The sequence below is a fragment of the Eretmochelys imbricata genome, chromosome 20 (assembly GCF_965152235.1).
Source record: "Eretmochelys imbricata isolate rEreImb1 chromosome 20, rEreImb1.hap1, whole genome shotgun sequence".
Taxonomy (NCBI): Eukaryota; Metazoa; Chordata; order Testudines; family Cheloniidae; genus Eretmochelys; species Eretmochelys imbricata.
Genome location: NC_135591.1, coordinates 4,068,401 through 4,136,314, shown reverse-complemented (window position 1 = coordinate 4,136,314; position 67,914 = coordinate 4,068,401). Strand labels below are relative to the sequence as shown.

At 57.9% G+C, this 67,914-nt stretch overlaps 4 protein-coding genes across 5 annotated transcripts in view; 2 read left to right on the top strand and 2 right to left on the bottom strand.

Annotated features, from left to right (window-relative positions):
• Positions 1-2,920, bottom strand: part of MARCHF9 (membrane associated ring-CH-type finger 9) — a 15,734-nt gene extending 12,814 nt beyond the window's left edge. The window contains exon 1 of the mRNA XM_077838822.1: positions 2,549-2,920. Within this exon, the coding sequence (XP_077694948.1) occupies positions 2,549-2,920 (372 nt within the window). The remainder of the gene's footprint in view (positions 1-2,548) is intronic.
• A 16,495-nt stretch (positions 2,921-19,415) lies between these two features.
• On the top strand, positions 19,416-28,776 carry CDK4 (cyclin dependent kinase 4). Of its 2 annotated transcripts, none has more exons than XM_077838743.1 (8): positions 19,416-19,491; positions 20,416-20,649; positions 22,728-22,863; positions 23,328-23,495; positions 24,872-24,981; positions 26,002-26,052; positions 27,502-27,637; positions 27,921-28,776. In XM_077838743.1, exons 2-8 carry the CDS (start codon positions 20,432-20,434, stop codon positions 28,011-28,013), a joined length of 912 nt encoding a protein of 303 aa, XP_077694869.1. In that variant the 5' UTR covers positions 19,416-19,491; positions 20,416-20,431; the 3' UTR covers positions 28,014-28,776. The 2 variants fall into 2 exon arrangements, with proteins under 2 accessions (XP_077694869.1, XP_077694868.1); XM_077838742.1 differs by lacking the exon at positions 19,416-19,491 and adding an exon at positions 19,696-19,862.
• Positions 28,777-29,289: 513 nt separating this feature from the next.
• TSPAN31 (tetraspanin 31) lies at positions 29,290-48,291 on the bottom strand. Its single transcript, XM_077838526.1, has 6 exons — positions 47,996-48,291; positions 39,209-39,376; positions 35,518-35,598; positions 32,936-33,085; positions 32,389-32,517; positions 29,290-32,196 (listed from the first exon to the last, which is right to left on the bottom strand). The coding sequence occupies exons 1-6, from the start codon at positions 48,059-48,061 to the stop codon at positions 32,122-32,124; spliced, it is 669 nt and encodes a 222-aa protein (XP_077694652.1). The 5' UTR covers positions 48,062-48,291; the 3' UTR covers positions 29,290-32,121.
• An 8,928-nt stretch (positions 48,292-57,219) lies between these two features.
• On the top strand, positions 57,220-67,055 carry LOC144277857 (uridylate-specific endoribonuclease D-like). Its single transcript, XM_077838892.1, has 7 exons — positions 57,220-57,289; positions 60,844-61,027; positions 61,697-61,899; positions 64,088-64,204; positions 65,398-65,504; positions 66,018-66,160; positions 66,941-67,055. Exons 1-7 carry the CDS (start codon positions 57,220-57,222, stop codon positions 67,053-67,055), a joined length of 939 nt encoding a protein of 312 aa, XP_077695018.1.
• Positions 67,056-67,914: the final 859 nt, after the last annotated feature.

Below are 67,914 nucleotides of genomic sequence, written 5' to 3'. Positions count from 1 at the left end.
AACCCGCCCTGACACACACACACGTTTACCTGTGGCGTTTACCACCCCCCGTTACGCCGATCGGCCAGGAGGGAGTTACTGGTGCATTAGCTCCAAATGACCCCAGTCAATATCCCCTCTCTCGGCACCCCCAGCCCCAGTGCAAACCCTAAACCACTCCTTAAATCTCATCTTCAAAGCCATAAAAATCCCGCTGGCCTCGTTCCCTCTTCGGAGTTGCAGGGGTTAAAATGCTCCAAGGACTCCCCAAGGGAGAGGGAGGGGGTTCCCACTGGGGTTCGCCCACCCCAGATCCCCAGCCCCACTCCTTTCCTCTTTGCTCCTTGAATCTGCCCAGCTCCAGCCGGGGGGCATGGACCCACGTGCCTCGCTCTAGCCACGCCTCGGCGGTTCCTAGAAAGACTTTGCTCCCTCCCATGACTCCGTGGCCCAGGCCTGTTCAAATCCAGGAGTCCCCCTGCCCCGGGGCATCCGGCAGCACCAGGACCAGAAGAACAAGCTCTGCGCGGCTTCCATGCAGGGGAGTTGGGAGCGGTAAGTACCGCGGCCGCCTGGTCTCGAAGGGGAAGGATTAATTAACGGTTCCCAAATCTCAGCATAAATATCCCGCCTTCCTCCGGCGCAGCAGGTCTGTGTCTGCCAAGAAATGGGGCCAACAGGTGGGGACGGAGGGAGCCTCCCGTCTACCCCATGGTTCCAACCTCCTGCTTTTCTCTCATTATCCCTCCTCCCCCAGGCTCCCCCTGCCCGTCCAGATGAGGGGCACTCCCATCAGCTTGGCCCAGGTAGTTCAGCACCAGGCCGGGCATCTCCCTTGTCTGCAGTCACACCCGGCTCCCCAGCAGCGCTTCCCCTCTGGAGTCTCAGACACCGGGTCTTAAGCATCTCAGAGCACCCGCTGGCCGGCATCGCAGGAGATCTTGCCGGGTTAGGCCCGGACATTACTCACATGGGATACTTGCCAGGTGCCTGCGGCCAGCTGGAGATTCAGCAGGGGGAGATCTCCCCTGAGGCCCCCTGCCACAGAGGACTCTGCCTAGGCCCCTCTGCTATTGGGACGAGACACTTCCGAAGCCACTACCTGCCTCTGGCCATTTAAGAGCCTCCAACTCTTCTCACAAGACTCACAGCGCCATCCCCAGCACCCCACTTCCAACGCAGGGAATTACCCGATCCCTTAGACATCCCGCTGCAGGGCCATTTCACGCATCCACCCTCACGCACTGCTCAGCGGCGGCTGCGCTCCTTCAGAGGTGGCTGCATGTTGGTTGGGGGGGGGGGGGGGCTGCTGGACACCGCATGCTCTCAGGGCAGGCGGCGAGCCATCAGTACGGTGCTCCATGCCAGGCCTGCATGTGCTGAGACACAATGCTTCTCCGCCCCGGCCCCAAACAACACACCCACAAGCTAGGTATGGCTAATGCCTGGGCATTATTGTCACCCCAGTGCAGCCCCTGAAAGCTCCAGAGTGTCCTTTATCCCCCCAGGATTTCAGTGCAAGCTGCATACTCCTCCATCCCACTGATTGTACGCATCGGGACACATCCCCCCAGATGCCCAGACCCGTCCTGCCAACCCACCCCCTAAGCAGCGCTAAGTCCATCCGTGGCACCCCAAGGGTGGGTATGACCCAGTCCCGGGATCTGAGGGGGGAGCAGCGGGTGGGCTAGAGGGGACATGGCCCTGCAAGGAACCATTCTTCAAAATAAGGGACACACAGTGCCCACTAAGACCATCTTCATCTGAGCTTTGGCATTTCTTAAGAGAGCCAGGAGGACAACTCAAATACCCTCCCTGGACATCTTCACCATAACAACCCGGCTCTCTTGCCATGAGGCACAGACCCTGGCATTGCCTGGCACACAGAACCTGTCACCCTTGCCACGAGGCACAGACCCTGCCTGCCCTGCCCCTGAGAATCCCTTGGCACCCTCATCCCCTGGTATCCCTCAAACCTAGTAAACCCCTGACCCCCTCACCCCTAGTAATCCTGGTAACCCCTGGCAACCCTCACCACTAGTAACCCCCAGTAACTCCCCTGACACCCCTCACCCCCAGCAACTCTCACCCCTGGTAACCCCCCTGGCAACGCTCACCACTCTTAACCCCCAGTAATCCCCCTGACACCCCTCACCCCCAGCAACTCTCACCCTTAGTAACCCTTTTACACCCCTCACCCTTGTAACCCCGACACCCCTTCCCCCAGCAACCCCCCTGGCAACCGTTACTCCTAGTAACCCCCTGACACTCCTAACCCCTAGTAACCCCCGGCACCTCACCCCAGTAATCCTAGTAACGCCCTGGCACCTCACCCCTAGTAACCCCCAGTAACCTCCCTGACACCCCTCACCCCAAGTAACTCTCACCCCTAGTAACCCCCTGACACCCCTAGTAATCCTGGTAACCCCCTTGCATCACAAGCCCCTTGGCATCCCTCACTCCTAGTAAGCCGCTTGTACCCCTAACCCCTAGTAACCCCCTGGCACCTCACCCCTAACAACCCCCTTCACCCCTCAGCCCTAGTAACCCCAGCGAGGCGCCGACTGACCTGCTCGGGCCCCTGGAAGCAGATCCGGCACTGCGGGGTCCTCATGCCGCTGTCCAGGCTGCTGCTGAGAGACACGGTGTCCAGGCCCCCCCCGGCTCCGGGCTGCTGGCCGGGCTGCTGGCCGGGGGGCGGCGGCCGCGGCTCCTTCTCCTCCAAGGCCAGGCTGCGGGGCCGGGGCTCGGCCACCCCCCCGTAGTACTCGGCCTCATCGTCCTGCCGGGCCGAGCAGTCGGCGAAGGGGGGCCAGCCGCAGCCGCTGCCCCCCAGCGCCCGGCTCCCCCCGGCTCCGGGCTCGGGCTCCGGGCGGCCCCGCCGCATCAGCACCAGCAGCTTCAGCTCGTTGAAGAACATGCGGATCCGGTACTTGAACATCATGTACCCCGGGCCCAGCGGCTGCAGCGCCTTGGAGAGCTGGGGCAGGGGCGAGGGGCGCCCGGGGCGAGGGGGCGCACGGGGCGCTTAGCTCTGTCCCTGCGCGGCGCCCGCCGCATCGGGAGAAGGGGAGGAGGAGGAGGCCTGTGGGGGGGCCTCGAGGGGGCAACAAGGGGGAGAGGGGGCAGCACCGCCTGGGGGACACATCTCCGGGGGCGCCGGGACCGGGGAGCGCACTGGTGATGGAGGGGGACAGGGGACCCCGGCGGGGCAGGGAAGGGGGGCGGCCCCGGCCGCTTTCCTAAGGCCGGGCCGGTTCGGTGGGTGCCTGGGCCCCTCCGCCGCCCGCGTCCAGCTGCCTCCCCCGGGTCATGGTGAGCGGCGCAGCCGGAGGCCGGTACCCCCCGCCGGCGGCGAATGCGGGGACCGATCCCCCAGCGGCAAATCCAGCGGCGGCCCAAAGGGTCTTAAACCCGGGGGCCTGCGCCCCTCTCCGCCTCCTCCCCTCGGGGCGCCGGCTCCTTTGTCTGCAGGGCTCCGGGCATCTCCGCTCCTCCCGGCAGGCGCTCACCCGCCAACACGCGGGGCCCGCAGGAGCCGCATCCTGCCCGGGCGCCCAGCCCCGCGCCCCCCTCTCCGCGCCCCGGCTGGGGCTCGCCCTGCGCCGCGGGTATTGTCTCTCCAAAGCCGCGGCTCTGCGCGCAACAGGAGCCGCCGGGGCCGCCCGGAGCGCTCCCCCTCCTTCCGGGGGGCCAGCGTCCCCCCCCCGCCAAGCTCCCCCTCTCCAGCCACCGCCGGGAAGGCTAGGGCGCAGGGCTGGCCATGGCCGGGGCTGGCGGTGGCTCGGGGCTGGAGAGGAGAAATATGGCTTCTTCTTCCGGTACAGCAGCGTGTTAAATAAAACATTTCGGGGGGGGGGGGCGGAGAAGAGAGGGCTGCTGCGCTACGCTGCTTGCCCCCCCCCAACGTGGGGAGCACGTGGGGGGAGTCCCCGGGAAATGTGAAAGTGACCAGAGGGGGTCCCCCCGTCCGGGAAGATGGGAGCCTTCCAGACGGGGAAGGGGTGAGGAAAGGTCCCACTTTCCCCCTCTCCAGGAAGGAGGGACCGGAGCCAGGAGGAGGCAGGTGTGGGGAGCCCAGCCAGCCCACGGTTCCCCTCCCCAGCAATCCAGAAGGAGCCCTGCCGCTGCCCTCCCCAAGCCTGGAGCGCAGAGTGAGTGAGTGAGACTCTGTCTTTGTCTCTCTCCCACACACATCCAGGTCCCTGGCCGCAGCCTGGCTGGACTAGGGGAACTTTGGCTGTGAATTTCCCAGCCTGGCTACCCTCCTCCAAATCCCTCCCCAGTCAGGGCGCCTACACCAGACTCGATCAGGGTTTGGTGGCTTGGCTGTGAGCAGGTCACCTTATCCACTAATGTCCCATCGATTTCTTTGTGCCCCCTCCGCCCCCGTCTGTGTCATAGGATTGACGGAGACCCCATTGTGCTAGGAGCATCTCCCAGCTCCCTGGCTGGCCCCCTAAGCGCTGGACCACCCAGGCAGGGCACAAAGGTCTGCCCACATGGCGCTGGGCCTAATTTTGGTGGCCTCTGGCTGCATGCCCAGCTGTCATTCTTTCAGAAGCTCTGGTGAGCAGTCGAGGAACCCAGTGAGCAAGGCAACCTGTGGAACTCATTGCCAGAGGATGCTGAGTGAAGGCCAAAAGTATAACAGGGTTCAAAAAAGAATTAGATAAGTGGATGGAGGATAGGTCCCTCAATGGCTATTAGCCAAGATGGGCAGGGATGCAACCTCACGCTCTTGGTGTCCCTAAGTCTCTGATGAGCACAAGCTGGGACTGGATGACAGGGGAGGGATTACTTGATAATTGCCCTGTTCTGTTCATTCCCGCTGAAGCATCTGGCACTGGCCACTGTCGGAAGACAGGATAGTGGGCTAGATGGACCACGGGTCAGACCCAATCTGGCCGTTCTCATATTCACATTTGTGCTGAGCAGTGTGGCTAGCCATACGTCTCCAAACACCATGGGTCAGGCCCCAAAATCGTGAGATTGGCTTAGAAATCATGAGATTGTTTTAAAAACTAGTCAGTTTGGGTTTCTTTTTAGTTTTCTTCGGGGTTTCTGAGCCTTTAGGGTCACACTCAGGGCAGGTTTTCAGGCCGCCCTTTTTCAAATACGAAAGCTGGGATTCTCGTGTGAGTGTCTGGCTCCAGGAGCTGGGACTTCAAGAAAAATCCCCAATATTGCAAGACTCGCAATCAAAACACAGCAATTGCCAACCACCCTAGTGACACTTTTGTTAAAGATGAAAGAAATAGGCCAGCCTAAAATACAGTTTCATCCTCGTTTCCACTCTCTCTGGCAAAAGCTAAACTTGCCCATGTGTAGTCACTACTATAAAGGAAGGTTTTTAAAATAAAATCTGGGGTGAAACTGATAAGCCCTTTTAGAGTTGTGGGTCTTCCCCCCCCCATTTCTTGTTTTAGGCTGTGTTATACCTGGGGCGTTGTATTATGCTGTGTTGTGTTGCATTGTGCTGTGTGGAATTGCAGTGTGTTGTGTTGCGTTGCGTTGCATGGCGTTATGTTTCATTGTGTCACGTCACATGGCAGAGTATTGTGCTTCACGCAATGCAATGAAACAGCGCCACTCAATGCAATGCAACCCAACACCGTACAGTGGTTGGGTTGCATTGCATTGTCTGATGTTGTGTTTCGTTGTTGTGTTACATGGCACGGTATGGTGTTTCACCACAGTGTGCTGTGTTGCATTGCATGGCATTGTGTTGAGTTGCACTGTATTGTGTTGTGTTGCCTAGCACTGCATTGAGTGGCATAGTGTCGCGTTGCATTGTAATGACCCCCACGCATTAAGGACCCCTGCAAACCTTGGAATTCACACAATCCTAAATTGTCCCTCTATCAAATCTTGTTGTTTTTCTTTTGATTCCCTTGACACTTGGAATTTACATTCTGTCCTGTAGCAGGAAGGTCTCAGAGGGCAGGATTTGCATAGGAAGCCACTTCACTAATTTAGGGCTTGTGTCTGGAATTTTATAGTTACAGCCAAGAAAAAGGCCTCCCCAGACACCCAGCCATAGATTACTCATCCCCCAGGCCAAATGACTCTGTGGAGGTATTGTTAGCCCAAAGTGGCCAGTTAAACCAGTTATATTTGCAGGTCATTAATTTCTCAATTCCCAAGTATTATCTCAGGATAATATCCACAGGGTCACATGCTATGACTTCATTATGGGCCCAGCTAATATCGTTTCCCTGCATTTTGATAAGGTAGTTGGAATAATTTCCTTCCTTTCTATAAACGATTGATGGCTTTGACTTTAATTTGCCAAAAAAAACCAAAAAACCCTATTGGAATCCGTTTGCTCTCTGAGCTTTAAACCCCAGGGCTTGGATCACAGCTTCCATGTCTTCACTTTGGTGTCACAAAGGAGCCTCCCATCCCAGGACTATATTACTGGCCCAGTAGCATTCTGGGAAGTTTGCATCCATCAGGGGATTGGCCAGGATACCATATTGGATGGGCCAGTGGGCGGGTCCAGTTTGGCAAACCTTCTGTTGATTGGGCTACGGAAATGACGAACTCGGCTAGTTTAGTCTCGCTGGCTCTTATGCTTTTGTGGGCTCACTGACAGAGCGCCCCCTCGTGGCTGGGCGTGGCACGGCAGCGTTTTCCTCATTGAGCTGAACTCCTCCGGCAGACGGCCACTTCAGCCCTGGGATGGTCTTGCCTCTTCTCATGACTCAACCTTCCAACTTGGGCTCACCCCTTCTGGGGTAACAGAAAGTCCAATGTCCTTACAAAAGGTCTTCAGCCCTGACTGGGGGCCCTGCAGTCCCCCAGTCCCTCAATCCTTTCCTCCTTCCCAGGGGCCTCCCACCCGCTTCCCCAGTGGCTGGAGGGAAACCCAGGCCCTCTCACTGTACTGGGCTCCAGTCCAGGGATCCTATAACCCATAACCTGCCCCCAGACTCTCTCCTGCCATACCCTGTCAGCAGGCCTCAGCCTTTTGCCGTCCTGCCCTTTCATCGGAGCTCACTCCACCCCAGTGCCAGCTACGTTTCTCTCCTAGCCTCCCCCAGGCCAGCTCTCCCCCTGGGCATCCTCTTCCCTGGCTCTTGGTTCTTTGCTCTCTACCTCCAAGCCAGGGACTGCAGCGTTCTCTCCTTCTCATCTATGCTCCCTTTAGTCACCACCCAGCTCCTTCCCCAGCCAGGCTTCATCTTTAATTAGTCCTTGGCCACTCGCCAGGTTGGTTAATTGGCCTCTCAGGCCTGCATTAACCTTCTCAGAGCCAGGATTGGAGTGGGGAGTCTATACCCCATCACAGATGTTTTTACTTAAAGCCTGTGATCGGGCATGTCTCAAACAGAAAGAAAGTTGGGAACTTTGGCAGTTGGGAAGGAAATCTTGGCACCACGACCCCCTGGTGATAATAATACCATGGGGCTTTTGATCATTTGGGTTGCTCTGTACTAACGTAGGAACGTCGTTTGAGACCAGGTCACTGGGGTGTTTCCTGTATGAAGATGTTGGTTCAGTTTTAATGGGGCGGCAGAGGGGTCGGGGGTGGTAAGAAAATCCCATCAGGAAATGAAACAACTGCTCGACCTGCTACTGGGGGGTAAATGCTTCAGGGTTGTTAAAAGACGCTGTCCAGGCTGTTAGCGGGGAGGATTCTATCTCTTTACGTAAGAATGGCCAGACTGGGTCAGACCAAAGGTCCATCTAGCCCAGTGTCCTGTCTTCCGACAGTGGCCAATGCCGGGTGCCCAGAGGGAATGAGCAGAACAGGGAATCATCAAGTGATCCATCCCCTATCAACCATTCCCAGCTTCTGGCAAAGAGGCTAGGAACACCATGCCTGCCCATCCTGGCTAATAGCCGTTGATGGACCTACCTTTCAGGAACTTGTCTAGTTCTTTTTCAATCCCTATTATAGTCTTGCCTGTCACAACATCCTCTGGCAAGGAGTTCCACAGGTTGACTGGGCGTTGTGTGAAGAAATACTTGCTTTTGTTCGTTTTAAACCTGCTGCCTATTAATTTCATTGCGTTATGAGAAGAAGTAAATAACACTTCCTTATTTCTCCACACCAGTCAGGATTTTCTAGACCTCTATCATATCCCCCCTTAGTCATCTCTTTTCCAAAGTGAAAAGCCCCAGTCTTATTAATCTCTCCTCATACGGCAGCCGTTCCATACCCCTAATAATTTTTGTTGCCCTTTTCTGAACCTTTTCCAATTCCAATATATCTTTTTTGAGATGGGGCGACCACATCTGCACGCAGTATTCAAGATGTGGACGTTACCACGGATTTATATAGAGGCAATATGATGTTTTCTGTCTTATTATCTATCCCTTTCTTAATGATTCTTTGCTCCAGCTGGGCTACAAAACTGAGTTTGGGTGGAAAACAGCAGAGCAAAAGGACATCCGGCGGGATGAATAGTGACACCCTTCCCTTTTTCAGAGGATGGCAGTGGGGTTGTCGATGGGTGGCTGTCCAGGCTAATACCTGCTGAAGAAGCTAGACCTTCCTGGCCCATCGTCCCAGGACCTTAGGGAAGGCAGATCTGCATACTTGCTGTTTGCCAATCCTTTCCCCTCTCACGTTACGCTTCATTCCTACTGTTAGAATTCAGCAATGCTTTGATCTTGCTGGCCACAGAGCGCTGCAGGGGGCCCCGAGACCTGAGCCCGCTTGGACCTGCTGGGAAAAGCACGGTGGATGCACAGGGTGGGCCAGCCCAGGGTCCGCTCCAGGAATTTCACCCCAGGAGAGGTGACGGTGTTTGTGGGGGGTGCGCTCAGAGAGGCCACAGAAGGGTCAGAGGTGCCGCGCTGCAACTGTGATAATAATTATCATTGGCACTAATTTAATAATACATCAGAGGAGGCCAGCCAATCAGCAGCCAATTGGTTTGTAATTAGCCATTCCAGAAAAGGACTGATGAGCTCTCTGGGGGCAGGGTCTGCCTCGGTGGTCACACGGCCGTACAGCACTGGACACAGCAGGGCCCCGTTTGGGGTCCCAAGGCGCTGCCATAACACACCTAGTTTATGAATCGTGAATAGAATCATAGAATCATAGAAGATCAGGGTTGGAAGGGACCTCAGGAGGTCATCTAGTCCAAGCCCCTGCTCAAAGCAGGACCAATCCCCAAGTAAATCATCAAATAAAGGTGCTGTTTTGCTAGATGTTCATCTGCAGCCCCCACCCCCATGCGTGGAACAACGTGGGATGCACCGTCTGCAGCTGAGTTCTGCCCACTCGTGACAGGAGTGGATGTTTGTCCTGTGGCGGGACCAGGGGTGGCATGTTTGTATAATTTTTGGTGCTGCCCAGAAGGGGTCCAAGTCCCGCCCCCCCCCCCACCTGCCTAAGGCTTTGGGATGGAGTTTGGGTGCTGGGTGCAGGCTTTGAGCTGGGGCAGGGGGTTGAGGTGCAGGAGGGGGTTTGGGGTGCAGGTTCTGGGAGGGAGTTTGGGTGCTGGGTGCGGGCTCTGGGCTGGGACAGTGGGTTGGGGTGCAGAAGGGGGTGTGGGAGGGAGTGTTGGGGTCCCAAACATTGGTGGAGCCAGGCCCCCCGGGCCCTGATTTTGCTGGACCCCAGGCACCACGGGCCCATACAACTCGCCGCCCCTGGGCGGGACCCCGGCTGAGGACGCGGCCTCCACTCCGGTTCCGGCACAGGAGAGCCAGAAAGGAATCATCGGGAGGCAGCGTAAAACCAACTCTCTGCAGAGTCCCCAGGAAGGACGCACCCCTGAATGCAAACAAGCAAAGAGCAGCCCTGGAACTCTCCAGCTATTTCTCTCCACTAGAGCCAGCCAGGGCCCTGTTCGTGGTGCTGAAAAGCTGGCCTCAGGGCGGTGGCAGGTTGCCCCAGCCTTATCAGCTAGCTCTTGGGACACCATCTTCCCCCCTGCCCCACTCGTCTCTTCTGGGGTGGAGCGTCTCGTTCGATTGGGTCCAGCTGTGACCACCTGCCCCCCAGCCTAGGGGGAGTGGGAGACACCCTGCAGCTGGAGCTGGGCGTGTAATTAATCATTGAACGCTCATGATTCGTTTCAGAGTAACAGCCGTGTTAGTCTGTATTCGCAAAAAGAAAAGGAGGACTTGTGGCACCTTAGAGACTAACCAGTTTATTTGAGCATAAGCTTTCGTGAGCTGGTTTGCGGCAGGGCCCGCAACGTGCCGGGCACTTTGCAGCAAGGACGGTCCCTTGTTCCCAGGGAGGCCCTGAGCTAGGAAGGGGCAGACGTGGAGGCAGAGGCTCTGGGAAGGGAGCAGCAGGTAGGAAGGATGGCCTAGTGGGCTGTGCTCTGGCCGGGGACCTGAACTGGATTCCTAGCTCTGCGGCTGACTCCCGGGCAGCCTACGGGCCCTGTCGTCTCAGGTGTTGCACAGTCACAGAATGAGAGACAGTCCCTGCCCAAGACTGAAGAGACAAAGGGTGGGAGACGGGAAGGAGGATTACCCCTGGCTTTACAGCTGTGGGGCCTGCAGCTCAGAGAAAGAGCCTGCCCCCCCATTGATCCCAGCCTGGGCCAAAGGGATTTTCCACTATCCGTCCACTCGGGTCTTTGGAAAGCTCCTGTCCCTGAGGGGAGCAAACCGTGGTGCTTTGCTCATGCGATAAGGCCGGGGCGCGTGGCGAAGGAGAAAGCAGGAGGCCTGGCTGCTCGTCTTTCAAGGAGAACGGTTCCAGTTCAATTTCTCCAAGCCCCCGATAGCCATCTCGGGAGCTCAGAACACAATCAGGGTAATGGATGGGGAAGGCGCTTGGCCTGAGCTGCTGTTCAAGTCATTTCCCTGGAGAGGAGCCGATCCACGAGCCATTAACCCTTCCGTGGGGGCGCAGAGGAAATTCTCCGCTGTGGATTTTGCCTTCTGTCATGCCTGATCCCTGTCTAGACGTGTCCTTATAAGGCCCTCATCACCCTGGCATCTGAGTGCTTCACAGCACCCCTGGGAGCTCGTGGAGCATTATCCCCATTTTACAGTGGGGGAAACTAAGGCACAGTGCGACTAAGCTCCAGACCCAGTGGATCCAGACCACTGGCACTTTCCCAAGGGGCGTGGTGGATTCTCCATCAGCGGCCATTTTTAAATCAAGATGGGATGTGTTTCTAAAAGCTCTGCTCTGGGAATTATCTTGAGGAAGTTCTCTGGCCTGTGTTATACAGGAGGTCAGACTAGGTGATCTTGGACTCTACGAACCCCCAATGGGATCTGGGCTCCTAATTTCCATTGATTTCCTTGGAGGATCTGGGCCTAAGTGACTGGAAGTCAGGACTCCTCCCCCCAGGCTCCCTGCTCTACCCACTAGACCTTCCATCCTTATTCGGATTTGCCCTCCAGTTGTGACCACTTATTATTCTGTGGCAGCCCCGACCAAGACTGGGGCGCCCGTTGTGCCAAGTACAGCCACAGACGGGGAGCCAGGGCCTGCCCCAAAGGAACTAACCAGACAAGGCAAAGGGTGGAAGAAAGGCAGGACTGTTCTCCGGGGGGGGATGCTGAGGCTCAGAGTGGGCGGGATTTTGAACAGGGCTCCGCACCTAGGATTGAGGCCAGCTGAGCTCTTCTGACAAATCCGGTCATTTATTCAAGCACCTAAATGGGAGCAGGGCCGCCCCGTGGAAGATCTAGCTCCCCGGGACTTGTCCAAGGTCTGTAGCACAGTTGGGAAGTGAAGTCCCAGCTTCTGTGTCCCCAGCGAGAGCATTAACCACAAGGCTGCTCTCCCTCACGTCCTGTGACTCTGGGCACCGGCCGCGTCTGGAACGTCAACGCCACACGAAGGCCGGGGCAGATCAAAGGTGCTAAAAGGCAACTGGATGAATTGGCCTCAGGATGGCTCCCGGGGGACCCCCGGCACAAAGTGTCTGGGGAAGCCGGCCGTGCTGGATGAGGGATCGCCGTGTACAAGCCCCGGGCGGCGTGCCAGATACGGGCTCGGTGACGTGCCGCTTGCCAGCCCAGCGAGAGGGGTCATGGAAAGGGAACTCTCCCCTTCGAGCACGGCCCCACAAGGAAACGCAGGAGCTGAGGACATTGCTCGCCTTCGTCTCCCGTGACATTGTCGCTCGGCACGTCCCCGGCAAGGTGGTGTGTTCCCTCAGGGGCACCCGGCCACATTCCAGAAAGTGGTGCTGCAACCCCGGAGGTTGCAACATCCCCCCACCCCCTGGCGGGGAGAGCCAAGCCCAGCCAGCCCCACAGCATGGAAGCTGCAGGAGCTGCCATTGTGGGCTGAGTGCCGTGCAGGACTTAACCCCCGCCAACCAAGGGGGCAGGGTCCAACCTAAACCACCCCAGGGCCTCCACTGCCAGCCTGTTTACTGGGTCGTGACAGGTCATAAAATGGGTCCTGAGCCCAAAGAGCTTGGGAACCACTGGGCTGGACTGAGTGGACTCCTGAGTGCTACACAGGCTTGGGGTGAACATCGCCTGTCTGGTACAGTGCTGTCGTACCACGGTGCCTTTCGCATGCATGGCCCCCCGCAGCCGATGGGTGGGCCCCTGCCTGCCCCCCTTCCCCCCCGAGCCCTGCATCAGCCTCTCGTTGGTTAAACAGCGACATGGCGGCTTTCACTTCCACAGCAGCCGGGCAGGAGCATCAGCCCCTCAGCTGAAGACGAGCGGAGGAAGGGTCAGGAACCCCTGAATCACTGCAGCAGTGGGAGGTTGTCAGTTTCCTTTCCCTCCTCCCTGTGATCTCTCCTGCATGTGGCCAGCCAGTTTCTTTTTCTCTGACTCATTTAATTTCCCACCATCCTGTCTGGCTCCCAGGACAGCGCAGGCCCTGGGTGGGCGTCGGACCCCAGCACCGCACCGAGCCTGGGCGCTAAATCCATTCAGAGCAGCCGACAGACCCATCAGCAGAGCCTGGGGCTGGATCCCCCTCTCTTGGCCAGGGGGTTGAGGACTGGGCTGTCTCTGAATCTTCCCAGGCAGCAGAGAGGAGGCGCTGCAGAGGGGTTGCATTGCTAACAGTAAATGATGGAGGCCAAAACCGCACTGACACCCCCCTTTGCCATCTGCAGCCTGGCCTGCTACCCATGATCCCAGTCTGTCTGGCTGCATGAAGCCGTGGACACCTGCCCCAGCTCCCAGCCATAGGTGGATGGCAGGGACATTTAAGCCGTGTGCTTTTCAACTTGCCTGCCCCTTGCCCTCACCTCTCCCAGCATCGGACCTTTTAATTGGGCTGCCAGGTACAGCACCAAGGCCACACACCCCAGCCAGTGGGGTCCATCTCAAGCCCCCGCCATACCCAACTCCCCATCCCTGGGACCTTTCTGCCCCCAGGGAGTCTGAAAGCTGCGATGGGCCAAGGTGTCCACTAGGGGGGCCCAGCACACCATGAAACGCAAGAGACTTCGGGGTTGAGCTTTGCAGAGCTGGATCTCCTCCCCTTATACTGTCCCCCCGCACCCCAAACTGGGGAACAGGGGAGGGAAGTTGTGGAGGGTAAATCCCACTTGACTGGGGATTAAGTGCAAGGATGTGGCTCTGCTGGAAGGGAGGGCCGCAATCAGATGCATCCCATGCAGCTCCCCGAATCTGCTCTGCTGCAAAGGCCTAGAAGGTCGGTGACGTCCCCGCAGAGCTGGCAGGCCTCTGGGGTTTAGGGTCCTGGCCTGGAGCTCATCCTCTAATGCAGAACCAGGAAGAGCCCAGCGCCTCCTGCAGGGGGTTCTAGGAACTGCGAGCCCCATCCCAAAGCATGGGGCAGTGCAGAAACTGCAGCAGTCATTCGACGCTCGTCAGAGGGAACACGGGGGTTAACCCCCCCAAATGCCATAGGGCATTAGAAGCTCTCCCGCCAACATAGCGCTTTGTGGGGTGTGACTTATGTCACTTGCTCAGGAGGGTGGAATGTTCACCCCCCCGAGTGACACACGTTTCGCAGCATACACAGTAATGTAGACAGAGCCTTAGGAATGAGCCCCGAACTCACTGAATTCCTCTGAGCAGGAACCTTCCTTGTAACAACAGGACTCGATTCAACCTCGGGCCCAGAGGGGCAGCACATAACGCTGGGTCTCTATTTCAGCCCTTCCCTGCCGTGACCTGCGTCCTCAGAAGCAGAGATTGCAGCGGGTTTATAAGCCACGTTAGAGCCTCGAATATTGGGGCTTTAGCCAAGCGGTGCATGGGGAGCCCAGGCCTGGAATCACCGGGGCAGAAGATCAGACTTGAGGTGCATCAGCAAAGCTGGTTGTGGAGAGGCCAATGCTGGAAAAGCAGGAGATGCTGTGGGCAGGGATGGACAGCCCAGACCCTCCCCACCCAGTGCTGGTTAGGGTGTCCCACTATTAGCCCCTCTTTCTTCTGAACACATGCACCAGAAATCAAACAAACCCCAACCCCCCCACACCCTTTTTTGGTTACAAAGAGCCTGGAATAATTCCTTGAGAAATAGCTGGGAGACACCTTGGGAAATCTCCTCCCTGTCTTTGCTGCCACTCCCTACCTCCGCTTGAACCCGTTGCTAAAATCAGACTCCATGTGAAATGTACAAAGGCTCAGTTTTCGGTTCCGAGTCCCTAGGGTACTTGGGGTGCGCCAGGAGATTGGCAGACAAGGGGAGACCAGATCCCTGCCTGGCACTGCTGATGTATGGGGACCTTTCCCCATTTCCTTTTGTTACTATCAGGAAATGCCAGACACCCATTCAAACCACCCCAGAGCCCTGGCTCGCTGCAGTGAGCTCCACCACTTTGCCACCAGGTGGCACCAGCTTGGATCCCGCATGAGGGGGCATCTTCCCCTCCACCCCACTTTGCTGACTCTCTGGGCACATCTGATGCTAGTTTTGGCTCGTCCACAGCCCTGGAGCCGAAGCCGTGTGGCCAGCCCTAAATAACAACATGAGTCATGGCAATGGGCAGCTTCCCAGATGAAAGGAGCAATGATGTCTTGAGCTGATTTAAGTGGCTTCAGCTAGTCATACAGCTTAACGACCAAAAGGCCGTTTACAGTCAGGTCCCCAAGCGGTCCTTGTGTCGGCCTCCTTGCCATGCTCCTTTGCTCCAGGCCGGGCTGAAGAATTGCCAGGGCAGGCATGGCATGGAGCATTGCCAACCGTAGTGCCAGGGCGAGGATGGAGGGAGGCTTGCTGGGCTGCAGTTTGCATGAGCAGATGCTGCTATGTTTGGCTGCTAGCTGGGGGCTGCATTGCCCGTGGGGTTGGCAGGCGGTTGGGGATGCAAACACCACTGGAAACTGCAATCCCCTGAGCTGGCTGATGGGAGGTTGAATGTCCAGGATCCCAGATTCCCTCAGTTTAGACTCTTAGAAAGGCTATGGCAGCACTTGCTCCACCCCGCAGGAAGCCTGGCAGGGTGGGGTTAACACCCTGGGACTGGCAGCCAGAGGGGCCCCACATCTTGCCAACAATATGGCAAAATCGCATGAGACAGCTGAAACCAGAGGGAGAGGAGAGCAACCTGGCAGGAGCTGGTGATGCGGTGTCCCAGCATCACCCGTGCGCTGCAAAACCCCACCGGTATGACACAGGGCCACAGGCTGAGCCGAGTCCTTCGTTCCTGGCTGGGTCTGGGCTGCAAGAAGCCTTTGTTTTATGTGATTGTCTGGGCGATGCTGCTGCTGACCAGCCCGGCTTAGGCACCTTAGGATGCTGGGGGGGGGGGGGGCACCTCTGTGATAAATGAAGGGCGGGGGAGCTTCCTTTTATGGACACCCAGACAGCCAGTAGCTATAAAATCCCTCTTGGTAGCGGTTCTCTAATTGCTCTACCTGCACAGGGTTTAAAAGTCTCCCTGCGAGGCAGAGGTAAAAGGAAGTGAGTGGGCACCTGGCCAAAAGAGCCAAAGGGAAGGCTAGAACTTTTTAAAATTGAGAAAAGACTCCCCTTTTGTCTGTCTGTTGTTCTCCCAGGGAGAGGCGGACAGGACAGAGCTGTGCTGTAAAAAGCTTGGGGCCAGGTATGAAAAAATCCTCAGCATCATACCTAGAAACTACTCATGTAAAACCCCAGCTATGTCAGTAGGTCAGGAAAGATCTAGGAAGGAGCAATTAGGTTTATCCCTTTTATTTCTTTATGGCTTGTGGATTCCTCTGCGCCATCCCCAGGTGCTTTTGTTTTGCTTGTAACCTTTAAGCCGAACCTCAAGAAAGCGATTCTGGGTGCTTAATCCTTGTAGTTGCTCTTTTAAAATCTAGCAATAGCCTGAGTTCCCAGATGTATTTTCTTTCTTGGTTTTTATTAATAAAATTTAGCTTTTTTTAAGAACAGGATTGGATTTTTGTGTCTTAAGAGGGTTGTGCACAGGTTGTTTAACTAGCTGGTGGCAACAGCTGATTTCCTTCCTTTTTTTTCTTTCTCAGCTCTTCCCAGGAGGGGAAGGGGGGGGGGGCGGGCGAAAGGGCTTGAGGGCAGTGATGAGCTGCCAAAGCCTGAAGAACCGGTTCCTTCAGTCAACTCGGGTCTTTGGCGGCGGGCCCTTCACTCGCTCGGGGTCTGCCGCCGAAGGCCTGGAGTGCCACCAGGTCAGTAAAAATTCTCAGCCAGGGGAGCCTCCCCAGGCGGGAGCTCGGGAAGGCTGGACAGGATGGTCCTGAGGGCCGGGTGTGGCCTGCGGGCCAGAGTTTGCCACCCCTTTAACAACCAGTTCTAAACCGGGTTCAAAATTTAACAACCGGTTCGCATGAACCGGCTCCAGCTCACCACTGCTTGAGGGTACCCCACAGGAATTCCCAAGTGTGTCTTCCCGGGCTGTCAAAGGGGTTCTGCACTTGGGTGGTGGCAGCATCTACCCATCCAAGGTCAGAGAAAAGCTGTAACCTGCGGAGTTTAATACGAGCCTGGAGTGGCCAGTATTAATTTTTAGAATCCCTGCGGGCCCCCACCTTCCGCACTCGGAGTGCCAGGGTGGGGAATCAGCCTTGACAACCTCCATTAAATCACCACCGCGGCAGCCACAATTAGTGACCAGCAGATAACAGAATCCAGGGGCATGGGAATGGAAAGATGAGGCAGCAGCTTCCAGGGGTTCTCCTTGACGGGGTCCAGCTGTGGGCGAGATGCGGTGTGCACCACGGCTGGGAAGCCGCGAGGACCCCCATCCCCGTGGGCTGGGATGCAGGGGGAGGTCGGCAGGACATGCAGCAGTGATTATGCATCCAGAGCTTTAGTGGCATGAGACTGAATCCCCGAGCTGGCATGGCCCAGGAGGAGAGAGGACCAGGGGGTGACACGGATCCCAGTCACAGAGGAATCTGTTGCTTCCAAGGGGCTGAGAGAAGGAAGAAAAGTCTGCATGGAGAGACACAGAGGAGCTCCCTTGGGGCAGCCCCAGCCCCAGCACGAGCTCTGGGGGCTGGAAGCAGCACCACGGCCCAATCACCTTTAGTGGCCTTGATTCAACAGATTCAAGGGAAGCCTGCCTGAAACACCCAGTGAGGCCGGTGCTGCGACCTGGCACAGACCTGTGCACAATGGGGTCCTGGTCTGAGACTGGGGTTCCTAGCTGCGTCTTCTCTTCCTAGGCTGGAGCACCAGGAAGATAACAGCTCACTACTGGGGCTAGCGATGCTAGAGGAGATCTGTGTCGGGGTGCTGATGATCCAGAGTTCAAGCCCACAAAGGGGACGGGCGTGTTACACCAGACAGGCGGGTCCCTGGGAGGCTTGTGCTGCTTCCTTGGGGGCCACCAAGGGGCGGGGGAAGAGCCTCAGAGTTGCCCTCCAGGGGCATGATGTGGGTGTTGGGGGATGCCAGGCTGGGCCCCTTCAGAGTAGCACCCCGCACCTCAGGCACCAAGGACGGGTGGGGCTCTGGCAGGGAGGCCCAGATGGGTCATACCCTGGCTCCCCCAGCCGCCAGGGGACATGGCTGTCAGCAGGGATCAACATGGGGGCGGCTGGCCCCTTGGCACACAGAGCAGGCGGCCGGTGGCCTTATTGGGATCCAGGAAGTGCTACTGCTTCCACTGCTAAAGGATCCCCTCCCAGGCTAAGGGGGGGTGGGGGGTCCACAGGACCTGGAAAACCAAGTAATTAAGGGGGACAACTAATGAACAACAGGGACAGGAGTGCGGTCAAAGGGTCAAACACAGGGAACCGGATGGGGACACCGAGCAGAGGACCCCGGACAGCGCCCACTGCTCCTCAAAGGTGTCAAGGGAGTCAACGGACGCCGCCCACAGGAACTCTGCCCGGAGGCGTGAACGGACAGAGGATCGGAAATAGGCCCCACAGTCGCAGGAGACGCCATTGGCCAACCTCCTCACCCTGGTTTTATAGATGGCCACTTTAGCCAGGGCCAGGAGGAGGCTGACCAGGAGGTCCCGCGACTTAGCAGGGCCACGGACAGGGAGTACATAGATAAGGAGGTGAGGGGAAAAGTGCAACCAAAATCTTAACAAAATATTCGTGAGGAGCTGGAATAGGTGCTGCAGCCTTGCGCACTCCAGGGAGTCGTGCGCCAGGGTTTCCCTCACACCACAAAAGGGGCAGGTGTCCGGGACTGCAGGCGGCCAGTGGCCCTGGGCTGGCAGCAGTAGTAGGGCTGTTATCCCGCCCTAGAAAGGGAGCGGGCCTGGGCCAGGGGGAGGGGAGCTCGGCTTCGTCCCACTCCGCCCCTCCTGGGAGACAGGGACCCTCGAAACCTGCCCAGAGCCACGGAACCCGGGAGTCCGGGCTCCCCCGCCTCCCCAGAACCAGGGAACCCAGGAGTCCGGGCTCCCCCCACGGAACCAAGGAGTCTGGGCTCCCCCGCCTCCCCAGAACCAGGGAACCCAGGAGTCCGGGCTCCCCACACGGAACCAAGGAGTCCGGGCTCCCCCGCCTCCCCAGAACCAGGGAACCCAGGAATCCGGGCTCCCCCCACAGAACCAAGGAGTCCGGGCTCCCCCGCCTCCCGAGAACCAGGGAACCCAGGAGTCCGGGCTCCCCCGCCTCCCAAGAACCAGGGAACCAAGGAGTCCGGGCTCCCCCCAAGGAACCCAGGAGTCCGGGCTCCCCGCCTCCCAAGAACCAGGGAACCTAGGAGTCCGGGCTCCCCCGCCTCCCCAGAACCAGGGAACCCAGGAGTCCGGGCTCCCCCCAAGGAACCCAGGAGTCCGGGCTCCCCGCCTCCTGAGAACCAGGGAACCCAGGAGTCTGGGCTCCCCGCCTCCCGAGAACCAGGGAACCCAGGAGTCCGGGCTCACCCGCCTCCCGAGAACCAGGGAACCCAGGAGTCCGGCACCCCCGCCTCCCGAGAACCAGGGAACCCAGGAGTCCGGACTCCCCCGCCTCCCGAGAACCAGGGAACCCAGGAGTCCGGGCTCCCCCGCCTCCCCAGAACCAGGGAACCCAGGAGTCCGGGCTCCCCCCAAGGAACCCAGGAGTCTGGGCTCCCCGCCTCCCCAGAACCAGGGAACCCAGGAGTCCGGGGAGGGGGAGCTGCTCCATCGACCTTCCGGCCGGCCCGTCTCGCTGGTTCCGGTCCTCCGGCCCCGCCCCCGCCCGGGCCCCGCCGCCGACACCCGCGGCCCCCGGCCCCGACCGCTGCGCTGCCACCTCGGGGTGAGTCCGCGCCCCCCCCCCGGGCCGGGCCTCCCCCCCGAGCCCCCCCCCGCGCTCGGCCCGCCAGCCCCCCCCCGACCCCCCGCCAGCCCCCCCCGGTCTGGGCATTGTGCCCCCCCCCGCACTGACCCCCCCAAGTTAGTCCCTGCCGCGGGGGGGGGGCTGGTCCGCATCGGGATTCCCGGGGCAGCCCAGGCTCCGTCCCCTCCCCCACAGCACATGGTGCGGGCCGGGGTGGGGGCAGGGCTGGCCGGGGCCGGTGTGGGGCCGGGGTGGGGCGAGCTCTCGGATCTGAGTCTCGCCAGCCACCGGACCGGGGCCGCCCTCTGCCCGGCGCGGCCGGAGCAGGGCTTCGGCGCTGAAATGGCCAGGTGGGGCGTCTGTTTTGGTAGGGTCGCTCCTGGGGGCCGAGCCCCACGCCTCGTGTGCTGCTGCCCAAGGGGTCTGGGGCCGAGGACGCTGCGGTTGTAGGGTGGCTGTGGGTTTGGGGGGCGAAGGGGGGGGTTGGTGCCGTTTTAGGGGGGCGTGGGACACCTGCAGTGTGTGTCGGGGGGGGGTGTCTTTGTGGTGGGGTTATTGAGGTTGTGGGGCAGCCGTTCTGGGGTCCTGGGTGCTGGGCAATTGTGGGGTCGCCCCGGCTCTGCTACGGGAGCCCCATATTGTGCGTTTCAGGGGCGGGGTGGCAGGTGACGCATTTATCGTGGGCAGGAGAGGGGGCCCCATGGTATCCGAGAGCCTGGGATGGAGCTGGGGGCGGCAGGCTGGGTATCCGGGTCGGGGGGGGTGGGGGGAAGCGGGCTGGGCGATGGGGTGAATCTGGGGGGCTGGGCAGTGGCGTGCAAGAGGGAGCAGGCGGGGTGGCTAAGAGTTCATAATCCCCTTTGCCGGAGTCGCCGCCTAACCTGCCGCCCCCTTCCCTCCTAGCCGGCGCGGTGCCAGGATGGCGAAGGAGATGCGGGCGCAGTACGAGCCGGTGGCGGAGATCGGCGTCGGCGCCTACGGCACCGTCTACAAGGCCCGGGACCTGCAGAGCGGCAAGTTCGTGGCCCTCAAGAACGTGCGCGTCCAGACCAACGAGAACGGGCTGCCGCTCTCCACCGTGCGCGAAGTGGCGTTGCTCAAGCGCCTGGAGCATTTCGACCACCCCAACGTCGTCCGGTGAGGGGCTGGGGGGCGGCTGTGCGGACGGGGCGGGGCTGGGAGGAAGCCGAGCCCCCGGGGAGGAATTGCCCACGGTGCCCGGTCACATGGGGCCGGAGGGCGCTTAGTTTGTGTTGGCGGGAGTTTGGTTTTGGGGACCCAACAGCCGCTTCCCTCTGCGCCCCCCTGGGATAAACATCCCGGGCTGTGCAAGAAGGGGAATCAGTATCCCATAGGGGGTGGGGGCTCCCCTTGACTTGCGGGTGTGGGGGGAAAGGCAAAGGGGGCTTGGGGTGTGGGTGGGAGGCAAGGAGCGGGAAGGGGTCCCCGATCTGGGGTCTGTGTAGGAGACACACGGCCAGTCTGGCCTGCGGGGTTGGAGTGGCCGTGCCGGGGACAGAACCCTGCCCTGCTCTCTGGGGCCTCTCTTCCTGTATGAGCTAATCCCTGGGAGCTGGAAGCAGCCCCAGGCCGCTCTGCGCTCGTTTTGCCAGCTCTGGGAAATGTGCGGCCGGTTCTAGGAATTGAGCCGCGGTCTGGAAGCTGCCTCCTCCCTGAGAGCCCTGAAACGCCAGCCGCGGGGAGGGAGAGCGCCTGGAGCTGGGCCGTGGGATGGCCCAGCTGGCAAAAGGGCGGGTTTCCACTGGCAGAGGGTGTCCGTCCTCCCCCCGCTGAGGGGCCCGCCTGCGCAGGGGGAGGAGGCGCGAGAGCTGCTCTGAGTCTTGCCCGGCCTTGGCCCCAAGGTGTTCAGAGGCCCGTTGCCTTAGCCTTTCTCTGCCAGTCGGTTCCGCTCCGCTGGGGGTTCTGCTGATGCCAGTCTGGGGCACTGCTGGCTTTACAGAAACCCTGGGGTGAAGGCAGGAGGGTGGGGAGAGCTCCAGGGAAGGAGGTCACTGGTGGTGGGGTCCCCATCCTGCCCCTCTCCCGGCTGTATAAGACGCTTGGGGGTAAATGGAGACGTTTTAGGGAGCTTCTAAAAATCCAGCCTCAGTAGCAGGGCCTTGGGGGGAGGGGGCGGGGGCAGGGCTGGGGGGACGTGTGGCAAAGCATTGGGGAGGGGGGTGGATGCCTGGAGGCAGGGGGTGCGCTGGGGGTTGAGGGCAGCTGCCTCTCAAGGGACTGTAGCTTTTTGAGCACCGTCCTGCTGCTGTCTGAATGCTCCCCGGCGGCCTCCTACGGTGAGAGGGGCTCATGGAGCCGTCCCGACCCCACTGCGAAGGGCCTGGCCCAGGCATACTGCCCCGCAGTGATCTCCGGGGATGGGGACCCCGCTGCCCTCGGTGCGACGGCTCCCCCTGTCAGAGGGGCTTGCAGGGGCCGGTTCTGCTGGGCTCCGTCCCTTTGAGTCGTGGGCCCTGAGGGATGCACATGGAGTTTCCATTCTGTCTGCCCGTGAGCCAGCCCGGTCCCCCCGTCTCCTCCCTGTTACCAGCTTCACAGACGTTTCCCAGGCAGTTCCCAGCCCCTTGCCTGCCTCTCTGTGCCAGAAGGCAGTGCAGTGCGGGAAGGATCTCCGGGTCCTGTGCTGAAGCCGTGGGGCCGCGGGAATCGCTGATTGAGTTAGCCAGATAAGAGTCTGGAGCCCTGCTCTGGGCTATCTGGCGGCAGGATCTGCAGCTGGGGAATCGAATCAGCCCAGTACTGGCTGCAGCTCTGTTATTGGGCAGGGGTTTGATACTGTGAGCTCAGGGGCATGCTCACAACAGGGGCTCAGGAAGCCTGTCCCCAAATTACCATGTGATATAAAGCATGGGGGGCAGGAGAGGGGGCTGTAGGTTGGGATTGAGGGACATTGGCAGAGCTGTGTGTGAGGCAGGGGAGCCCAGGGCTGGGATAGCAGGGGGCTGCGGGTCAGGAGTGAGGGGCATTGGCAGAGCTGTGATCCATCCCGCTAGATGGGCCTGGGGGTCCCATCAGTCCCGCTTTGGGCCCAGACAGCCTTGGTCCTTCGCGCTGTGTCGAGCCGGATCATTGGGTTCCTGCAGCTGTGAGCAGGAGCCCCGCTTCCAGAGCATGTGTCAGATCCCTGCCTGGCCCCTCCCTCCCTCCCTCGGATCCCCAGCCCCCGCCAAGCTCCCTTCTCCGCCCCGCTGCAGGTTGATGGACGTCTGTGCCACCACCCGGACGGAGCGCGAGACCAAGGTGACCCTGGTGTTTGAGCACGTGGATCAGGACCTGAAGACGTATCTGGACAAGGCGCCGGCCCCAGGCTTGCCAGTGGAGAAGATAAAGGTACATGGGGAGCCGAGCCCTTGGCTGTAGGGACCTTCGTGGTGCCCCCGCCCTGCGGCACCCCCTGCCCTTGTGACTGGGGCAAAGAAGGGCTAAGAGGGTGATCGGGGAGGGGAGAGCTGCTCGCCCAGAGGAGGCTCCAGGAGTTGGGCTCATTCAGCCTAAACACATGTGAGTGCTCTCCATCAGTATAGCCGGGGGCTGCCCAGGGGAGGGACGAGCTAGTGAAGGCAAAAGACAATGTTGACCCAGGGTCTGCAACAGCCTCCAGTAGGGGACAAACGATCCAACTGGTCCGGAGCTGGAGCTGGATAGCTCTGCGAATAGGATGACAAGACGGGCTCTGGGGCTGGACTCGATGCTCCAGGAGGGCCCTTCCTGTCCTGTGTCCCTGGGCCCAGCCCCACACGCGCTGCTGGGGCAGGCGGGGAATCTGACCCTGCACTCTCCCCTTGCTCGGCCAGGACCTGATGCGCCAGTTCCTGAGCGGCCTGGACTTCCTGCACTCGAATTGCATCGTGCACCGCGACCTGAAGCCGGAGAACATCCTGGTGACCAGCGGTGGGCAAGTGAAGCTGGCGGACTTCGGCCTGGCCCGGATCTACAGCTGCCAGATGGCCCTGACCCCTGTGGTGAGCACTCCCGGCCCTAAGGCCTGTGCATGTGGAGGGGGTTGGCGGGGCAGCCTTTGGCTCCTGGAGCCTGGCTTTGAAATGCTGAGGGGCCTCCTCCCCTGCGGTCCCGCACTTGTGCCTGTGATGCAGATGCCCAGCTCCTTCCTGGAATATTCTGCCTTTGGCGCTGGGGCTCCTGCTGCCGTGGGGAGGGGATTGGTCAGTGTCTGACCTGCTGCCATGGGTGGGGCTGGGGGCTGGGAGCCGTGTGAGCCTGAGTCAGCCTCCTCCTCTGCTGCAGGCATCTTCCCCCTGGGTCGGCCCCGAGCCCGAGATCCTGCCCTGGGCAACGGGCTCCTTCCCCGGGCCGGCCTGGGCCTGCTCTCGCTGTCTGTGCTCCGAGCAGATGGGGCAGCAGCCCGCTGGGTCCCCTCTCTGCTCTGAAGGGGGGATTTCCCCAGGGTTCGGAGCCGTCCAGACACACGTGCTTTCCGGTTACCCCCATCAGTGGGATCTTCACGCAGCTTCTACAAGGCGCTGTCCCGAAGGGGACCCTGGGGAGACCCCCGCCGTTCCGAGTGGCCCCCCTGCCGCCGATGCTGGTGGGAGCGGGGTGTGCCGGGAACCTGGCAGGGGCTGGGCGCACTCAGACATCATTGGTCTGAGCTCCCGGGGCCTCCAAGCACAGGGGGGAATGATATAGCTGAAGCTCATGGCTGTGTGAGCAGCAAAGGGGTCTGACTCGGCAGCTCCTCCTTCTCTGGGGGCTGGAGATCCAGGCCCTATTCTGAGGCCCCCTGCCCTGCCAGGGGGCTGAGAGATTTTGGGGTTCTCCAAGCTGCTAACTTCCAGCTCTTCGCGGGGCCTGGAGCCGGGGCCTGGGGCAGCCCCGCCCGGGCAGGCTGGGTCTGTTGCTGTCGGGGGTTACCCCGTCACATCTCCACGGAGATGAGCTCCAGTGTGGTGGGTCCCTGCACTGTGGGGGGAGGAGGCGCAGCTGCAGGCTCCGGCAGCCCCCATGATGCTTCCCCCCAGCCGGTGGGGTGCGTGGAATCTGTAGGGTAAATATTGTGCCATAGGCAGGAATTGGGACCGGTGGGTGGGGACACTCAGCCTAAAGGCATTTCCTGCCTAGCAGGGACCGGGAACTCTGAGCTTCCAACCAGCCCTGGAGAGACTCACCCTCCAGGAGATGTGGGACTCGTAGGCTGCTTGCGGGAGGGGAGCCCTAAACCCCAGCAGGCTTCTAACCGGGGAGGAGAACACAGTCTGTGTCTGGGAAGCATCAGGACGTGTGGCCTTGGGGGCTGCCTAGCCAGGGGTCCTCCCTGCCCTGTGGGGGCCCCTCTTGGGTTGTCGCCCCCGTCACTCCTGACGTGACTGTGCCCATGCAGGTGGTTACCTTGTGGTACCGCGCCCCGGAAGTGCTGCTCCAGTCGACCTACGCCACCCCCGTGGACATGTGGAGCGTCGGCTGCATCTTTGCCGAGATGTTCCGGCGGAAGTGAGTGTGCGTGGGGAGGAGCTGGGCAGGGGCTGAGCAGGGCCGGGGAGCCGGCACTGGGGTGCCTGCAGACACAGGGCAGGCATGGGTGGCGTGGGCACGTGCAGGGTCGCACGGGCGGGTCAGGGCATGGCTGGGTGTGTTGCGGGTCAGGGCGTGGCTGGATGTCCAGGTATAACTTTGAACCCCACCCATCCACAACCCCCCAGGGTGGCATCTCCCCAGCACCACTTAACTAAGGACCCCAAAGTGCTTGATGCCAGGGGGTTGGTCTTGTCAGGTCCCTTTTCTGGGTGGAAGGCGTCGTGCCCAGTGTCTCACGGAGCCAGGAACCCTGACTCCCAGGCTCTTGCTCCGACCAGTCGGTCACGCTGCCTTGCGGTAACATGGCCCTGCTGGGGACTAGATGGGCACGGCTGGGTCGGCTCTGGGCTCCAGCTAGCAGCAGATCATGATGGGGAGCCCACCTGCTGGTCTCTGCCTCCCCCCTTCCCCCCCTTGCCATAGTTTAGCAAGCGCAGCTGGGAGACAATTGATTAGGGCTGAGCCAGGAACTACCCCCCTGCTTGGCTTATCGGCTCCGCTCTGTGCTGATAGACGGGGAGGGGCCCCTCGCTGCCAGATCTCCCCTCCCGGCCTTGTGGGCTCGGCTCTGGGCCTCTCCAGGGGTGGGGGGATGTGTGAGAATGAGCCTGGTGCCCAGCCAGCCCCTTCTGTGCAGGTCATGGCTAGCTTGGGGAGGGGGAGTTGGGCCCTGGCCTGTTACTGCCCTTGTTATTGGCCCCTCTGAGCCCCCCCCCTTTGAGCCTGTTAAGTGGGGCGGGAGGGTGATGTGGATGGGAGTGTGTGCACATGCAGCCACCTCTGAGTGGGGACGGAGCAGCTGAGCATGCCGCAGTGGAGGAGAATCCCGGCTCTGGTTCTGATATGGGTTCTGCCCCAAAGGGAGTGGGGATGGGGCTAATGGCGGGGAGCACGCCCCACTCTCAGCTCAGAAGCCAGCCCTTCTCTCCCCTGCAGGCCCCTCTTCTGTGGCAACTCAGAAGCCGACCAGCTGGGCAAGATTTTTGAGTAAGTTGTGAAGCTTCCCTAGTGTCTTGTGGGATGGGGCTGGATGTGGGGCCGGGGGGCATCCTGGGATCTCAGCTTGGGAGGGGGATGGGACTCATTCAAGCAGCTCTTGAATGAGGCACTAAGGGCCGAGCCAGGGTGACAGCTGCTGATTGATGGGACAGGGCGGGGCAGCTGCTTCTGGAGGTATAAACAAGAGTTTGTGGGGTGGGGGGCTGCTGGGTGCTTGTCTCCTTTGTCCTGTTAACTCTCTGGGACGCTCAGTAAGCGACCCACCCTGCCGCGCTCAAGATCAAGCTGGGTCCAGCCTTTCCCCCCACGGGTGGCCAAGAAAGGAGGCGACCGGCCACATGTTAGTCGAGGTTTTTTTTTGCCGCATGGGGTGCAGAATGTCCAGTGAGCTGCCTTGCGCAAGTGGCCCGGGGCCCAGCGCCGCGGGCTGCGAGCAGCTCTGTGCTAGAGGAGGGAAGGTGCATTTCAACCCTGGGGCCGAGGGGGAGGTAGCAGTGCTGGTGGCCGGGTTTGCCTCGACGAGGTGACGGGGCTTCGAGCTACCCCTGCCTGGTCTGCCCAGGATTGGAACCCAGGTTAGTTAGTTACTAGGTGTATTACGGTAGCGCCTAGGAGCACCCATCACGGACCGGGACCCCTTTGTGCACGGTGCTGCGCGGACAGAACAGAGCCGGCCCTTGGCCCAGAGAGCAGCCGCTGTGAACTTTTAATTAATTTAATTCTTTTAATTCTTATTAATTTATTTATTAATTATCTAATTATTTCATTCTTTTAATTAATTTAAGGTGAACACGGGTTACCGTAGCGGGGGTTAAAAAGGCCCCTTTGTTCCTTGCAGATACGAGGCTGGAGGGAGGTGGGAGATATCCTGCTGGGAATCGCGGGTGAGACTGCAGTCAGCCCTGGCCTCCCCAGAGATCGGAACTGCGCCGGGATAGGCTCTTGTCTGAAGAGGCTGGAGCCGTGTAGGGGGCAGGAGGTGGGACAGGGAGTCACCAGTGGGTCCAGGAGCCTGGGCTCGGCTCACAAAGGGCTTGTCAAGGAAACGGAAAGGTGGTATCCTTGGAATCCCATGCAGCCTTAGCCTGTGGAACTCACTGCCACAAGGGCTCACGAGGCCGAGAGCTCGGCAGGCTTCAGAAGAGAATCCGATCCCGCCCCATGGACAATGAGAGAGCCAGAGAGAGAAAAATACCTAGTTTTTAAACAAGGGATCAGAGTCCTTTAGCCTCAGGGCAGAGGGAAAACGCTGGCTGGAGTTAGTAGGGCAGGTTGTTCCCTCGCATCCCGGGCAGGGTTCCTCTCTCCTTCCTCCTGCCCTTGGTTGGATGGGACAGTGGGCTGCGTGGACCTCTGCTCTGGGCTGGCAGTGCCCATGTCCCACCCCCTCCCTGCTGCCCCGTCCCAGTCGTTCTCTTCTCTCCTCTCCCCCCGCAGCATGATCGGGCTCCCGGCAGAGGACGACTGGCCCCTGGACGTGGCCCTGCCGCACTGCGCCTTCACGGCACGCTCCCCGCAGCCCGTGGAGATGTTTGTGCCAGAGATGGAGAAGCTGGGGGCACAGCTTCTCTTGGTAGGTCAGGGGGCTCTGGCAATGACATGCCCAGGGGCATCGGCAGAGCTGGAGGGTGGGGAGCCCAGGGCTGGGAGAGCAAGGGGCTGCGGGTTGGGGAGGGGGGTATCGACAGATGAGACAGGACACAGGGGCCTGTTAATTGATCCTTACTCTTTGAACACCCAGTTGGCTCAGGTGGCCCCCAGCTGATCCACTGGAGGGGAGCCTCAGACCTGAAGTCCCTCTCTGTGGGGGTAGGGTGGGGTCCGTCCCATTTAACCCTCTCTCCTCTCCTCCGTAGGAGATGCTGACCTTTAACCCCTACCAGCGGATCTCGGCCTTCAACGCACTGCATCACCTTTACCTCCAGGACAAGAGCCTGGTGGAGGGGTAACGCCCCAGCGCCCCCCACCCCCACCCCGTCCCCGCACGGGGACCCAACGGAGGACTTGGGAGAGCGCCTGTTCTGCACCCGCCCCACGCCCCCGGGGGGGGGAGCCGCCACCGGCATGCACACGGAGACGGACTCGAGCAGGCAGCGAGACGTCTCCCCCCGGGGGACGCTGGGATTCCGGTGGCGTCTCCCCCCTCCCCAGGCGCGTGGTCCTGGGCAGGCCTAGCTCTGGTTAAGGTCAGTTTGTGTTAAGAAGGGGCCCGGCGGGGCCTCACCCCGAGTTCTCACGGACACTTTTGAGTCGCCTTTTGTAACCGTTTACAAGATAACTGTTGCTGCCTTATCACATTCCAGCCTCCTGCCGCTGGTCTCAGCCCCCTCCTCCCCGCGCGAGGGGCTGAGAGCAGCGTGACGGACCCCTCCCGCTCCCCACGCTTGGGGCAGGTGGGTTGATTTTTTTTTTTACAAGAAATATTTGCGCGCGGTTTTTCTACTACCAGGCGGTGGCCAGGGCAAACTGCCGGATTCTTGGTGCACATGTGGGAGTTGCTTCCTTGAGGGTGGATTGGGGAATCCCGGGGGGGAAGGGGATCGACAAGTTTATATTTATAATGATTGTTCTTGGACACTTAACTTTTTTCTTTTATCGGCTCTAAAAATGGCCAGAGCCCAATAAAGGGAAGGCAGGGGGCTGGGAGGGCAGCGCCCGGACACACCTGGCTGCCCTCGCGTCCAGCCCCAGCCCAGCCTGCTTTGTCCCTTGGCTTGCCTGAACGTGTCTTGGGTTTGAATGGTGCGGCTGAAAAGCTGGGACCGCACCCCCTCATCATGTGGGGATCAGAGGTCCCCTTCCTCTGCTCGCTGCTGGACCAGTGATTGTGGCAGGTTACAGGGCAAAGTTAAGGGGTCGCTGGAGTGGAGGCAGCTGGGCATTGCCCCTCATTGCTCTTGATTGGCTTGTTCACCCTTGGGTCTGACATCCGGGGTGGGCTGTCAACCCCAGGAAGCGGGCACCCCTTCCTCTGCAGCAGTGGACAGAACCATGCCCCCTGCTCCCATCCAGGCTGCAGCGGGGTGGCTGTGGTCAGAGACAGGACTCTGAGAGCTGTGTACATGTTCTCACCTGGCATTCCCCCCCCCAAAGGGAGGGGTCATGCTCATGTTCCTGCTTTCTGCCAGCTGGAGTTCTCACTGCTGCCTCTGGGGGGGCACTGCACCTTTACTCCAAGGGGGGAGGAGGCATGTCCTTCCCCCAGTGATACCGTGGAGCCGGAGGGTCACTGAAAGGTGTTTATTTGATCGATAAAGTAACAGATACACACAACAGTGAAGGAGCTGTGCAGGTTCCAGCCACTCCGAGGGACACTGATACACGGGTCCAGCACGGATCCCCCGGCCGAGCAGACGGGGGGAGAGGCTGACGTCCTGCTGCCCTTCTCTTTAAACACAAGTCTCTGGGAGCAGCTTCTGCTTCACTAGCGCCCCAGCCAAGTTCTGCCCAACCTCCAGGGAAACCTGCACCCACGAGCGCTGCTGGGAAAGCACCCTCTGAACCAGCGAGCCCAGCTAAAACACTGAAACCTCTAGTACCACTGCCCAGGGCTGAGTCACACAGGAGTCCCCAGTGCCCCCGAGGGCCTGGGTGCGGGACCTTGCCCTGTGGCTCTGTTTACATACCAGCTGGGGCAGGCATCGCACAGCGGGAGACACGCAGGACTGGGGGCTGGTGACTTCCCCAGGGAGTGGGGGACGTGCTGTTGTCATCAGCTGAAGCCTTGAGCTCCAGGCTGGCTCAGCTGGCAAATAATCCAAGCGGGTGCCAGAGAGGAAATTGACTCCTTCAGCGCCCTGGTCTCCCCGCTGCGTTGGGCTGCGCCCAGGGGCCGGCTAACGGCTAATTTAACACTGAGGTGTGGGTGTGCTCATTGAGTTCCCTCCAGGGGTTAATTGACAAAGGAGCCAGCAGCATTCTGCTGCTGCCCGCTGCTGTCTCCGGTGGGCATAGCCCAGAGGCTGAAGGGCAGACGGCCATTTAATGAAGCGTGGATGGAGAATCAGGTGCTTTTGCTGGTTCTGCAGAAGGCCCCAGTCTCCTTGCCCCAAGCCTGGTGCAGGGAGGGCTCAGTCACACTGTGGGAAAACACCTTCTACTACAACATACCTAGAGTTTCCAGCTAGACTTATAAATAAATAGCATGCAGCCCCTGTGGGCTCTAACCACACTAGTCACAAGGGTGAGGGGACTCACAGAGGCAGGGCAGGAAGAATTAAAATGATCCAGTGTTGGTTCAGGATGGTGCTTCTCCTGAGGGGGTTTATCCAGCTCTGCCTGGACCCTCGACGGCCTGCAAGGGGAGTGGGAGCAGCCGGCAGCTTTTGGTGAGGCTCCAGCCCCACACTACAGGCAGCCTGAGTCCAGCCAAGCAGTGGCTGGGCCAACGCTGTCGTGCCAGGGAGCTGGGTTCCGCCTTTTCCAGCTCGAGGAGGCCAGGGCCTCGCCCAGCGTGCCAGGGCTTTGGGGCCAGGGGCCTTGGTCTGTCCCAGAGAGCTACGGCCTGCAGTGGGGGCTGTTCTGTCCCATCGGAGCTGGCAGCTAGGGCAGCTGGTAGAGACACTCCGTGCGAACTGGGGGGTGAAGGTGTCCCCGTCCCTGAACAGCACATGCAACCCCTGTCCGACCCAGAGGGAGGGGTAGATGCTGCCCCTTGGAGACAGCAGGTGGATCTGGGAGTGTAGTGGGACCAGACCAGCCCAGCCCTCCCAGTCAGTCTCTCAAGCCAAACTCACCTGCTACGGGGAGGTGTAGCACCCAGCTCTAAGTAAGGCATCAGTCAAGCTGTGTCTAGCTGTTGGGCTAAGATCTCAGGTGGGGGGGTGCAGCAAAAACCAAAGACCGGGGGGGGGTGCAGCAAAAACCGGGGGCTGGCAAAGAGGGGGATCCTCGCCGGCCCTGCAGAGATCACCTTGGGCAAGGAATCCAGGCGGGGGGTGGCCCCTCTGCAGCAGGCCGGTCCCTTTATGGCAGCACAGAAGCACGCTCTAGCTGACTGTGGCAGAGGAGGATGGGACCCCATCTCGGCTGAGGCTCTTGCCGTTCCGGGAAGGTGGCTGGTCTCTGCTGCCCCTGGGGAGGTTAGGGTTGGACAGCTGGGGAAGAGGGGGTGTGCGATGGCCCTGGCGGTCAGAGGCTTTGGAAGATGCTTTTGCAGGGGGGCTGAGGAGCTGGTCCAAGGCTCAGAAATGTCCCTGCAAAGCCCTTGGGTGGAGCAAGAGCAGATGCCGCCTGCTGAAAGGCTATACCCTGGCTCTTAAGATTCTGCTTATTCTAAGGATAAAAATGCCAAAATTTCCTGCTACGCACCAGCCCCCTGGTACCTGTTAGAGTCCTCCCATCCCCGTCCCCCCCCCCCGCACCCCCTTTCACATGAACCTCTTCAGGGTATTTAGCGCCGTGAGAGGCTGTACATTCTCCTTTTGGATTAATACAAATCTGAGACAAAGCCCCCTGCCCCAGCCCTTAAAGGAACGTAACTAACTTCCGAGATTACGGGGCCCTGGCTTTTGGCTCTGGCTCCGGGGTCTCTAAGCTGTGCAAGTCCCTCCCTCTCCTCGTCGGGTCAGCGCAGCTGTGGCCAGGTTAGTTTCCACCAGGTAAATATAGCCCTGGAGTTTGCTCCTGGCCAGGCTGGCATGGCCGGTCTCAGCAGGGCAACGTGCCTCTCCGCAATTGGCTACGTGCCAGGAATAGCCGGGGAACTGGTCAGAGCAGGGTACTAACTACAGGTTAGCAGCTTCACATTTCTAGCTGTGCCCAGTGCTCCTGGCTGGCTCTGGCACGGCTGAGCCCGGGCTCTCGCTGCACGAGAACGGTCTCGCACTGAACGCCACCCCCACCAGCCATTTGCCATTTGCCAAAGGCTTCATATCAAGGATGGAGCCGCGCAGCTGCCGTTTCATCCGCTCAGCGCTTTGGTCACACAACAATGGCCCGGGCGCGGACAGGGGGGCAGATGCAGGCGTCGCTTTCCTTCCAAGCAGTGGAGGGAGATGGATTCTCAGGGCTAATGTACTAGCAGCTGGGGAAGGGAAGGGGTGGGGGGTGGACGGTCTATAAGAAGGCACTGGGATTTGCTCTGGGGTCTTTCTGGTTTCTGTAGCGCATGGCTAGCAATACTCCGAGGATCTAGGAGAACAGAGAGAGAAGGGGGGGGATTAGGCACGCTGGGGGCTCCCTGTGTCACAGGCTGCAGCTCCCACTGGTGGTGCTGGTCACCCCCGTTGAGTCCCAAGGAGCTGCTAAGGACCACTGTGTAAGCACTTTGCTGAGAGGTTACCTGGGGTCCCCCCCAACCCCACCCCCGGCTGGAGGACTTACCTCCGTGAAGCTGAAGAAGAGTCCGACTCCCCCGAGGATTTTCAGGGCCTCATCCGAATGCTTCAGCATCGTCTCCCCACACTTGGGACAGCTGGGCACGTGGCCCTTGGTCGTATTGTCCTTACACATCTGGAGAGGATGATAAAGTCCCACAGTGACGCTCCCCTCACTGTCAGAGCAGCGTGGCTACAGGGGAGCAGAACCATCCCCCCTTAGCACACCACAACCCCAGCCAGGAGGGCATGGCACAGGCAAGGGGGCCGGGCGTGCATGGGATTCCCTCCCCTGACAGACATGCCTGATCCTCCGCCGGCCCCAGCCGTACAGACTTGTGCCCAGCAGGGGCTTCTCCCTGAATTTAGTACAGCTGGGAGGAGTCAGAGTTACTGCCCTGGAACCCGAATGTCTCAACAGCCGCCCCTGAGAACCAGGCCCGAGATCTCCCAGCAGGTTTCCCCTGGGGGTGAGCGACCGGCAGCCTGGGAGAGCCGGGAAAGGCCAGAGGCAGAAGCGCTGGGGTAAGGTGCTGCCCCGCCCTGGGACTCACGGCTGTGCAGTGGTTGTAGTCCATCTGGAACGTCTTGATGGCGACTGGGTCGTTGGTGTTGTTTAGCAGCCCGCAGCAGTTCAGATTCACCTCGATCTCGTTGCGGGTCTTGTTGCTCAGCATGTCCCAGGTGGCGCGGAAGAGACTCTCCTGTGGGCAGAGCCCCTGGGGTTACCCCACGAACAGCACAGCCAGCAAACACCCTCTGGGCCAGGGCCCTGGCGGCCACAGCTGCACCCACCGCAGCAACTTGACTAGCCACTAAAGGACGCTGTTCCCCGCAGCCAGAGGTTTTCCCCCTTGCCCCTCCTTCGGTGGATAGGGGCGGGGGGGACCAGCTTTACATGGATAGTGGGGGAGAAGCATGAGAAGAGGGAGCCCTAGGAGGGGAGCTGGCCCACCTGGCAGACAGAGGTGGGGGAAGGAGCCCCCCTGCCTCCCCACAGCCCCCAAGAAGACCCATTGCTCTAACTCGAGGGCTGGGCTGCGATCAGGCCTGGAACCAGACATCAGGGAACCAAAAATCAATATGTTGGAAAGTCGGGCTGATTGATGGACAAAGCAAGGAGGGGACAGGCCATTGCGCCCCACCCACTGCTCCCGGGGGGGGGGGGGGGAAGCTATAAAGAAAGAGATTAGGGAGAAAAATCAGCAAGGATCACCATCACAGCTGCCACCCCCACCAGCTCCTGGGATCTCAGCCCTCCCTCAGCCTGATCCCGAGAGAGGTCCCAGCCAGGCCTGGGGGATGCAGAGGACATCGCCGCCTTCACCAGCTCCATCCCACATCCCAGCTGGGATGAAACAGGCTCGGACTCTAACAGCTGCAGCAGCTCCACGCAGCTCAGCTAACTCCTCTCTTCCCCACAGGACAGTTCTTACTAGCGTTGATACCATCTAGACAGCGTTCCTCACCTTTTTTAATAGCGGGAACTGGCTTGCTGCCTTCCTCAACTGCCAGGGAGAGCTCAGGGACTGGCCCCAGTCCCTGGACCGGTCATTGAGACACACTGATCTAAGAGCCTGGAACCTAAAGGGGTTTTTCCTTCTTAAAAACTCTCACCAGCTAAAGGGAAAGGGACCAAGGGTTGGGGCCAGCAGGAGAGCTGTAGTGAATACTTTATTGTTCAGAGGTTGGAGCTGTTCTGCCTTCTCATTTTTAATGAAAGGTTAAGAAGATTTTTAATGGTGTTTTGCCATGGTACGAAGCAGGCGGAGGTCTCTGCTCGCCAGCCCTGGACCTTGTTTAACACTGGTTAATGGTGGACAGAGAGCGGGTTATGGTAACACCTGTAGGGTATATAATCCATCTAAAATAATCCAACAGGCCCTTACTGCTCCCGCCCCATCCCAGCATTGACAGCTGGCTTCGGGCTGTTTCCATGATGAGATGCCAGCTCCCGGTGTCCCGTGGCACAGCGGCAAGAGGCTGAGGGTGCCCTCTGGAAGAGGGGGTGGGGGTAGCGTGTTGCAGAGGAAACAAGCTGTAAGACCAGCGTGAAATGGGTGTTTTGTGAAGCGCTGCTGACGCAGCTCTTCTGATGTTACTACGATCAACGCAGCTCGGCAGGAATGGAGGAGTGGGACAAGGGGCAGAGCGAGCATGGGATGGTTTTAAAATCCAGAGTGAACGTGGGCAGTCCCCAAGAACTCAGCGCTGACCCACCTCTGCTCCGGGGTAAGAGTCCCAGCAATTCCCCGAGGAACAGAGTTAAACCAGCCCCCCCAACAAGCCCCATCCTCGCTGCATGTAGAGTGTGTCTCTTGCACAGTCTCCTCTCCCCACCCCCTTTCTGGTCTGTCCTCTTCCGAGTCAACCCGAGTTCTCCTTGGCCCCGCTGCCAGCCTGCTCCGTACGTCCAGACTGGGTGGGGCCTGGCCCTAAGACCGCTGGGGGCACAGCCTGAGCCAAGCGCTCCAGTGAATTGTGGGCAAACACGGCTGTCTTTGCCAGCCACCCGAGCGGCACTGTGGGAAGGGGTTGAGGACTATCCGCCCTCCAGTAGAGCTAGCCAATGTCTGCACTGCACATGCTGGGGTGAGCAGGTGACATAGTATATTTAGGCAACCTGTAACCTCTCCATGACAGGCCACCAACTTGAGTTAAAGCACCACCACCCCTGCGTCAGGGGTTGGGGTGTGCAAATGGGACTCCACGTGAGATACAACCCAAGGGGTGCCCCCGGGTCAAATCTGCAGTAAAGACAAGCCCTTGGGCTACGCTCTTCGGGGCAGAGCGTGGGATCTCACGCAGGTCTGGCTGGCCTGCAGGCCCTGATTCCAGGGGAGACAACTGCCTGGTTTGGCTAGTTACAGCGCCCAGAGGATCCACCTCACTGCACTGATGGGCTGGTGAGACATCTACCAGGCCCAGAGCTTCGTAGGAAGAGGGTTTCAACTCTCACTAGCTGGGACAATCTGCAGCCTGCCAGTCACCAAACACCTTTAAACCCATTAGTTGGAAGCCACAGGGCAGCTGCCAGGGCCCCTTCCTGTTTCCCTGCGAAGACGGATGTACGGACTCTCCAGCGCATCTCGCTGAAGCCGCTGTGGCCAAGGGTAGGGCAGGGAGGCTGACTCACCTCTCTGCTTGTGTTAAGGGCCAGACACGAACAGGAGACTCCCAACTGGAAGAGAAAGACGAGCCCCAGAATGACCATGTACTGAGGAAGAGTCAGTGTTAAGGAAACATGGCGGGGGACAGACGCTACCATCTCCTCCCAGCCTCCTGCCCCCTTACCCAGCCTCTGGGGTGGAACAGGACAGTGACAGCAACAGCATCTGCCCGGGCAGCTTCCTTTGCCAGCTGCAAAATCCCCTGCAGAAGAACAAACCTCTGTCACACTCTAGCGCCCTCTCTCCATAGCTCACGGTTATTTCCAAGGGAGTTGTGTGGCTCCCCCAAGAGGACACCTCCTATCTGTGCAACCGGTGCTTATGCTGCCAACTCCCCAAGCATGCTGGGTGCTTCCCCCAGCAAACGTCTGAACTTCAGACTGGAGGGTGGCACAGAAGGGGGTTAGCTAGACAGTGAGAGGGTCAGTTTAGGGCTGTTTAAACGTACAGAGGGGAACACTGGGGAAAGGAGGCTGCAGCTTTACAAAGAGACGGCGCTCGGCTTTGTCTCCATGGGAGCCTGCCGAGCAGAACGGCGAATCTGGAGCAACGCCCCTCTCTTGATACTATTCCACTGTAGATTTTTATGCTGGAATTGCATCCACAGGATGGCTTATTCCAGAGCAGGCCTGTCGGGCGGGTCTCCCCTGCAGACAAGCCCTGGTGTGGGGACTGTGCCAGCTCCATGGTACAGGTAGGGAACCTGAGACAGAGGAAAGTGAAGCGACTTGTGTAATCAGAAAACCTAGCTCTGATCTTACACCAGGCCAGGGCACAGCTGGAGTGGAACCCAGGAGTCCGCAGTGGCAGGGTCCTGCTCTAACACCCTGTTCAGGGGACAGGGTGGGTAGTTCCTGGAGCAAAGGTCTCTTTTTCCATGCAAGGACCCCGCCGTCGCAGGTGCTTTGCGAGGAGAAAAGGGCCCATCTTCCTCTAGCCCCCCCAGAGCAGCCGAGCTGGCAGCTTACCCTTCCCTTCCTGAGGGGTGACCATCAAAGGCTAATTAGGGCCCTTTAAACACAGATTATTATCCACAGGCAACCGCCTCGCCCCACCCACCACCCACGTACATGTAAATGCAGAGCCCAGTATACAGCTGAGTCAGAGAAGGCAACAGACACAAAACCAGCAGCCTCAGCTTGCTGGTGCTGCACAGAGTTTGTTCACACTGCTTTCCTGGGCCGGGCCTGGGGCCAGCAGAGCCACCAATTAAAGTGTGTGTCTCGCAGGGGAAAGATTTTTCCACCTCCCAGACTCTCCTCTTTCCCTCTCCTCCAACAGCCTGATCCCCCACCCCACCCCAAGCTCAGGGCCCCACCTCCTCCAAACCGGAGTGAATGGCAGTGGGACCCACACTGAGCCACTTGGGTTTGGCCAGGTCGGTGCTCCGAGGCCTGTGCTGAAACCTGCCCGCCCCCCGCAAGGCAGCTGCAGGATGAGACTGATCTCTGGTTGTGCTAGGCAGGGTGCAAGCAGGACAAAGCCCCCCAGGGCTTCCACCCTAAGGCCTAGTCTCCCCTTCCCAGGCTTGCGGTCTAGCCATGCTGGCAAATGCTCCTAGGGGCCCCACTGCTTACACCTGTTGGCCGAGGGAAATAAGCTGTTCCAGCAAAGCCCTTTTCCACCAGTATAACTGCACCGAGAATAGGACCCAAAGAAAGGCCCCTGCCTACCCGACATTGGATTGCGGCCAAGAGCAGCTTGTGCAGAACCTGGCCTAAGGGACTTGAACTCCTGTGCGGCCTCAGCCTTTCCCTGCTGGCCAGGGGAGAGTTAATGACCTCTGAATTCAGCTTTTCCTACCTTCCTCCTACTGTGGCTCCCCTAAAGTCAGGGGTATTGCCCACCCCAAGATTGGAACGATCCCCACTGAGACCTAGCCTTTGCCCTCTGGTGCCTAGGGAGCATTGGTCCCCCCACCCCACCTTGTTTAACAAGATTTTGGCCTTCACAGAGGCTGGTGGAGGTCCCCTCCCCCTTGCTGAGGTCTCCAAATCTGCTACAATCCCCAGCCAGCTCAGCTGAATATTAGCGCCGTTTCTCAAAAGTTGAGGTTTCAAGTGGAACTGCGGTTTCCTCTTCGCATCACTTCCCCTTCACTGAAATATCAGCCACGCCTGGCCTTGGTCTAGGTAGGTACAGGTTCTGCCCCAGTCCAGGCCAAGACGGGTCCCCAGGTCCCTTCTGGCAAGCGCCTGCCTGGTGCAGAGCCTGCGGCAGCCCCTAGCAACCAGCACCCGCTGCTGAAGTGCCCCAGTGATGTGACAGGCTCCGCCGAGGAAGAGCATATTCAGAGTGCAGCAGCTACATCTGCCAGCTTCATGATAGCCAAACGGAGATGAAAAACCCCACCCCCGCGTGAGGGGAGCAGAACGTCAGCCTGGCTGCCAGAGGGGGCGGGGGGAGAAGAGAGATGTGCTATGGGTTTTATTTATAGATAAAAAGGAGAATCTGGAAGAGGGGCTAGAACTGTAACTCCCAAGGGTCCACCAGACACGGCTTTCCTTCTCCCACCCCCCGGTACGTTAGAACAAGTCCATGGAAATCCCGCTACTGTGGACAGCGAATTAGATCCTCTCTCAGCTGCCATTCCTTCCGCCATGAAGCTCTTTGCCCACAGCAGCTGGCAGGGCCAAACGGGGTCTCTGCTCTGGCAGACCGGCCTGCAGAGATGCACATCGGAGGAGTGGCTTGCTCTGGGACACCAGCCTCCTTTTTCTTAGGGGGCATGGCAAGACAGATAGACACCCCAGTGCTGCTCCCTCTGTGAGCGCCCACAGGCCGCCCCACGCCCCCGAGTGGGAGAGCAAGGAGACTCTGTCCCCTGACGCTCCGCCCTTGGCTGTCCACAGGGCTGTCCCTGCCACGCAAACTCAAGTGCTTTACCTAGTGAGTGTTCAAACAGCCCCAGCCCGAGTTTACCCACAGCCAGTCTCGTTCAGATTCTCACGGCACATTCACTTCCTCCTCCAGTCCAGTCCAGACACCCCCACCTGTTTCACCCACTTGCTCTTAGCTACTTCTCCCGCCAAGCCACCTCCCCACCTTTGGAGAGAACGGTCGCAGCATTCATGTAGTACCACGTGCCTCGACCTGAGCTGGGGGCGGAGGGGAATTCCAAAGGAAGGCCACGCCACCCCTTCATAGATGTCAGAGCCAGAACAGATCATGGCGATCATGCTAGTCTGAGCTGCAGCATAGTGGGGGCCAGAGATCCTCACCCTAAAGCCAGGCACACTGCCTGAAGGGAATGTCTGGCATTCCCAGCAGAGGCTGCTGCTTTGCGGTAGCAAGCGAGACCATCTAGCAGGGTTCTAAGGACCCAACTTCTAGATTTCAGCCTCTCGGGCTGGATTCCCAATCATTACTACCACCAGACTGGCTAGAGAGTTTGAACCACCCTTAACCCAGCTCAGAGGGGGCCTGACAACAGCGGGGTTCCCCCTCATGGAGCTGCACAGCGACAGCAACAACAGGAGTTTCGTCAGCAGATGTAGCCGGGCCCTGAGGTTACTCAAGGCCACGTTCTCGCTCCAGACAGCGGTGCTTCTTGTGCCACAGAGAACCAGGAGATTATTAGCGGCACGAGGGTCACGGGGCAGGGTTGTGAGGAGCGTGGCATGGCCCCGGCCTCCCAGGCCGGGCACAGAAGGATACAAAGAAGAGCATGACTTGGTGGTGGTTGATAGCCCCGATGAGGCCCACGATGGCAATGAGCAGCAGGAAGAAACCCACGGCGATGACTCCACCGATGATGTGGATGCTGGAGACAATGCCAAAGCTTTTCCCCCAGGCAGCCACGCCTATCAGCAGCAACCCAACCAGCTGGAAAACAAGAGGAGAAGGTCAGCCTGGGATGTGGGGGGCCCTTTCCCCCACGCCAGCCAGCACACCAGTTCCACGCCCCTCCAATGACCTCCGCATCCTGGCAGAGGCACCTCTCAGCTCCTGCATAGCACAGTAGGGGCTTCGATAAGATCCCATCCCCCAAAGAACTGACAGTCTAAACAAACAGATAGGCTGCAAAGGGGGAGCGCTGGGGGCTTGTCATGTTACTGGGAGGGAGGGCAGGCAAGTGGACTGCAGAGACCTGGGTTCTGTTCCCAGCTGAGTGACATCTTCTGCCTCCCTGGGCCTCAGCTTCACCATCTGTAAAATGGTGCTAATGATACTTACCTTTGTAGAGCGCTTTGAGACCTGCTATTTGGTTTTGTAAACAGTACTGTCCCCTTCCTGGTCTGGGCGTAAAACTTATCCACTAAACCTTGCCTACCTCTAGCCCAGCATTTAAGTGACAGTGAACTTTGCCTGCTGCCTAGCTTTACTCACCTGAGTAGCCCTGCTGATTGCAACAGGACCCTCATGCAGGGAAAGGGAAGTGCGTGCCTAAGCATCAGCTGGACTGGGGCCTTGTTTTGTGACTTATTCAGGACAGGCCTAACAAAGAAAATAATGCCACTAGCCGTCACCTTCAGCCCCCAACTAAAACCCCTCCAACACATTATCAAGGATCTACAACCTATCCTGAAGGATGACCCAAAACTCTCACAAATCTTGGGAGATAGGCCAGTCCCTGCCTACAGACAGCCCCCCAACCTGAAGTGAATACTCACCAGCAACCACATACCACACAACAGAACCACTAACCCAGGAACCTATCCTTGCAACAAAGCCCGTTGCCAACTGTGCCCACATATCTATTGAGGGGCACCATCACAGGGCCTAATAACATCAGCCACACTATCAGGGGCTCGTTCACCTGCACATCCACCAATGTGATATATGCCATCATGTGCCAGCAATGCCCCTCTGCCATGTACATTGGTCAAACTGGACAGTCTCTACATAAAAGAATAAATGGACACAAATCAGATGTCACGAATTGTAACATTCATAAACCAGTCGGAGAACACTTCAATCTCTCTGGTCACGCGATTACAGACATGAAAGTTGCGATATTACAACAAAAAAACTTCAAAACCAGACTCCAGTGAGAGACTGTTGAATAGACATTCATTTGCAAATTGGATACAATTAACTTAGGCTTGAATAGAGACTGGGAGTGGCTAAGTCATTATACAAGATAACCTATTTCCCCTTGTTTTTTCCTTCCCTCCCCCCCCCCACCCCCGACGTTCTTGTTAAACCCTGGATTTGTGCTGGAAATGGCCCACCTTGATCATCATACACACTGTAAGGAGAGTGATCACTTTACATAAGCTATTACCAGCAGGAGAGTGGGGTGGGGGGAGAGAAAACCTTTTGTAGTGATAATCACCCATTTTTTCATGGTTTGTGTGTATAAAAACGTCTTCTGTATTTTCCACAGTATGCATCTGATGAAGTGATACTGTAGCTCACAAAAGCTTATGCTCAAATAAACTGGTTAGTCTCTAAGGTGCCACAAGTACTCCTTTTCTTTTTGCGAATACAGACTAACACGGCTGTTACTCTGAAACCTATCTTTTCTGGTTTTTATTTTCAGCTTCTTGTCCAACCCCTGCTGGTTTCCCTTCCATTAACCATTGTTTATTCCAGCCCTTCGCCCCCACCCCAGCTAGCGGGCCCTCCCCCATTCCTTTCATGCGAAGATCCAAGCTCACAGTCCACCCACGCACGCCTGCAATTAGTTGGCTTCTTAATCACCCATTTCAAGAGATCAGATGTTGGAAGAATGGACGCCAGCTCCAGTTTTGGATCTTTGGGGGTGGGGGCATCTCTGCACATTTTACATGCTCCCTATTGCACTTCTGTACCTCTGTAATCTAGGATCTCTACTTTGGGAGCCTAGCGACTGCCAGACTGGATTGGACTCACTGTCCATCCGTCCAGTTTCCTGTCTGACAGCAGCCAGCACCTTTTAGAGGAAAGTGCAAGAAACCCATAATAGGTAAATGAGGGATAATCTATTTCCTGCCATCTACATCTCATTCTGATCTCTACTAGAGCCTGCAGCATGAGGGTTAATATCCCTTCTAAATTGTTAGCATTAATTATAACTCCAGAGATTCTTGTTATCCACAGAAGGATCCAGTCCCTTTTGAAACTTGCTACATTTGTGGCCTCAATTTCCATTGTCTAACTACATGCGTGTGGTGTATTGGTTTTGAGCTTGCCACCTTTTCATCAGTTGGCTTGTGACTGAGTGGCTCATTATTCCCCACACTTCAGAGCCAAAACCACATTAGATAGCATGGATGCTTTTATCACAACATTAAAGTTAACCTTGACTACTTTGACTTCCTGTAAGAGTGTGGTCAATGCCCCTTTTCATCTCCTAGACCGATACGTCCCAGAAAGATCCACTCACCATTTGAGCTCATAAAATGGGTTCCAACTGGGGGAGGAACTGGCTAGCTCTTGCCATCTTTTGGCCACGTTTATACACAAACAAGCATCCATTTAAACTAAATTGGTTTCTTAAATTAGTGCAAACCCTTCTGCAGGCATTCAAAAAAACCCCCAGTTTGAAGGGCTTATGTTGGCTTTGCAGTGTTTGATTCCTTACTGACTTGAGCTACATCAGAATAGGCCAATCGAACTGAATTAAGAGCACCTCCAGAGAGGCTCGCGCTGGCTTACCAAATCCAGTTAAAGAGGCACCTTTGTGCATTTGCATCTTCCAGATCAGTCAAATGGCAACAAGACAGAGCAATGCTGTTAACTAAGCAGCTGTTTAGCTTGTGCACATTAATATGACCAGGTCAGCAATAAAATATATAGACATTAACACAGGCTGCTTCTCTTGAAACTTCTCCTCCATCACATTACCCCTCATGGTGTCTCAGCGACCAAGCTCCAGCCTGAGCCCAAACATCTACCCTGCAACTTTATAGCCCCTGCAAGCCTGAGTCAGCTGCAGCTGTGCCATGATTTACTGCAGTACAGACATACCCACAGATATTACAGTGATGAGCACCAGAAATACCAGGCGATATTCTGGCCCCAGTGCAGTTGGTGGCAAGACCCCCTTGACTTAAACAGAACCAGGATTTCACCCACTTTCTCTGCGTTCTGGGTTGTGAACGATTAGGTTGCCTAGAACCAGAGGTTTGAATCCTGGCCTGGCTGATCTTCTGAGATTGTGCATGGGACTTTCAGACAAGTCTCACGTACTCTCTACAGACGCTCAATAGCCCCTAGAGTTTCGGTTTTCCCTGATCACCTTGAATGGAACAGTCTCTTTGCCAGCAGTCTGTTCACTGCCCACTTTTAAGATCCCCACCCCCAAAAACAACCACAGGCGCATTTCAGTGATTAGTTGCTCCTAGGTGACTAGTTTGTGAAGCACTTTAGAACGACGTGAACCGTGCAGCTCTAAGATCTGTAGCAGCTTACTGCACCTCCTCTCCCAGCACGGAGAGCCTCAGCCACTGGGGACAGCTACCTGGCAGGGTGACAGTGCTTGAAGTCACCCCTCCAGAGAGTTGGTGCAAAGAGAACAGAGTTAGGGTGGCATTTGCACCTCCAAACATCTTGTGTTTCAGAGATTCTGCAGTAATGTCAGCTCTTGCACAGACCAGATGGGTTTTTAAGTCAGTGAAACCCTGCTGATTTCTGCACAAACTAATGCAGCTGGTGACCACTGAGTTGCCAGGAAAACAAGAGAACATTGCAGGTGAACATTGCTCCTAGTCTCGCTCTCACTGAAGAGGTCTTCACACTGGGCAGGTGAGGGGGCACCTGGCAAAGAAGAGCATGAGATGCCCTCTAACTGGGCTAGTGTCTGGCACCATTGAGGATACGGATGGCTGGGGAGTGGGCATGCAGGAGCACTGGGATTTCTCTCCTGCACTCCTTTAGCACAGCAACATGCAGATCTGCTTGCCGTTCGGCTGCTCAAAAGAGATGTGCTGGTCTCCTCTGCAGGAGGAATCCCGCACAGCTGTCGCCTGGGACAAAGGAAACATTAGGCCAGATTTCCCCTGCTGTAACTGACTGCAGTGAGCTTCCATCAGCGATGAGTCCACTTCCTGCCAGCCGTGTTTCACTCTCTCCCTACAGCATTCCACCTCCTTATTTCCCATCAGACAAGGGCTGGGCCCTCTTCTCAGCCCAGTTTCGTTTCTGACCTCCCTTCCTGTCTATTTTATATCAGTCAGGCCCATGGAGCAGACCAGCTACTGTGGTTACCTACATTCAGACCAAGCTAATGGACATGACAAATTTCTCACGTCTGTGGGTGGGCGCACAACAGTGGCTTGAAGACAAGCTCTGCTACAGGCCTGGATTGTGGGACACGAGGACTTATTCCAACACAGTCATCCCCTGACACATGGCTCCCTTTCAGCTTGCTGTTCCTATGCAGTTCGCTTTGGAAGCACAGGCTCCAGCAGACACCCGACAGCTCGCCCTAGAGGTAGGGGTAGTGCTATTCCGAATCTCACTTCTCGACTGGATGGGATGTAAAGACTGAGCCGCGCTCAAAGCCTGCCCCGCTGCGGTCCTAGTTCCCAGTGCTCTCACCGTGTAGAAGAGGCACTAGTGTTTAGTGCTTTAAACCAACTGTCCTTTTCACTAGGCTTACCCCAGCCTGGCTGCACGGCCAGGCTTTCCATTCAAGCCATGGTCGCACAGATGCCTTCTACTTCCATAGATACCTGGGGCCGGATTCCCTATTGCCCAGCATCTCATGTCATTTACACCCATTCAGCCCTGGTGTGAAGTGCAACAGGGTCAGACTGGTAGCACCATGTACTACGTGACTGCAGGGCACCAGAAAATTGGGGCCCCAGTGTAGTTTAACCAGGCAGATCCAGAGACCGCAGCTCACAGATTTGCACGCTAGATCACTCACTCGTCAGGAGGGCTCCAACCATTTCTGTTGGCGGACCTTGATTCATGGCTGCCCTCCCACTACTTGTCCATTTTCCAACCCCCTTCTCACAGCGCGTTCTGTCTGCATTCGTTTCCGCTCAACCCTGCCTGTTCCTACATGCTGCTCAGGGAGGACAGCGGCCTCTCTGCCTTGATGCATCAGGCAAACCCAGCGACTGGCAGAAAAAAAGCTTAGAGCACGACTAGAGTCAGTATTCTTGCCGCCATTTTGTTAAAAAGCCAGCTCTGAGCCAGTCTGGTGAGGCATTATGGGCAATAAATGCTTCTGAAGACTCAAAACCTCTACAGGACCTAAGGCAAAAATAATTGAGCCCTGGTCCACAAAGACACCCAAGTCTGGGGTTTAGGTGACTATGTCCCAGATTTAAGCACCACTGTAATCTGCAAAGCCACACCTGGTGGCCACCGACCCCTGTAGGCACCTAAACTCCCCCAGCACTCAAGTCCTTGTAGCAGACATGGCCTAGGTGACTAAGTTTCTGCCTCTGAGCCCCAGGAAGATCCATCAGCTGGAAGAAGATCAGTATTTGCCTGCCTATCTTCTCTGCAGGGCCCAGTCCAGGAATCGTGTACAGAGGCTCCCTACAGGACAAGGGCCCATTTGAAATCGGGCTGGAAGCAGCAGCATAGACCACATCAACACTTTTAGCCCAGTGGTTAGCACACTCACCAGGGATGTGGGAGACCCCAGTTCGATTCCTCTCTCTACCAAAGGAGGTGACAAGCTTTTGAACATGGGTCTCCCTCCTCTCAGGAGAGCACTAATCACTGAGTGGTGGGATAGTCTGATGTGGGGCTCCCTTTGCCGACTGAAGCGGATTGGAGCAGGGGGACTGGACCGTAGGTTCCCCAGCCTATGGAATTGCTTGCCCAGTGACCCCTTGCATGTTTATACACGATGAGCAGCAGGAGAGACTGAGGGAGCCCCACATCAGAATACCCCCTAGCTCAGTGGTCAGAGCACTCGGGGGGGGGGGGGGGGGAACACATCCCTGTTCAAATCTTCTCCCCCTCAGGCAGAAGGGGGCACTGTCTCCCACATCCCAGGTGAGTGCTCTAACCACTGGTCCTAAAATGGCCACAACCATCTCCTCTCACCACTCCATTGCGTGGCGTGAGGCAGGGGTTTAACTCATTCTCCCAACAGTTGAGGTGCCTACGCCGTCCAACTCCAGGAGAGGGTCACTGGCTGGGGATCACGAGCCAGGACTGGTGCCTCCCTGCAGTAGGAAGAGAGCCTATAAGCAGGTCCTGCCTCATGCCAGGCCTCTAATACAAGACTTTATGTCTCAGCCTCTCTTCCTACTACACAGCCCAGACTTGGGCACCTGTCCCTGAGAGAGAGGCAGGACTTAACCTACACCCCTTCCTGGCTAGTTTAGGCAGTTCCCCTCCCTTGCCCCATTCGTTACATAGGGAACCTAGGCACCTAACTCAAGCTTTGTGGATCGCCATGTTATTCCTGTGATTGGCGCTGCGACACTGAACATCTCAAAGTGGATCCAGCCCTTGGTTACCAAGTTCACAGCAACCGTTGGGCCAACCCGCTTATTCCAGACCTGAGCTGCCCAGGCTCTGGGGCCTCACCGGGAGCCCCCCTAAGCCTTGATTTGAGAGACCCTCCTCCCGTAGTTAGAGTGGGATCTTCTGGTCTGTCCAGCATCCTGGGATCCTGGCCCAGGACAGGGGCTCTCAGTCACTACCCCAATACAGATGACGGTGGAAAGTCCGTGCTGTCAACATGATGTCATCCATGCTACAGACACTGCTAAACCACGCCAGTTTCTTTTAGCCAGCGCACTCCGTACTGCTACCGCTGATGGAAGACTTCCAAGAAAAGGCTCTGACAGCCCTAGAAGACGCATGTCAGTTATATGGGTGCAACCTCTGGCTAACCAGATTAGAAGAGTATCCCAGAGAATCAAGAGGATGCTGCTAAATAGGCGCTGAAATAATGGGCATTTATGTTAACACTCTCTAGCAGAACACGTCAGATTACTGAAGCGCCTAACTAAGCTTCGCCGAGCCAGCGCTCTGAAACTGGCTCTCATCAGCGTAAGATGCCTATTACAGCAAGATGTTAGGAAAGAGCTATTGACATTTCACTTCCTTGTCTCACAGATACAATCACCAGTGAATAATTCTTCCGCCTGGTCCACACTAGGCTTTTACATTGGTAGAGCTGTGTCTCCCGGGGGTGTGAAAAATCCACACCCCCCCCCCGAGACGTGTCGCTATAGCGACCTAAGCCCCGGTGTCGACAGCACTAGGCCGATGGACGAACTCTTCCATTGACCTAGCTGCCGCCTCTCAGAGAGGTTGATGACCTAGACCAAGGGTACAGGCAGCATCTACATGGCAACGCTAGAGCACCGCAGCTGCTCCGTTTCCGTATAGACGTGCCCCTCCAGGTGCATACAGGCCGGCATTATAAAGGCACTTAGAAGCATTAAACTAAAATGACTGCACGACTGCAGCTTTTAGAGTGGGGTACCTTGTTTTCGGCTTATTCCATAGAAAAGCCATGGGCTGCTCGTGAACCCGGCTGGTTTGGGCGGCAATGCAGACGGGCTGCTTCTTGGATGTTTGAGGCACTTGGGTACGCCACTAGAAAGTTTTGTCACTTGACCTATTCCAGTATAGCTAAAGCTGCTAACCCCCCTGGAGGGGATAGAGAGCTTATACTGTAGGGCTTACTCCCGTTCAGGAAGGAAAATCAGCTCTATGCACTAGGCAGGGCGTAGGTGATTAAAGAATCACACCCCTCACAGATTAATAAGGCTGGGCCCACACTTAAAAAAATTAGATCAATTTAGCCACCTCTCTAAGGGCTAGGTTGATGGACAAATTCTTCCGTCAACCTCGTTAGCATCTCTCTGAGGGGTGGATTAACAACATCGACAGCCAAACCCCTTCCATCGCCGCGGAAGCCGCTACACTACAGTGTTACGGCCGTCGAACTTGTCCACGTAGACCAGTGGCCGACGGCGACCGGAGAGCGTTGGATGCAGGCGTCAGGGCAGGCTGTGGGCCCGGGCGTGATGGAACGGGATGGGGGTGGTCTTTTTACTGCCCGAGGCGGAGGATGAAGCGAAGTCCAGCCCCGGCCTGTGTGGGGTCAGAGACATGTGGACTTCGGCACTAACCCGTGCTGGTTTGGGAGGAGGGGCATGTCCCAATTCTCCTCATGCAGCCCAGGGCTAGGGAAGATGCCAAGGCAGCTGCCCTAGACATTAGAGCCTCCATGGGCCCCAGAGAGCTTATAGCCTGGGCAGAGACAGGCCAAACACCCCTGCAGCACCCCCTGCCTTAGGGACCTCGCCCCGCACCCCCGACAAAGGGGGGGCGGCTCCTCTCGGCTCCTCCCCTCCCCCACCCCCGACAAAGAGGGGGCGGCCCCTCCCCCGACAAAGGGGGGGGCGCGGCTGGCTCTCGGCTCCTCCCCCGCCCCCGACAAAGGGGGGGGCGCGGCTGGCTCTCGGCCCCTCCCCCGCCAAAGGGGGGGCGCGGCTGGCTCCCCAGACCCCGCGCGGGGCCCCTCCCCCCAGGCCGCCCCCCCCCCTCGAGCTGAGGGAGGCCCCGCCGGAGCCCCGGGCCCGCGCTCACCACATAGACCACGTTGAGGGCGCAGAGCGCGTTGCGGGAGCAGGCGAAGCCGCCGCCACACACCATCTTCCCGGCCGGGGGCAGCGCAGGCCGGGCCGCTCCTGGCCCTTTAAACCCGAGCCCAGCGCCCAGCGCCGCACTGCGCCTGCGCACGTACCCCCCCGCCCGCCTCCTTGAGAGGCGCCTGCGCAGCCCTGCGCGTGAGTACGCGTCCGTACGCCGCGCTCGCCCACACGCACTGCGCCTGGGCAGGACCTCCTTTTTGTGCGCCTGCTCAGCACTCTGGCGTGGTGCGCGTGCGGTCTTCTCGAGCACAGCTCTCACACACACGGCGCCTGCGCAGCACTCCCACCTCCCGCGCCAGGCTCGTTTCCTGCTCAGAGCGCCTGCGCAGGGTAACGCGGTTTGCTGCTGCGCATGCGCAGTCGTTCCAGGCAGGGCTTTAGCTTCGACCCGAAATACCCGGATGAGAGTGGCTCACGGGTGGACAAAGACCCGGATGGAGGGGACAACTTTCCCTGGGGCCGTGCCCGGGTTCCCCTTGGGGGCCCTGTGTTTTCGGGCCCCCGGCCTAGGGCTTCCCGCCCCAGTGCCATAGAGTCCTCCAGTGCCATGACCTGGTGCCCCCCTGGCCCTTCTGCACCCCCCGGCCCTGTACCCTGGTGCCCCCCCAGCCTGCTGCGCCCCCGGCCCTGCTGCGCCCCCCTGGCCCTGTGCCCTGGAACCCTCCGGCCCTTTGGCCTCGATCCCCCCTGGCCCTGGAGCCCCCCGGCCCTGCTGCCCCCCCCAGCCCTGTGCCCTTGATCCCCCCCCGGCCCTGCTGCCCCCCCCAGCCCTGTGCCCTAGAACCCTCTGGCCCTGCTGCCCCCCTGGCCCTGTGCCCTGGAACCCTCCGGCCCTTTGCCCTCGATCCCCCCTGGCCCTGGAGCCCCCAGGCCCTGCTGCCCCCCCCAGCCCTGTGCCCTAGAACCCTCTGGCCCTGCTGCCCGCCTGGCCCTGTGCCCTGGAACCCTCCGGCCCTTTGCCCTCGATCCCCCCTGGCCCTGGAGCCCCCAGGCCCTGCTGCCCCCCCCAGCCCTGTGCCCTTGATCCCCCCCCGTCCCTGCTGCCCCCCCCCCAGCCCTGTGCCCTGGAACCCTCTGGCCCTGCTGCCCCCCTGGCCCTGTGCCCTGGAACCCTCCGGCCCTTTGCCCTCGATCCCCCCTGGCCCTGGAGCCCCCAGGCCCTGCTGCCCCCCCCAGCCCTGTGCCCTAGAACCCTCTGGCCCTGCTGCCCGCCTGGCCCTGTGCCCTGGAACCCTCCGGCCCTTTGCCCTCGATCCCCCCTGGCCCTGGAGCCTCCAGGCCCTGCTGCCCCCCCCAGCCCTGTGCCCTTGATCCCCCCCCGTCCCTGCTGCCCCCCCCCCCAGTCCTGTGCCCTGGAACCCTCTGGCCCTGCTGCCCCCCTGGCCCTGTGCCCTGGAATCCTCCGGCCCTTTGCCCTCGATCCCCCCTGGCCCTGGTGCCCCCCGGCCCTGCTGCGCCCCCCCCCCCCCAGCCCTGTGTCCTGGTGCCCTCCCCTGGCCCTGCTGCGCCCTCCCTGGCCCTGTGCCCTTGATCCCCCCCAGACCTGCTGTGCCCCCCCCCCGGCCCTGTGCCCTGGTGCCCCCCCAGCCTGCTGCGCCCCCGGCCCTGCTGCACCCCCCTGGCCCTGTGCCCTGGAACCCTCCGGCCCTGCTGCCCCTCTGGCCCTGCAGCGCCCCCCTGGCCCTGTGCCCTGGAACCCTCCGGCCCTTTGCCCTCGATCCCCCCTGGCCCTGGTGCCCCCCCGGCCCTGCTGTGCCCCCCCAGCCCTGTGCCCCTGATCCCCCCCGGCCGTGCTGAACCCCCCTGGCCCTGTGCCCTGGAACCCTCCGGCCCTTTGCCCTCGATCCCCCCTGGCCCTGGTGCCCCCCGGCCCTGCTGCGCCCGCCTGGCCCTGTGCCCTGGAACCCTCCGGCCCTTTGCCCTTGATCCCCCCTGGCCCTGGTGCCCCCCGGCCCTGCTGCGCCCGCCTGGCCCTGTGCCCTGGAACCCTCCGGCCCTTTGCCCTCGATCCCCCCTGGCCCTGGTGCCCCCCGGCCCTGCTGCGCCCGCCTGGCCCTGTGCCCTGGAACCCTCCGGCCCTTTGCCCTCGATCTCCCCTGGCCCTGGTGCCCCCCGGCCCTGCTGCAGCCCCCCGGTCCTGTGTCCTGGTGCCCCCCCCCGGCCCTGCTGCGCCCCCTCCCAGCCCTGTGCCCCGGAACCCTCCGGCCCTGCTGCTGCCCCGGCCCTGCTGCGCCCCCCTGGCCCTGTGCCCTGGAACCCTCCAGCCCTTTGCCCTCGATCCCCCCCGGCCCTGGTGCATCCCCCGGCCCTGTGCCTTGGAACCCTCCGGCCCTCTGCCCTCAATCCCGCCCCGGCCTTCTGCCCTGGTGCCTCCCCGGCCCTCTGCCCTGCTGCCCCACCCAGCGCTGTGCCCTGGATCTCCCCTCGGCCCCGCTGCGCCCCCCCAGCCCTGTGCTTTGGAACCCCTCTGCCCAGGTGCCCCCCTAGCTCTGAGACCTGGATCCCCCCCTGCCCTGTGCCCTGGATCACCCCTCGGCCTTCTGCCCTGGTGCCCCCTGAGCCCTGGTGCCCCCCCAGCCCTTTGCCCTATGCACTTGTCCATGTAGACCAGTGGCCGGTGGTGACTGGAGAGCGTTGGAAGCAGGCGTCAGGGCAGGCTGGGGGCCCAGGCGTGATGGAACGGGATGGGGGTGGTCTTTTTACTGCCCCCCTCCCCCAGTGATGCCCCCATTATTGGATCTGTAACCCCACCCCCAACACTGCCTGCTACTCCACCCTCTGGGCCTTGTGCCTCGCTGCTCCCTTCTCCCGGTTTGTGATGAGCATCCTCAGTGTTACAACTGGCCTTGTGCCTGGCGCCTGCCCGCCCCAGTGTGCTGCCCGTAGGTGGCAAGCGGTTGCTGTTCACTTGGCAATGAACGAACCTTTCCCTTTCCAGAAGTCTTGGCATGCTGCCCATTCCTTTCCGGTGTTACAAGTGCAAAAGCAGAGGCTAAAGAAACTCCTGAATATTTCATCTCGTGTTTTAACAGGAAAAGTCTCAAACAAGAAGTTGCGACTGTAGAACTGATCAATGAAATTGTTTTTAATTGATCACTTTATTAGTATAACTTCATCTGCAAAATTTTATGAATGAAACAACATTCATTCATAAAGCCGGTTACTCCAATAACTGGCTAATTGAGTTTCACTTTCAATCCAATTGCTGCTTAAATCACTGAAACTTGCACGGTTTCAACATTGTAACTTCTGCTCACTGTTTGCCATTCCTTACACCTGTCCATATTGTAACTGAAACTCCATTTTAAAATGCTCGCTCCATTTTGCAAAACCCGGCTGTAATCTGATTAGTGTAGTTTAGATGTGTGAATGAGGTATGTAGCGATGATGGAATCAGCCCCAGCCCATCCAGATGAAATAAAGTGTAAACACCAACGGCTGAAGATGCAGACAACAGCCCTGACAAAGCAAGAAGAGTCCACCCTAAAAAGAAAAGAACAAAGGTACAACACCAAAGCCAGGCCCCAGGCTGAAAGTCATGTCTGCAATTGACAGGTGATCAATCACACCCGACCCAGAGGCAGCGTGACACAGCAAACCCTATAGACTCTGGTTTCAAACTAAAGCCTACAAAAAAGATGGGTGAGATGGAAGACTTTGGAGGGTAACATTCCGCTGTCAACGTGGAAGGGCATCGGTGCATGCCCAACAGAGACCCAGCCCTTCCTTGTGTCCGGCTTTCCTGACCAGTTAGCCGCCACAAGCTATGAACCCAAGCCACAAACTCAAGCTATATTCAGGACTGGTAACTGCCTAGCAGCTGCAGAACATTTGATATGTCTGTGTGTGTGTGTGTAAAAGTATTATGCATTAGCTAGTGGTTATAGATCAAATTGTTATCATAATAAATGTGGCATCTTTGCCTTGTCCCCTAAAACGATCCTGTGTAGTTTTGTCTGCGTAGCCCATCGATGATTTCGATCTCAGGTGTGCAGTGCACTCTTAGGGCAACACGAAAGGTAAACCTTTTCTTTCTTTTCTTTTTCTTTTTTTTTTTCGAGCTGTGTGGCCAGTTTTTGTTACAAGATTAGGTTTCTCCAGGCTGAATTCTACCGCGAAAACTAAGTTTAATCAACAGTGACATTGCTCTGCAAAGGTTTGATTCACTGAGGACAGGTCCATCAGTGGTGATTAGCCAAGATGGTCCAGGATGCAAACCCATGCTCTGGATGTCCCTCAGCCCCTGCCTGCCAGATGCTGGGACTGGATGACAGGAGATGGATTACTTGATAATTGCCGGGTTCTGTTCATTCACTCTGAAGCACCTGGCACTGGCCACTGTCGGAAGACAGGATACTGGACTAGATGGACCATTGGTCTGACCCAGTCTGGCCATTCTCATAGGCGCCAACTTCTCCTGGCGCCGGTGGGTGCTCGACCCTGCCCCTGGTCCACCCTGGCTCCACCCCTGCCCTGGCCCTGCCCCCTCCCACCCCTGCCCCGCCCCGATTCCAACCCCTTCCTGGAAGGAATTTTCCTCCAGGGCAGATTGGAAGAGGCGCTGGAGGGTTTTCGCCTTCCTCTGCAGCATGGGGCACGGGTCACTTGCTAGAGGATTCTCTGCTCCTTGAAGTCTTTAAACCACGATTTGAGGACTTCAATAGCTCAGACAGAGGTGAGAGGTTTATCGCAGGAGTGGGTGGGTGAGATTCCGTGGCCTGCGTTGTGCAGGAGGTCAGACTAGATGATTGTAATGGTCCCTTCTGACCTTAATATCTATGAATCTATGGAAGAGCCGGAAGAGTGATGAAACAGCCTCCTGCCCGCACCGTTGCAATCCCTGCTCCAGCCTTCTAGCCAGAACAAGAGACTGGCAGGTCTCCAGACAGACGAGGACCTCTTCCCGTGTGCATGCTGTCACGGAGTGTGGGGGAGTCAGGGCCCTGCACCCAGGGGCTGCTCTACCAATTTTGCACCCCCCAAGCAGTCGCCACCGAATTACTGCTGCCGCAACAGCGGCGGGGCTGCCACCAAATTGCCACCGCGGGACACGGAGTGCCGCCCCCATTCTGAATGCCCCCCCAAGCACCTGCTTGGAAAGCTGGTGCCTGGAGCTGGCCCTGCCTGCACCCCCACTTCCTGCCATTCACCCTGACTCAGCCAGCCAGTAAAATGGAAGGTTTATGGGACGACAGGAACACGGTCCCAAACAGAGCTTGTAGGTACAACCAGGACCCCTCAGTCAAGTCCTTCTGGGGGGGCAGGGAGCTTAGACCCCAGTCCTGGGGCTCCCTCCGTTTCCCCAGCCAGCTCCAAACTGAAACCCCCTCCGGCCGTCTCACACTCCGTCCCCCTGGTTGCTCCTCCAGCCTTTGTCCAGTTTCCCGGGCAGAAGGTGTCACCTGGCCCCAACCCCTCTCCTGGGCTCTCATGTTACATGCTCAGGTATCTTCCCTCACGGAAAGTCTCCCATCCCCAATGCAGACAGTCCCAGCAAAACTCCCCTACAACATTCCCAGGTCCATACTCCCCACTCCCTGCTGCATCACACATGGATCACGGGGCCTTGGCAGTCCAGAATCCTGTTAAACTGGAGTCCCCAGTATAGACTTGCTAGCACATAGCACACGCAAATTCTCCTTACCAACTCCGTTCCATAGAGCCAAGTGCTAGGATCTTCCTACTGAAACAGAGCATATGTCCTCCGGAAACCGGGACCAATTGGATCCTAAGGCTGGCTGCTTGCTGGGGGTTACCGGAACTGTTCCCTGCCCCCTCCCTCTCCACCCAGGGAAGACCTGTGCCAAACGGCTAGTAGACATGGTGTTAAGACAGCATATGTTACCCTTGGGGTTGGAAGCTGAAGGAAATCACCAAAGCAAATGGCCTGTTTCTTAATATCAGTGTGCAGGAACTCTCACTGTTCCTGTGTAGGGTGACCAGATGTCCTGATTTTATAGGGACAGTCCCGATTTTTGGGTCTTTTTTTTATCTAGGCTCCTATTACCCCCCACCCCCGTCCCGATTTTTCACACTTGCTGTCTGGTCTCCCTATTCCTGCGTCCCCAGGGATCCTCGTTTATGAAAGTGGTCCCGGATTGAATGTCGTACCTAGTCCACAATTCATGGCAGGAAGATTTCCTGTAATGTGCGGGGGTGGGGAGCATGGAGTCAAGAGTTGGAGGAGCAGGAAAAGGAGGTGTGGAAGAGTCCGATTTGGGTCCAGTCTAGGGCCCTGAACAAAGAGCACCAGGTTTGTGTAATCTTTGGTGGTGCCCAGAACGGGTCCAGGCAGAGCTGTCCTGTCCATAGGACGGACCGGGGCAACTGACCCAGGCCCCGTGCTTCGGGGAGGGTTGCCCCAGTCCATCCTATGGACGGGACAGGTCTGAAAATATAAGCCCAAATATTGGGGGAGCCGGGCCCACATTCCTGCATATTGGTGGAGCACGGGCACCATGGGCCCATATAACTCGTTGCCTATGGCCCTGAAGGGGAGGTAAGGGGAGACCAGGGCTAATTTACTTCCCCTTACTATCCCCCCCACCCCTTACTTTTCAGAGCATTCATCCAGCAAAATCCCTCTGAGACCGCAGTGGGAAAGTCTAACATAAGCAGCATTTGGTCACTTAAATATTAAACAAGCCCTTGAAGATAAAATTATTACGGTTGCAGCCTGCCTGTTGGACAGAAGGGTAATTTACCAGCTGAGTGGACTCTGCTGAATCCAGACGAGGAGCCTGTTGGGTGTACTGGAAATCAAGTGTCTTCAAATGAGCGAGAACTATCCCAAAGGCAGAGGGGTCAGTCTTTGCACGCACACAGTTCCTCTCAAGGCTGGCATGGGGTCTGAAGAGCGGTATAGCCTCGGGGTTGATTACATTAATGAATGATTTCAGAATAACAGCCGTGTTAGTCTGTATTCGCAAAAAGAAAAGGAGTACTTGTGGCACCTTAGAGACTAACCAATTTAATTAATTAATTAATTAATTAATGACTCTCTAAGAATGCCACACACTTCCTCCTTTCCTGGCTTCTAAATGACACAGCATCACCCTTCCTGCATCCTTCACCCTTCCTGCATCCGGGGATCCTGCCATTCCTCTCCTGAGTAGGATCAAAAATGTCAGTTTGGTCCCCTGTTTGTCCACAGCTGCTTGGCACAGCTTGCCTGCGTGCACCGTACCAGAGTGACCAGCCCTGTGAGGACCCCTTTGGGGGCGGTGCACTGGGCTCACCCCAGCTTCCAGGGGGCGTAAGAGGAGTGAAGGCACCGTGTGGAGTTAAGATCGTTTGCATCTAAATTTAGCCACGTTGACAACTGGGCACAAGCAAATAGTTACACCGAATTGGAAGTGATTTCAGCTGTCCCTACCGCTAGTGCAGCGGAGGGGTGTGTGGAGGCTACCAGTGCTAGCCTGCAATGTGCCATATTGATGGATCAGGGACCGTGCTGACTGGGGCCTCCGGGAGCCACTGCAATATACATATTGGATAACCTGACTATCTGTAATGCAGGAACGCAGCACGGGCAGGCTCGGTCGAGACTGAGCCTGGTATGCTGAGACGTCTGGCACAGCCATTTGAAAGGCGAACGTGCTCAGCACTACAATACAGAAGTCCCGGGGCTGGCTGTATTTGGGCTCCGAGCCACGCTTCCTTCACCCACAATCTGCCAGTACCGCAGAGCAGCGAGAGTGAATCTCCAACTTCATCCTTGACCTCAGACGACCAAACAGTCCGTTTCTCTGCCAGTAAAACACGTGCAGACGTCGCGGAACAATGAAAGTGAAAACCAGGAGGGTCTCCATTCTGTATCTGAACGGCCACAGGGCTTCTCCACATCCATGGGTTTTGGCTAAACCGCGCTTAAGGGTCGAAATACGCTTCCATCTGGAAATGTGAAATAAGTGTGTCTATCCAGCCTCTGCCTGCCAATTGGAGACGATTAACGGCTTTCAGACTAATCCTAAAGGAGAATGGCATTAGCATATTCCGCTTGTGTCTGAGACCCCAGATATTTGATACTCCAATCCATCCCGGAAATAAAGCTGCGTAGTTAGCTGCTGTGTAGATTTCATAGGAAGGGCATCCCTCCCCCAAGCTCATGCCCCGGAGACCTTCTGGTTTCCCACCGGTCCCATTGTTCTTTTGAGGTTAGTACTTGGGAGATAATGCTGCCATTTACATAGAAATATAAAATCCAGGATAAGTGCATCTGCTCAGAGATGGGAAATGAAGAGGAATCAAAAAAAGAATTAACTCACAGTTTTCCTGGAGAGAGGTGATTTTATTTTTAATTTCTCTGACCCAAGGGCGGTTGAGACGCCTTGACGTGTCGTGCATGTCCCCTCCTCCCTGGCTAAGCAGCTGGATTTGGGAGCCTTGGAGCCTCCAGTCCCTAGGAGCTACCCTATCTAGCACCATGAGGATGCTCCTTGATGAGATCAGAGTGCCTGAGTGAGCCGATCTCTGGGGAAGCCTGACTCTTGCTACCAGGCAACAGAACCAGGCCTAACGCACGTCCCAGTTACCACGTGGGAAGCTGCTCCTTTAGCACGCTGGCTGGGGGTCAACGATTTCAGAGCCCGCAGTCGCGAGTTTGAGTCCCGTCACTGCTTGTGTGTGGTTTGGCTGATTGTGCCCATCCCCCTGCTGATTTGTGTGTAAATGGGGCTTCCATTGTTTTGATTCCATAACGCTTCATTTACACTGGAGCCATGTAGAGAGCTGCCTTCCCTTCTGTCTGGGAGAAAACCTGTTTCTTCCTTTGTTTGGTCACAGACTTTAAAGCATAATATCAGTGAATATCCATGACTCCTCATAGAGTGCTGACACATTTCACAATGATATTGATCACCAGCGTGTCAATTCTGCACTGGACTCCTGACTATCTTTCAATACCTGAATGCTCTGGTCTTGCATATTATCCAACCCGCTCCCACCTATCCCTGGCTTATCTAGCTGTGCAACAGCTGTGTCTGACTTTATCTAGTTCTGCCAACAAACTTCGCATGTGTTCATTATCCCTGGGCTTTGAGCTGCAGCTCCAAACTTAGAGCGGTTTAATATTTCTCTAGCATTATCTCAAGCGATACAGCAAACTGATATAAACCCTCAGTGCTGCTCCGGTGTCAGGTAGGTTGCGGCCCATCCAAGATGAAGGGCATTCTTGCGCTGGTCTGCTTCCTGCCCTGTTTAACATCTGGGGCCCAGCTCTCCTTTCCAGGTAAGAGCAGATTGTTAAAATATTTTTTAAACTAAAATGTATCCCGTTTGGATTTACGTGATGATAACAAAAAGGCAATTCAGGGTGAGATTTCTCTCCTGCCCAAGAGCCTGGCAAAAATTATGGGTTCAAATGAGCCATTTCTGAGTGAACGCAGATGCCCAAAGCTCTGATTTTGCAAACGCGAAATTCAGCCCTGTACAGACGGTCTAAGCATTGCTTACTTTTCACTTCTTAAGTGGTGCAGAAGGCCCCATGTTGGCCTCTTGCATAGGAGTGAATTTTACCCTTGTAGAACAATTTACCAACCAAGGGATGTGGTGCCTTCTCCATCCCTTGACAGTTTTAAATTAAGATTGGATGGCTTTCTAGCTCAGCCACAAGACATGGGCTGGATGCAGGACTCATTGAGTGATATTCCCGGGTTTGTGTTACGCAGGAGGTCAGACTGCTCCTCACGGTCCCTTCTGGGCTTAACATCCATGACTCTATGAAAAAAATATTCAAAAATCTGTTCTGTGAAAAGCTGACGTTGGCCATCATTGGGGACAAATTTGGGCAAAACCACCAACCTGGGTAAATGGAACTCCAGACCGGCAGTGGGCTGAGCGGAGCCGGCAGCCGGGACCCCGGCTGGCAGGAGCCAGCGGACAGAACTCCAGACTGGCGGCGGGCTGAGCCGGGCCGGCAGCCGGGACCCAAGCTGGCAGGAGCTGGCGGACGGAACTCCAGACGGCGGTGGGCTGAGCCGGGCCGGCAGCCGGGACCCAGGCTGACAGGAGCTGGCGGACGGAACTCCAGACGGCGGTGGGCTGAGCCGGGCCGGCAGCCGGGACCCAGGCTGGCAGGAGCTGGCGGACGGAACTCCAGACGGCGGTGGGCTGAGCCGGGCCGGCAGCCGGGACCCCGGCTGGCAGGAGCCGGCGGACGGAACGCCAGAACGGCGGTGGGCTGAGTGGGGCCGGCAGCCAGGATCCCGGCTGGCAGGAGCCGGCGGACGGAACTCCAGACCGGCGGCGAGTGAGCCGCTGCCAGTCTGGGGTTCTTTCTGCCACCCTGCTCAGCCCGCTGACGGTTTGGGGTTCCGGCTGCTGGCCCCTTGCCAGCCAAAATCCCGGCCACCGGCCCCGCTCAGCTTGGTGCTGGCCTGGAATACCAGCCGCCAGCCCCGCTCACCTTGCTGCTGGTCTGGGGTTCCGGCTGCCGGCCCCTTGCCAGCCGGGGTCCCGGCCATTGGCCCCGCTCAGCCCTCCTGCCGGCTTGGGGTACCGGCAGCCAGACCAGGGCTCTGCTCCTGGCCTGGGCCCAGTGCTCTGCAGCCCTTATCAAAAATTACACTACAGTTAGCTTAAAAACTTAAAAACTTTGTATAGTACAGTAATCGTTAAAAATGTATAATGTTAATAAATACATAGGTTTGATGAAGCAAAGAAGTTGTACTTATGTGCCCGTGCTTAATTTGTGTTTTCGATGATTTACCTTCTAAAAAAACCTCGCACGTCTCACACCCCCAGAAAGGGTGCATACACCCCAGGTTAAGAACCACTGCACTAAACTGATAAGATCTGCATTTTAATTTAATTTTATATCAAGCTTCTTAAACATTTTAAAAGCCTGGTTTACTTTACATACAATAGTTTAGTTATATAATATAGACTTATAGAGAGAGACCTTCTAAGAAACGTTAAAATGTATTACCGGCACGCGAAACCTTAAATTAGAGTGAATAAATGAAAACTCGGCCCACCACTTCTGAAAGGCTGCCGATCCCTGGTCTAGTTCTAAAGCGTGGCAGCAAAATTGACACTTGGGGCTCTTCTCCAGTAAGGTCTGTACGCTGTATTCTGGTAGTGCTTTCTGTTTTGCTGCACGAGTATCTTGCAATCACTCTTTGCTTAACATGTTATTCACCTGGCGTATGTTCACCATCCACGATAGCTGCTCTTCCCCCCTGCAGGTTACTTTGTGCAAATAACCACCGTGTAACATGCACTTTATCAAACACATGAAATCAAGTCGTAGCCACCCCTATGCACGAGCACTTCAGAAATCCTAGTTCAATGAAGCCGACAGGAGGTTTCCCATTGATTTCAGGGGGCCAGGATTTCACCCATGTTGTTTCCCAGCTGGTTTCGTGGTTAGCTGCTTGCTTGTTTGTGCCGAGAACTTGTCCGTGCAGTTTCCAGCAAAGGCAGAAATAGCACTTCCCTGTTTCCCTCGTGTACTCACGTAGAGAAAATGCACAGCAAAGAAGGAAAGCCGGGATCCCAAGAATCTTTGTGAATAATTAAGGTCAGATTTGTAGTTCTAACTTTAAAGGCGAAGGCTTGGCTGCCATATCTACAGACGAGAGCAGATTCTCTCCCGTGTTCCCAGAGATACGTGCATTTAGGGCTCATTAAAAATCCATGGATAGAGCTCTTGGCTGTAAAGCCTCTGATGGGATTTCAGCTCCAGCATGATTCGCTCTCAAGGCCGTTGAGTCTTGCTGTGCACTGGGCAGGTGATATGGGGCAGTCAGGGCCAGCTACCTCCAAGATGGGGAGCTGCTTCGGCCCACTTCTGCTTGCACGCACCCCAAGGATGGTGTTGGGGCGCGAAAGAGAGAGAAGCAACATCCCCTGCTTCCCAGCTATGTTACATTAACAGTGTCATTTCCCCTTCTTGTCGCTGAGGGTCTGCCTGGGGTCAGTATCCACATCACCATTGGATAGAAGAACAAAGCTGAGGCACATAGAAAAATGCCCTGTCCGAGGCCTCCTAGTGAGTCATTGGCGGAGCGGGGAAAAAGGACCCAGGAGTCCTGGTTCCCGATCTACTCTGTAAAGCAGGCCCCTGTCGATCAATCCTTCCAGAGAGGGAGTCCTGGGGATGTTCTGTACAGCTGTGGAGTCAAGCAGAGAGGGAAAATTTAAGAGACCCCCAGAAAGGTGAAAGTGATTTGAAGGGGGGTCTGTGTGGATGGGCTTCATCCATATCTAGAATGGAAAATCCAGGAAACGCGGCTTCATCCTGCAAATGAGTCACAGAATCAGCAGGTAGCATGGGATAGCTGCAGCGGGAGAGGGTGGCGTAGAGACCAGGCTGTGCTGGACAGCCGAGGTGCGGAGTGTCTGAAGCAGACGGTAGATGGAGCTCATTCCAGATGGTCGGAGCTGGGTTCTCTCCCACACGTGAGAGGAAGTAGGCCCTACTCAGACCCAGGGAGGAGGGTGTGTATGGACACTTGGGTACTGTATTAGGAATGGAGCACATGGAAGAGGGAAGCTGGATTCTCCCCTTTGGCTATATTGCCTGCACAGGGTTCCTTGGGAGTAATTATTCCACAACAATGATGGCTTAGTGACTATTCTAATAGGCACATTACTGGATGAACTGAATAAACCAGCCATCATGCCTCCAATGAGCCAGCTACTCCTTTGAGCTGGGTAAGAGGGGAGTTGGGGACTAGTGCTGTACGTGCTTCTTTGTCCATGTTTCTAGCCCACTACCCTAGTATCTGGCCACTGAGGCGAGGCCGTAGTGAACTCTGGTCCCTCTTGTTGCCATTCCAGGGGAAGGTGAGCAGCGGGAGGTCCCCTCATTCTACTCTGTCTCCGACAGTGAGATCAAGAGCATCTCTGAGACGCTGTACTCTGCCGACGTGAACAGGGCCACCAGCAGCGAGATCATCCTCAACCTGCAGCACAAGATCTCCTCTGACCAGACCAGTGCAGGCCAAGACTACGCCAAGCAGAAGTGAGGGCATGGGGGTGGAGTGAAGGGGACAGGAGATGCTGGGAAACCCACCTGTGTGGGATGTACAGATCAGGGGGGAGGGTGCGTTGAGATTACACCATATCCTTGCATGGGCAGAACCTTCCACAGCCACGTAGAAATTCCCGCAGGGCAGACAGAGTGGAGGGACACAGAGGTAGCATGCACACACGGCAGATGGATCTGGTCAGGGTGTGGGGGTGCAGGAAGGGGGACGGAAGTGTACGTAGGCCTCGTTCTGGCTCTCTGTCAGGGATGCCTCCTTCCGCAGGTCCCATTTATAACGATTCGAGAGGGACTAGTTAGTCTCTGGTCAGAGAGGAAGGATGGTCCAGTGGTTAGAGTACCAGCCAGAGACATGGGTTCTATCCCTTGCTCCTCCACAGACTTCTTGGTGTGACCTGGGGCAAGTCACTAAGTCTCTCTGCCTCAGATCGTCCTGTGTCCAGTGGGGAAAATAGCACTTCCCTGCCCCCCAGTGGGGCGGTGAGGATAAAGGCATTAAAGACTGTGAGGCCCTCTGATGCTCTGGTGTTGGGGCCCAGATAAGTACTTAAGGCAGAGCTATCAGCTCACCGGCTGGATGATTCTCTGGCTGGATCTGTGACTAGGAGCAGCGTCCCTAACCCCCTCTCTCCACTCTCCTGCCAGGCTCTTCAGCTACGTGGACGAGGATGCCCTCTTCTCCAAGCCCACCTTTGCCAGGCTCTTGGCACTGCTGAATAACTACGAACGCATGACGGGCAAGGAGGAGGTGGTGACCGCCTCCGAGGGACAGGAGGTGGACGCTTTCCTGGATGAAATCTTCAAGACCCGGGTGATGGAGAAGCTGAGCCAGTTCTTTCTTTCTACAGGTAAAGTACCAGCTGTGTGGCAGTGTGCAGCTAGGTGATGACATGGGTTGTGTCTGCTGCCAGGTGCTGGCGGGACCATAGCTAATCCCCAGCCTCGGCTCATTGCAGGATCCTGTAGCCCTGCCAGGTGCCGTGGAGACAGGCTTCCCCTGGCTGCGCCGGCAGGAGTCCAAGCAAGGAATTGCCTCCCCTCGGGGGTTTAGTTTTCAGTTTGGGGCTGGGTGGAGGAACGCAGGGAACCCCAGGGCTGGGGTCTAAGCTCCCTGCTCCCCCAGAAGGACTTGACTGAGGGGTCCTGGGTGTACCCACAAGCTCTGTTGTGGACCGTGTTCCTGTTGTCCAATAAACCTTCTGTTTTATTGGCTGGCTGAGAGCCTCAGTGAATCCCAGGAAGAGGGGTGCAGGGCCTGGACTCCCCCACACTCCGTGACACCTGTCCCTCAAGCTCGGCTCTCACCCGAGCAGAACGCAGCTCCCGGCACCTGCTGGCCATCAGCGCCGGCAACCAGGACTGCCTGTTCTCACCACAGCTGGCTCTCCTCTCTGAAGCTTGCAGTGCGCATCAGTTGGAGAAGGAACATGTGTTTCTTGGTGTATTTCCCAATGCACCGTCTGCTCGCAGGCTAAATGCCAAGCGTGGCACTCAAAAGCAGACCGTGAAAGCCGGCATCCGCAGCACCCCGGTCATCCCTCCCCGCTCAGCTGCTCGCCGCAAACAGTTGTCACAAATATTGCGTCCCGGCGAGGCAAATATCGCGCCCGCCAGGCTAGTGCCACGTGCTTCGCTTCTGAGGCAGGAGTGGGAAGATTCAGGCAACGAAAGATAAGGCTGTTGTTAAAACCAAGGCATACGGGGAACTCCCTGTCACGTGCCCACTCTTGGCCCCGTACGGTCCCTGGGGGGAACCCCCTTCAGTGAGACAGCCCTTCTCGGGGGTTCACTCTCAGGGGTTAAGCCCCTTCGCCTCCTGGAACCGAACCTCTCTGAGCCTTAGCACACCTGTCTCTGCCGTGGGCCCCTTCAGGGAGTCCCCTTGCTCTGGACCCCCAGGGCCTCCACTGCTAGAGGGAATAATGCCCCTCTGATCTCTAGACTGGAGTGATTCTCAGCCAGTGTAAAACAGGAGGGGTCACTGAGCGTCTGAACCCAGCACAGGAAACTCTCAGGGCCTCAGGCCTGGCCTCCCTCAGCACAGCACATCCTAGTCTCCCCGGCATCCAAGTGGGCTCTGCCTGCTCTCTCTCTCCAGTCCTGAGCCTCCCTGCTTCCCAGCTGGGCATCTGATATCACGGGCCCCAAGCCGGCCTCTGTCCATTGTCTTCTCTCCAGGTAAACAGGGTCGTAAACAGGGTCTCCTGGGCCTCCTCTCCTCTCTTCCATCCTCTGGCCCCCTCTGGCTGGAACCGGCTGGTCAGGTCACCGGGGGTCCTCTCTCCGCAGCCCATTGTCCTCCCACTGGCCAGACCTGGCTGTGACTCCCGAGCTGGGCCACCAGGTCACCAGTCGCTGTGGTCTCCATTCTCCAGGCCACTGGCTGGGGCCCCAAGTTCCCGGTCCTCTGTAACAACAACCTCCCTCTCCCACCGCCTCGTTAAACCAGAAACGCCCAGGGAAACTGAGTCCCACCCCCTCTGCACGCAACCCCTGGGAAAAACCAAGGGAAAACCAAGAAACCCCCCCACTTCGTCACACTCGCTGCTTGCCGGCGGGGTGCGTGCGTGACACAGAGGTAATAGCTTGCACCTGCGCCCGACGGGAGTTTGCCAGCTGGGAGTGACAAAGGAGACGGGGAAATGTGCCGTGGAGGGGCAGTTTGCACACTCAGAGAGGAGTGGGCGTGGGATTGGAGGGGAGGCAGCCTCGGTCCAGGGAGAAGGCCCCCTGTCCCGGCTACGAGGGTTTGACGTTCTAAATAGCGAGGCTGGCGATGGAGAACATCCGATCGCTATCTTCGGGCCTCACCCGTTCTTACAAGCGAGCAGGTGGTGTATGACCCCGTTAAGCCCATGCCAGAGCCATGCAAACACCCTGCTGCCCCTCGCTGGGCTGCGTGCTGTGGAATCTGGCCGGCTGATGGATTCAGACCTGAGATCTCCCGTGGCTGGGCTATGGAAGCTCAGTCCCCGGGAGCTAGCTGCATTGCCCTGCTGGAGACCAGCTCTGACACCTGCTGTCTCCCCGGGCCAGGTATCTATTTGTCGGAGAATGACTTCAAGGCAGACCTGAAGGAGATGTGGTTCGGGCTCTACTCACGCTCGAAGGGAGCGGCCATGGACTCCTCTGGCTTCGAACACGTCTTCCACGGTACAGCGCTGCTCGTGGGGCGGTGGGGGGTGGATCCCCGAAGAGGGCACAACACAAAGCCACAGCTCCGGGGGCTGTCGGAAAGATGAATAAACCCGAGGCTCCAGCATGCCCGTTTGCAGAGCCCCTTCTGCTGGAGGAGACCCCCCTCCAAATGCCGGAAACCTCAAACATGGGGGGGCCTAAAATCTGGCCCCTAATATTCAGGTTCCTGAGCAAGCAGCAGCCTCATCTGCAGAGGGGCTGACCTGCTGAAAACGGCCTCTGTGAAAATCAGGCCACATGTTTAAGAAGAAGAAGCCTGAGCTCTGGGTACAGCCCTTTCGATCCATAGAGCTCCAAGTGCTTTCCAAAGGAGGCTGGTATCATTAGCCCCCTTTTACAGATGGGAAACTGAGGCACGGACAGGGATGCGACTTGCCCAAGTTTGCCCACCAGGCCAGTGGCAGAGGCTGCCGGGAACAATCACAGGGATGTAATTTCTGTCAATCACATAACTGTGAATGGGGAGGGTGCGGGGGGGTCAATCATTGGGAATTTGCCAAGGGGCCAGTTAGACGTGGAAACTGAAATGGAACAGATTAGATGTGCCAATCTGATAAGTGGCGTAGCCAAGCCTGGGGTGGGATTTCCTGGGGATAACCCCCTTATACAGAGTACCGGGGTGGTGGTGGTGGCCTGCAATACACACGTCACTCCGGATGATCTGGTGGATCCTTCTGGCCGTAAGCCTCATGGCTCCAAATTTAACGCTGGGACTTTTCAGGCCGGCTTTTACCTTGAACAGCATTTCTCAGGTCAGGACAGTCAGTTATTCTCAGCCACTCAACAGGGTATTAATTCACCCCGACCCACGTTAGCACGGTGTCGAGACGACCGACGTTCTAGGGCCCTGCTGAACAGACAGATACAGCCCCGCGAATGATTGTCCTAAAGCGCCTTGCGGTCGGGCAGTTGTACCAGAGAACGTCACAGATCCCCGTGTACGCTCAGAAGCCCCGGGGGCGATGGGAACTCAGGGGCAAGTGATGAGCGGCTGGAAGAAAGTGAGGGGCCCGCTGGGAAGGGCACAGGGTCTGCGGGAAGCTGTCGGGGGGCGCCACCTGCCCCTGTCGGGGGCGCCACCTCGGGGCGCGGCAGGAAAGGAGCCAGAAACAGGCCGTGACTCCAGCTCTGCTTCCTCTCGCCTGCAGGGGAAATCAAGAGCGGGAAAATCTCAGGCTTTCACAACTGGGTCCATTACTACGAGCTGGAGAAGAACGGAGAGATCAATTACCTGAGCTACGGCTACAATGGGCCTGTGAGTGCTGGGGGGAGGGCGTCCACTGGGCCTAGCTCGGCGCGGCTCCTACCCTCCCGATCCAGGGGCAGGTGGCTTCCAGCCCGGCTCAGTGCGGCTCCTACCCGCCCGATCCAGGGGCAGGTGGTGCCCAGCCCAGCCCAGCTCAGCATGGCTCCTAGACCGGAGGAAGGATCCTTTTCTGCTCACTGACGCAACCTGCCGCCTCGAAGCCCCACGAGGGGTCTGGGTTCAAGTCTCAGTCCCAGTGGTGGGGGGCTCAGTGAGTCCCTTTGCAAGCCCAGCACAGACAGGGAGGACAAAGTCTCCTCCCATGGAGTCCTGAGCCATCGCAGTCCTGCCGTCGGCTGGCGAGCAGGCTGCCCGTCTCCCTGCCCGGCGCTGGCTCGTGGGTAGCGAACTGGTGCCATCCTTTATCCCATGCACCCTCTTGAGATAGTTTCCAACCGGAGACAGCCCAGAGCACCCGCTGCCAGGGGCACCCATCTCTTGCGTCTCCTTGTCTGGTTGCAGTGGACCGGCTACCCTGACATCATGGCTTTCCAGTACAGCTGGACGGGTTATCTGAAGAGCGTCGGCTCCTTCTTCATCGGCTCCAGCCCCGAGTTTGAACTGGCCGTGTACACACTGTGCTACAAAACCAGGCCCAACAAGCTGTGAGTATCAGAGGCAATGCCAGGTAGGCCGGGCCCCAGTGGGGGTGTCGCCCCTGAAGAGCCACCGGCATGGGGGGGGGGGTTGGGGGGACGACGGATGGACTTTCAGGTCATTTCTGGTAGCAATTGAAGTACTGTTAGAAACTCTTTGTTGTGCGTAAAACCCTTTGAGAAGCCTGCTAATGCCTCCTTCCCCACAGACTTTTGTGGCAAAGGCGATCATTGCAGTCTGATCCTTAGAGCAGCGGGAGCTGGCAGTCAGGACTCCTGGGTTTTCTCTTGGCTCTGGGAGGGGAGTGGGGTGAAGTGGTTAGAGCAGCGGGAGCTGGCAGTCAGGACTCCTGGGTTTTCTCTTGGCTCTGGGAGGGGAGTGGGGTGAAGTGGTCAGAGCAGCGGGAGCTGGCAGTCGGGACTCCTGGGTTTTCTCGCAGCTCTGGGAGGGGAGTGGGGTGAAGTGGTTATAGCAGGGGGGCTGGAGTCAGGACTCCTAGGTTCTGTCCCCAGCTCTGGGAGGGGAGTGGGGTCTAGTAGTTAGAGCTGGGGGCTTGGGATCAGGATTCCAGCCTTCTCAGCATTGCCAACCCCAAGTGTTCAAAACTTATGTCCGGCCACAGGAAAACAAAACACAGGATTGGCTTAAACCCTCTGAGGCTTCTAAAAAATACCCCCCGTGGGGACACGTTTGTATCACCCTGCGGGGCACACTCAGGCCTCGAGGCTTCAGAGGGCGACGTGGCTCTGGACGGCCCCCCCAGCGGCCTCACGTCCATCTCCTTGCAGGTGCACGCTCAGCCTCGGCGGGAAATCGGCCCAGATTCAGACCTACTCCTGGGCCAACTCGGAGTACGGAGCGGGCAAACGGTACCTCGCCTCCTCGTACCCCAACTCCCCCTGAGCCCGCCCCCCTCCACTCAGCACCATGACAATAAACCTTTCCCTCGCTGAGCCGCTCCCTCTTGCCTTTTGTTTTCAGGGTCCCAAGTGGGGAACCCCGCCCGCACATGGGGCTCCTGCTGCTAGTTTCTTGCAGCGATTGTTGTTTCGGGAGGGTGCGTACGGGGCCTGTTATGTGACAATAGGTAATAACCTCGGGCAAGTGCAGAGCCCTTTTAGTCCCTGTCCCTTTGCCCCCACGCGGGCCCCAGGGTTAATGCACCGTGTGTGCATTTGTCCGGCTCCGTTGGCTCTTGGAACGGGGAGAGTGGGGGGGTCATGAGTTGAGCTTCTGCCTTGTGATCTGTGCTGTGCTCAGGGCTGCCCTGGCCCCTGGGAGCAGCCAGCCACGGAACTCGCACTGGTAAAGCAGCCGGGCTAATGGCCTGCCCCATTGTCGCTGTCCATGGTGGACGGCAGTGAGGTCTCCAGGTGGAGTTTAGATGGAAAACATCCCTTATGGCGGCAAAGGAATCCCTCCCGGCCACACACGCGATTGAGAGCTGCTGGCTCGGCAGCAAGCAGGCACAGATGCCCTGGAAAAGCCGGGCTTCCTCCCAGCCCTGCAGCTGTCCTAACCGTTCCCAGTCTCCAGGGGGCAGGCAGGTGTCAGGGAAACTCCCTGGGCAGGCTGCTGGCCAGGCCATGGTAGTGCTGAGAGATGCGGACCCCTCTCCGGCACACGCATACACCCCTTGCTCCGGAGAAGGGGCATTTTCCTCGCCCTAATAAAGCAGGCAGCCCCGGTGAGCGCAGGGCCTGGCCCTTCGGCTCAGGGTCCTGTGGCAGCGGTAATCTCAACTGTCCTGCCAGGTGATGCG

What these genes read in the sequence shown, in the direction of transcription:
- CDK4 (XM_077838742.1), top strand. Translation starts at nt 19,711, where the DNA reads ATGGTGCGGGCCGGGGTGGGGGCAGGGCTGGCCGGGGCCGGTGTGGGG. An exon ending in TGCCAGTGGAGAAGATAAAG is followed by an intron (nt 22,864 to 23,327) that starts GTACATGGGGAG and finishes TTGCTCGGCCAG; the next exon opens with GACCTGATGCGCCAGTTCCT. An exon ending in TGGGGGCACAGCTTCTCTTG is followed by an intron (nt 27,638 to 27,920) that starts GTAGGTCAGGGG and finishes TCTCCTCCGTAG; the next exon opens with GAGATGCTGACCTTTAACCC.
- TSPAN31 (XM_077838526.1), bottom strand. Translation starts at nt 48,061, where the DNA reads ATGGTGTGTGGCGGCGGCTTCGCCTGCTCCCGCAACGCGCTCTGCGCC. An exon ending in CCCTCAACGTGGTCTATGTG is followed by an intron (nt 39,377 to 47,995) that starts GTGAGCGCGGGC and finishes CTTGTTTTCCAG; the next exon opens with CTGGTTGGGTTGCTGCTGAT. An exon ending in CCCTTAACACAAGCAGAGAG is followed by an intron (nt 33,086 to 35,517) that starts GTGAGTCAGCCT and finishes CTCTGCCCACAG; the next exon opens with GAGAGTCTCTTCCGCGCCAC.
- LOC144277857 (XM_077838892.1), top strand. Translation starts at nt 57,220, where the DNA reads ATGAAGGGCATTCTTGCGCTGGTCTGCTTCCTGCCCTGTTTAACATCT. An exon ending in CAAGACTACGCCAAGCAGAA is followed by an intron (nt 61,028 to 61,696) that starts GTGAGGGCATGG and finishes CTCTCCTGCCAG; the next exon opens with GCTCTTCAGCTACGTGGACG. An exon ending in CCAGTTCTTTCTTTCTACAG is followed by an intron (nt 61,900 to 64,087) that starts GTAAAGTACCAG and finishes TCCCCGGGCCAG; the next exon opens with GTATCTATTTGTCGGAGAAT.